Source organism: Mya arenaria, chromosome 17, assembly GCF_026914265.1.
Source record: "Mya arenaria isolate MELC-2E11 chromosome 17, ASM2691426v1".
NCBI classification, from domain to species: Eukaryota; Metazoa; Mollusca; class Bivalvia; order Myida; family Myidae; genus Mya; species Mya arenaria.
The window spans coordinates 39787971-39844586 of NC_069138.1; the positions used below are offsets into that span (position 1 = coordinate 39787971).

Genomic DNA, 56616 nt, shown 5'->3' on the forward strand with positions numbered 1-56616 from the left:
TTGCATCAGATTGTATTGAGTATATTGAACCAGTTCTTGCATCATATTGTAATGAGTATATTGAACCTGTTCTTGAATCATATTGTAATGAGTATATTGAACCAGTTCTTGAATCATATTGTAATAAGTATATTGAACCTGTTCTTGCATCAGATTATAATGTGGATTTGAACCTGTTCTTGAATCATATTGTAATGAGTATATTGAACCAGTTCTTGCATCAGATTGTAATGAGTATATTGAACCAGTTCTTGAGTCATAGTGTAATGAGTATATTGAACCTGTTCTTGCATCAGATTGTAATGAGTATATTGAACCAGTTCTTGCATCATTTGATGAGTATTTTGAACATGTTCTTGAATCATATTGTAATGAGTATATTGAACCTGTTCTTGAATCATATTGTAATGAGTATATTGAACCTGTTCTTGCATCAGACTGTAATGAGTATATTGAATCTGTTCTTGCATCAACCTGTTTTTGAATCATATTGTAATGAGTATATTGAACCAGTTCTTGCATCAGATTGTAATGAGTATATTGAACCAGTTCTTGAGTCATATTGTAATGAGTATATTGAACCTGTTCTTGCATCAGATTGTAATGAGTATATTGAACCAGTTCTTGCATCAGATTGTAATGAGTATATTGAACCTGTTCTTGAATCATATTGTAATGGGCATATTGAACCTGTTCTTGCATCAGATTGTAATGTGGATATTGAACCTGTTCTTGAATCATATTGTAATGAGTATATTGAACCTGTTCTTGCATCAGATTGTAATGAGTATATTGAACCTGTACTTGAATCATATTGTAATAGGAATATTGAACCAGTGCTTGAATCATATTGTAATGAGGATATTGAACCAGTTCTTGCATCAGATTGTAATGAGTATATTGAACCTGTACTTGAATCATATTGTAATAGGAATATTGAACCAGTGCTTGAATCATATTGTAATGAGTATATTGAACCAGTTCTTGCATCAGATTGTAATGAGTATATTGAACTTGTTCTTGCATCAGATTGTAATGAGTATATTGAACCTGTTCTTGCATCAGATTGTAATGAGTGTATTGAAACTGTTCTTGCATCAGATTGTAATGGGCATATTAAACCTGTTCTTGCATCAATTGTAACAGGCCTATTGAACCTTTTCTGGCATCAGATTGTACCAAAGATATTGACCCTGTTCTTGTATAAAATTGTACCAAGCATATTGAATCTGTTCTTGCATCAATTGTAACAATTGTAACAAGCGTATTGAACCTGTTCTTGCATCAATTGTAACAAGCATATTGAACCTGTTCTTGCATCAATTGTAACAAGCATATTGAACCTGTTCTTGCATCAATTGTAACAAGCGTATTGAACCTGTTCTTGCATCAATTGTAACAAGCGTATTGAACCTGTTCTTGCATCAATTGTAACAAGGGTATTGAACCTGTTCTTGCATCAATTTTAACAAGGGTATTGAACCTGTTCTTGCAACAATTGTCACAAGCGTTTTGAACCTGTTCTTGCATCAATTGTAAAAGGGTATTGAACCTGTTGTTGCATCAGATTGTTACAAGCTAATTGAACCTGTGCTCTGTCATGGTTTACTTTGCACTTCTTGAGGAGTTCATTGATCTTCGGTGGACAACTCTCATTCTGAAACAAACATGACCCCCAGGTTAGATAGGGTACACAAATGAAAAACAGTTCAGATTCATTGTATTCATCATTCTACCTACTAAATTCACTTATAACAGGCAGCAACAATGTTTATTAAAGGCCAGGTCTCTAACACTAATGCTCATCTGAACATATCAGTCAAACAATAGGCAAAACTCAAAAACATTAACAATAATTAATTGATTTCAACCCTAAAAAAACAAATTATATATTTTTTTAGTTAAAATGGGGAAGCCTTTCAACTTTAAAAACACAAGTGAATACAATAACGATGTAATATGTGCCTCTCAAAAGCAATAAAAAAATCAAATTAAAAAGTTGATAAGAACCGCAGTGTGACAAAACCAGGTATTTAATGAATAGCAGAAGAGATTCAGTTTCAACTGCTTTCTTCTATTTTTTGAAGCAGTGAACTTGATCCTATGGGTCCCAAACACAATCCCATCAAAGTCCTCCATAAACACTTCCTACATATCAACTTTAAAAACACAAGTGAATACAATAACGATGTAATATGTGCCTGTCAAAGCAATAAAAAAATCAAATAAAAAAGTTAATAAGAACCGCGATGTGACAAAACCAGGTATTTAATGACTAGCAGAAGATATTCAGTTTCAACTGCTTTCCTCTATTTTTTGTAGCAGTGACCTTGATCCTAGGGCTCCAAAACACAATCCCATCAAAGTCCTTCATAAACACTTCCTTCATATCAAATTTGGTCACAGTATGTCAACCATAACTAAAGTTAGTAATCTAATTTTAGTAACAGCGACCTTAACCCTAGGGGGCCAAAAGGCAATCCAATGAAAGCTCTGCATAAACTTGTTCTATATACCAAGTTTGGTCACACTATGTCAGCCCTTACTTGAGTTATTCAGTACTTACCATATTTCTATTTTTAGCAACAGTGACCTTGACCTAGACCATAACTCTCGGGCCCAAAACACAATCTCAAGAAAGGTCTCTATAAACTAGCTAAAACTATTCGATACATAAGGTGCATTTGACACTGCCCTCCCACCAGCCAGCACAAACAATGACGCAAGTCATTCTAATGAATAGTTTTTCCTTTATGAAAACCTGGTTATATTAAGAATATAAAAATGTGCATGTCAAAAGAAATTTAAAGAAAAAAATCAATCAAGGGCCATAATTTGTCTTTAGGGTTGAAATGGAGTTGTGTGACCTTATTGTAAGATGGTCGTCATTATTTGTGCGAAGTATTAACTGCAATGAATGAAAAGTATAGAAGTTTTTATTAAAATCCCAACTTGCCTGAATACTTTAACCTGCCCTCAAACTTTAACCTAAGTTTCTAAGTCATTCAAGGGCCATTACTTGTATTAAGAATATTATGGAGTTATGTAACCTCATTGCGTGATGGTCCTGAACAACTGTGTGAAGTATTAAGTCCATTAAATGAAGGTCATAGAAGTCATTAATAAATATCCCAACCTGCCCTAAAACTTTAACCTAAGTTCCATAGTCAATCAGGGGCCATAATTTGTATAAGGGATATTATGGAGTTATCTAACCTCATTATGTGATGGCCCTGAACAACTGTGTGAAGTATTAAGTGAAATGAATGAAGGGTATTGAAGTTATAAGTGATAATCCCAACTTGCCCTTAAATTTTAACCTAAGTTCCTAAGTCAATCAGGGGCCATAACTTGTATAAAAGATAATATGGAGTTATCTAACCTCATTATGTGATGACCCTGAACAACTGTGTGAAGTATTGAGTGAAATGAATAAAGGGTATAGAAGTAATAAATAAATATCCCAACCTGCCCAAAAACTTAAACCTAAGTTCCATAGTCTGAATCAGGAGCCATTATTTGTATAAAGGATAATATGGAGTTATCTAACCTCATCATGTGATGGCTCAGACTGAACAACTGTGTGAAGTATTAAGTGAATTGAATTAGTGGTAATGAAGTTATAGAGTGAAAATCCCAACTTGCCCTTAAACTTTAACCGGACGCTGACGCTGGGGCGAGTAGTTAAGCCCTCCTTATTCTTCGAATAGTCAAGCTAAAAATAGCTGAAATGAAGTGCATCATTTCCTTATTGGCAACTTACCACTTGTGCATAAAGTTTCATTAACATAACATTCATACTAGACAAATGAAGATATTCAAATCATTTGTGTTAACAATGAAACCACATCTTTTGTGCGAATAAACACCAAATCGACATGCATAATCTTCCAATGACCGATTGTTTCATAAATGAAGCTTGTACTCTATTTGAGGTATACCAAAGTCAAGACAAAATTGTTGTTGTGTCATATCGTAGTTATTTTATATGTTCATTGCCAAAGCAACCATATTTTTCTCCGAAAAAAAATGCCTTTAATAATTTCATTTTGGCCCTCTATCTTCACTAAGTTTCATACTCTCTGTCAATGCAGCGAACAGGCTTTCCACACAAGTTGGTGAACCTGTAGTACTTTTCAGTGAAACCAGATGCGAACTTATATATTTAAATGATATTGCAGTGACTCCAGCCATGTACCTGTTTACAAGCGACAAGAAGACTTGCGATAACCACCAGCTCAAGGCATTCACTTGAAACCTCCATCTCAGTAAGCACTCGGTCGAACACATGTACGGCAAGGTAAAGCGTGTCCTGGCATAGAGCAAAATCATGATGCATCGCCGTCAGCCATTTGATCAGCTTCTTTCGGATGTCAGGGCTTATCTGAAAGTATGAAAAATCCAGTGTTTATGAATAAATAAAAACAAGAGGGCCACAATGACTCTAAATTTTTCAACTGAATTAAAATCTGTGATCTTCTCAAAGCTGAAGACATGGTCCAAATTTTAAAACTGTAGCTTCAAAAATAAGAAAGTAGGGCAGAAGGTCACCAGACAATGTCAATATTGATATTTGTTTTCAAAACTCTGCACATGTTCTAAATTCCATTACAGTAGCTTCAAAAATTAAAACGTAGGTTAAAAAGATACAATCAAGGTCATCAAAGCACAGCATTTATATTTATTTTCAAAACAGTAAACATGGTTGAAATTGCAGCTTAAAAAAAAACAAAACAGAACAGGTCAAAAGGTCATCATCCAAGGACAACATTAATATAAAGTTACAAAAATGTACTAGTAGTCCAAATTTCATAGCTGTAGCTTCAAAAATGAGAAAGTAGGTCAAAAGGTCACATTGGTAATCAGAGGACAACATTGACATTTGTTTTCAAAACTCTACACATGGGCAATTGTTCATTGCTGTAGCTTCAAAAATATGAAAGTAGGTCAAAAAGTCACAGTCAAGGTCATCCAAGCACAACATTGGTATTTGTTTTCAAAATTGTTGACATCCTCCAAAAATCATTTCTGTAGCTTCATAAAGGAAAGAAAGTAGGTCAGGTCACAGTCAACAGGAACCGGGGACAACGTTAATATTTGTTTTCAAAACTCTTCACATGTTCCAAATTTCTTTGCTGAAGCTTCAAAAATATGAAAGTAGGTCAAAAGGTCACAGTCAATGTCATACAGGCACAGCATTGATATTTGTTTTCAAAATTGTGGACATATTCCAACTTTCATTGCTGTAGCTTCAAAGATAAGAAAGAATGTCAAAAGAGATGGAACTAGCTTCATAACCACAGGAAAATTGTTTGAAAAATCTTGGTATGGGACCACTATATGATGCTAGATACAATTTATTAAAGGTCAAGGCATAGCCGTTTCTAACAGTAAGATTATCAATTATTTCCTATAACAGTATACAAAAAACTTTAGAGCATGGCCAGGTTTGACCACAGGTATAATTTGATGTTCACAAGCAATTGTGTTGGTTTGAACAATATTTACTGTACACAAGTACATTTAGATAATACAGAAATTACATACATGATATTAGTGTTTGAACTTACACAAACAACGAACAATGCACCATCCAATGAAATGAACAAACTGCCTAGGTAACAAGGACATGAAAGAGCTGCACACAGATCAGACAAGAATAAAATTCAACCTTTAACACTCACAACATATTTTCCCTTCATTATACATGAATTAAATTCATGTTTATATTAGATGTAATATGTATCCATGCAAGTTATCAAGTTATTGTGAAAGAAGGAGTGTATGCTCGATTGCTCGATCAGGAGTTTGAACCCCAAACCTTTCGACCTGCAGCCAACACCACAACCACATTGCCATAAAAACTAGCTCAACAACGAGGCTGCTGGAAGTGCCCTATAAGGCTGACACTAGAAGATTTTAACAAAACAATGGTCTAGTTCAATGGAAGGTCTGACTGTTAAAATAATTACTGAGTAAAACAAAAAATCTACTAGAAAGTAAAGAAATATGAAATTAACTTTAACCTTAGCGACTATTTTTAAGAATTCATAAAAATATCAAATATATTCCCTTGTTTCTAAAAAAAGATAATGATGTAAGTAATCTTCAAGGGAGCCAATATAGCAAAATTTGCTCCAAGGGTAAACTATCAGATTTTAACAGCATCTGTTTATAGCAAACTTGTAACCCACAGGGTGGGCCCAGTTTTGACCCAAGGGCATCATTTGAACTATTTGGTAAACAACCACTAGACAATGTTACACGCAAAATATCTAACATAAGCTCTAGGCCTAATGGTTTCGTCAAGAAGAGTTGTATAGTTTTGTTGTTGTTTTTTCCTTTAGGTTGACATGGCAACCAGATTTTTATGTGGAATTAATTTCTTTGAACAATTTCGAAAGAGCACAACACAAGGAACATCATTTTAAAGTGTCTTAAAAAGTGTCCAAGCGGTTTAGGAGGAGATGATGATAACAAGAAATTGTTGACACTGGACGGCGAACGCCGGACATAGATTGATCACAATAGCTCACCCTGAGCACTTTGTGACATTCATGAGACGGCTCGTGCGACCGGTTGCACCCGAAATATGACGATTGTTTCAATGCATTATTTTTCTTCAATGTTATAAATCGTATGTTACCTCCGGTTGGTTTCTAAGACACCTCTCAATACGGTATTTACTCTCAATATTGAGTCGGTGGGCGAAGATGTCGTCCACGTAATCCTCGAACCCGTAATGCTCCTGGCCGGTAAACGAGCACTGCGCATCTTTGACCCTGCGCGTGGACGGGAACTCCCACATATCCTCAAGACGGCGGAGGTCAACACTGGGAGAAACTGATTCCTGGAGCCCGGAATCGCACAGGGAAACGCTGCCCGGTGCCATAATGGGCGTGGTCTGTCGCGACCAGTTCAGTCTGACCTGAAATATGAGGAAACGAACTAATGCAACTACACTTTATTCGGTTGACCATTTACACATAACGAATGTCCGAGTTTTATATTTCCGTACTTAGTGTTTTGCATAAATAGACATTCAATTGTAATTCGATGTTATCCCGAAAATGGACGACATGTCTTAGGTTACCTTCGGTTGGTTTTTCAGACAGCTCTCCAAATAGTATTTTTTCTCAATATTGAGAAAGAGTGTGGAAATATCTTGCACATTATCCTCGTGCTCGCCAGGCTCCTGGTCGTCGCACGAGCACTGCGCATCTGTGATCTTTTGCGTGGACGGCCATTCCCCGACGTCCTCAAGACAGCGAAGGTCAACATCGTTATCATTGGATTCCTGGATCTCGGAGTCGCACAGGGGAACGCTGTCCGGTGCTGTGGTGGACGTGGTCTGTAGTGACTGGTCCTGGCTGACCTGAAACATGAGCATACAAAGAAATGCGTCAGTTGCTATTGTTCAGTTAATTTGATCAAAACATTATACATGACGACTCTCGAATGTTTCCGTTCTCAGTTTGTTGACGCAAAAAATGTAAATGCACTTTATTTTGTTTTGTTAGTATTTTTATAGTAAAGTACAATAAATCCCATACGCATTTGAGTTCAATGTTCTGAGCAACATGCCTGCGAAGAACGAAAGCATGTAGTCAATTTTTCATACTTTCTTATAAAGAGTATTCAAGTATACATCCTTTACATTTCTTACAGTAAGGTTGCAGTTTCATGATTATGAGTTGTTTAATATGTAAGTATTTTAACCAATCAAACAGTTTTAACGGAAAACATTGTAGTTACCTCCCTTGTTGAAGACAGTCGTCTGTAGCATCATAGAAACCTTGTCTTGTGGCAATATTTAGAATGCTAATTAACTATTTCTCGTTTCAAATGTCACCATAAAAAGTTTTCGCGCACCTTTCAAGAAATAATGCTCCACTCTCATCAGAACTATTTAAAGACCGATTTGACTATTAACATAATCTGAATCACTGCGATATATCCATGACAACCACGAATTATCAAATATCCATACGCATTTATTTTCACTACGCACAAAAGGATTCCAGCAAAAAATACATTTTTACTTAACTTTGTTTAACTGAGGTGGGAGAAAAAGCATCTACTATAGCCGCTCGTGTAAGATAGGTTCATCCCGACCCTCGCGCAGGGTGTTTTGCCGAAACTCGGTAAACCACGTTTCCGGAAAACACTCTAAGCTCGGGTCGGGATGAACCTATATTACAGTTGGCCATGAAAGATACTTATAATCTTAATCATTAATTTTATTTTCTTAGCCATTATACATTTATTCTTGTATTATGCCTACAACGTATCTTATGCATTATGAGTTTATGTATATGACATTATTCACTAGCGGATTGTTTATTTATTATTGTTTTGTTTTGCATGGGGGTGGGGGCTAACCCGGCGCGCACCCCCACTTAACGTCGAAGTTTAGTTTTTATTCAATATGGTGGGAAAAGGTAATGAAATACGCTAAAATGCACCGTTTCAGACCACAACTTGTTAAATAAAAATCTTGCGGGAGTAGCATGAAATCCGACATGCAAATATGTTACGTATTTAAAAAGGGAGTGCCCCTAAGTTACGCCCCCCTCTAATGTCAATTGCTGGATCCACCCCTGCTAATGTCAGGTTCACAACTAATTGAACAGGCTCAAGATTGGCAAATCAAAAACATGCATATAAACATGTAGTTAAAAGATATACATGTCGTAAACGACATAAGAATTTAAACACAATGCACACAAAAGCCGAGACAATATATCAGGCAGTTCAGATTAAAAGTAGTTTTTATTCTGTCACTGCCCCGATAGTTTGAGCTCTACAGTCTACGTGTAATATAACAAAACAAGTTCAAATATACACCCATGTTTGTATAATGTACATGTTCAACGCGCAGTCCGGGCACTTACCTCGGTCAGGGTCTCGGTCTGGGACGGACTGTCTATTCCTTCATCATCTTCTTCTTTAGCATGTGTGGTATCGTCCACTAGGCAAAATGAAGAGTTTCCCCGCAACACCGAACCCATGGTGGTGAATATTTTCAATACACAAGCTTACTTTTTTCCGATGGTTTACATCTATTTTCGGAAGTCGAGTAGGTGCAACTCGCGAAGTACACGATATGTCAGGAACTTGTTTACAAAATATGGACTAATCCAAGATGGGTGATGTCGAAATTAGTATCTTCAAACGGAAGTGACTTTGCATTTATTCTGTGAATGCACAAGTTCTTAATTTTGAATATTATCAACATCCCGCTGACCATCGTGGTGTATTTGCGATAAACAATACGTGTCCGGGAAAATATCATCAGTTGCAGAAAGTTTTATTCCCTAATACCCCACCACGGGTAATGAACCGGGTCTGATTGACACTGCCCGGTCTCTCACTTACAGGTGAGTCAAATTGCGTGATTACGTCATCTACATATATTATAAACATAACAGATACTCAAAAATTAAGGTTACATTCCTCATTAAAAAGTATTTAGAAGTAACCTAGTAAAAAAATAATATATATTATATAATAATTAAATTTGTAGAAGGACGCGTAGTATAATATTTGTCGAGTAGATGTATGAAAATCTGTATTAAAATATAATACAAAACAACAATAAAAATGAAAAATACAATTTGCAATACAAACGTCACGCCCATATAATATGGCATATAATGCCAAGAAATAGAAGCAATTAAATATATACAAACAGGGTTTTTTTTTTCTATAGATAGTGTATAAAATAAAATTACTCACCAGGCTGTAACACAGTATAACAACTATTTAAAAAAAAATGTATTTCTTCCATTTACATGTTTATTGGTTAACGAAGACGAAAAACAAAATGTAGGTAAAGCAGACACAACTTTGTAGAAAAACAATGAATTAGAAAATATATGAAGTGAATCCGGACTATTAACGGTAAATTCTCGACCAATGGAACTGTAAGTTAGATATAAAATCACCACGTGCATACACATAAGAAGAATGAAGTTTACATGGACAAAACGAGTGAAAATTACGAAATGGACTGTCGAGGTTGGATTGGCCTGTATGCATAATATACTTAAAAGCAATCAATCATTATGCATGTTGCCATGGCTATGTAAACCATATATTCTAGCTGGGACACACTATCCACGGCACGAAAAATAAGTTTTAACATGGACAGAAAATTATAATCATAGATGTTACTTTTTAAACTTGTTTTCATCCAAACAGTTTATATGATAGTACAACGTTTAAGAATTGCATTCCATGGATGCATAAATCTGGTTGACATGGCAACCGAAAAGAGCAATTTAAACTCATCATAATTTTCTAAAATGCTCCTCGTTGCATTGTGTCGATTGTCCGCGTCCGAATATTGTCAAAGTTTTTAGATTCTGCGCACATATTTTGGTCCAAACAGTGAAAAGTACATCAATATTTGGAAGGCCTGGCTTCTTGTGTGCGTTTTTTTTTTCAGAAAAGCTCGCCAAATTCTATGTAAACGTTATTTCGGAAATAACGTCGTTAAAACTGCGTCCCAGCCCTGTGCGCGGATACGTGTGGTTTTTAATTGAGAGCGGGCTAAAATTTCAAAGCAGAGAACAATATTAAAATGTTATTTTATTGTTTGAAACAGTGAATTATTTTGTTTTAATCCACTTATAAATTTCTATAAAAAGGAGAGCATTTGCGCTCTGAATGCGGAAAGAAGCAAGGAATTCATATCAATGTGTATACTCTCCCGCACACCCCGACAGGCCCACCCCGACATTCTAAAGTAATTGCATGGATAATCCCTTTACACGTGCATATAAAATTAAAAGATCATTCTTCAAATTCAATAGATGTACTTTAAATACATTATTTTGCTAATATTGTCAGGGACCATGTCTTAAATGTACTCGCTCATGTTTTCGGACCTCAAATAAGTTTTCCTGATAATGCATCTGAAAAAATACTCATTACTCTCTATGAAATCAAAATTGCAGAACAAATAAATTAAAGAATAAGAAAAGGTATTTCGGTTTTAGTGGGATGCCAAACACACGCAATTAAAAAAAGTAAACGGGCTCCTTAACCACTAAGCCACCAGGAATAAAACAAAGTTCTGGATATCAGTACTAAGATTACATCACGTGATAATGTCAATCCGACAACACTTAACAATGAAATCACTGGAACCCGCTATTAAAGTGACACTCTTATTCAAAATCATTACATACACATGTATAAAAATAATTCAATTTGACTGACTAACCTTTAACTACTTACTAAATAATGCATTTATGGAAAGTATTAATTACTGATTACAAGATTGTAACCGTGTATTCGATAGCAGAAATCACAAAAATATTAAATGATTGGTGAATGCTAAAAGATTTACTGTGGTCTATTATAGTCTTATAAGGTAGAAATACCGTGTTTTATGCTCATTTCTTTCAAATTAAACTCGGTATCCTTCATAATACCCATTGTTTTTTATATTTATTCATCCTTTTTGGAATATTAAAACAATATTATTAATTTCAGTAAATCTTATTTGGGAGTAAGAGTGCGTCTTTAACGGTATTGAAAATTGTGGTCTTCAAAGATGATATTTGAGCAATTATCAACATTTGCTACAGGCTTCCAGCTTAGGTTAGTTTTAACACTAAGATTTGCCATACTTTGTTGCGTAACCAAAACGTGCATTTTACAAACCTTGAGTGAGGACCTTTAAATGTACCTTTTGTATGACGAAATAAAGTGTGGCAATTCATTATGAGTTTTAAAACTAAGATACTGACTGCTGGAACCCTTCAACAAATTTTGATATACGCTCAAATAGTGTATTTGAGGAGTAGCGAGATTCAATGAAAGGCTTAAATGTTAAGTTATCCTTACCATTGTGAATGAGTCCTTGTGGGCATGAGGTTTTGTTGTCAGTTTTCCTTGGTTGTACCGGCGTGGGTTCATGACCCACTATAACCAGATTCTAAATATTTTTTTATACTTTTAGTGTGTGTGTGTTTTCTGTCATTTCGGTAACAAAGAGTAAAACCGTTAATAATATAAGTTTTTCCAGGTGCATTACCGCGGAAAAGCAGCGAGTCTCTTGTTGTTTTTTCTAGTACAATTGGTTTGGCAATATGAACGTTGATCATTACGACGATAATAATAATAATAATAATAATAATAATAATAATAATAATAATAATAATAATAATTATAATAAAACAAAGGAAAACGGATTCACATATATAAATAAATATTTGGGGAGTACCCCCCCCCCCCCCCCCCCCCCACCCGTCAACACTGCCAACCAAATATATTTAGGTTCTTTGGGAGGAACGCAAGACAAAATATTACGCACCCATTTACATCGAATCATGGAGCCGCCCCTGAAAAGTGACCGAGGTGTTCCGATTGCTGGAACATGTGTGTAATGTGTGAAGTTCAAATATTAGCGCATTTTCAATGTCGCTTCATTACGCAACACACTTAAATGAATTACCTAAATTACTACAAAATCCAACTCATGTTATTTTGAATAATTAACCTCGAAATTCTGTTAAAATGTCCTTGTAAGGAAATTTACTGGTTTCGGCCAAAAGAATTGGCGATTCCTAAAAATAACAAACAGGTCAATGCGGGGACAACGGATTCGTGGAAAGAATAGGCCACACATGATTTCCACACCCGCAACGCTCCATTCGGAACTGGCATCGCTCCATTCGGAACTAGCAACGCTCCATTCGGAACTGGCAATGCTCCATTCGGAACTGGCAACGCTCCACTAGCTTGACGGACAACCGGTTCCAGGAAATGTGTACGACCGTTGGTAATGTGCATGTAGAAGACACGCCGGAAAGATTGCACCGAGTACCCTTCCAATACACTGACCCAAATTGTGGGTAGTTAACAACGTCATCTACATAACAGTGCTCCGGTAGGCAATTAATCATTTAAAGACGATGAGACTGTTTTCCAAGAATTTTGAAAAACGTTAGATGCCAAGATGGAGTACTAAACAAGTCATGTTCTTTCGGTTTGTTACTTTACTACGAAAAGGTTTCAAAATGTTGGACTCTTTTCGGAGTTACAGAACTTGTCAAATTTAAGATTTTGCTAATTCAGTGGCATAGAGACCAAAAGCCGAAAGACAAGCAGAAAAATACGATCAAGTAAATACAGGTGACATTTAACAGTATTGTCATATCCTTGGATTCAGTTAACAACATGTCGCATTAAAACTCTTATATTAATAATTGAGTTAAGCCACAGTGTCGATGAATAAAGACGAGCGTTTGCGTTCGCTCCGTGGTGCTCTTGCTTTGACGAAACGTAAGCATCACAGTGTTAACTCGATCACATAGTGTTCAAGGATAGAAACTATAACGGACTTGAACTGTAACCGAATCGTTGTCAACGAGGCATAAAAAGTAGTTCCAGAAATCGTGTTATATTGCGTAAGCACACAATTTCTTTTCAATAGCTAACCTTTCATTAATGAGATATATTCAGTTTACATTAGAAACCACAGAGCTTAATATAGAATAATTCTTTTCTAAAATCACTTTGTTTACAGATTAAGCAGTGTCAAGTGGGCCTCTACCAAGTTTGTTCACATGAAGAAAAAGTAATCAAACGAAGCATTAGGTCAACATCCACTATTATTTATTTTTGTGATATTTTCACTAGTAACTTAGTTATTACACATTTGTTAGGCAATTAAACCATAATGTGCCACTAGTCAATTAACCATTTTGTAAATGCAATGTACATGTATGTGTCTGTTCGTCGTTGTGTTATTTGCATAGTATTTTGTTGAAATGTTTGATCAGGGGTCATATTGAACTATATCAAACACATCGTCTGTATATACTTTTTCGATGAATAAACGTTCTTCTTCTTCTTCATGACGAAACTGGGATCAAACCTGGCCACGTCCAAGCGGTCACCTGTTTAATCGTCTGGACTTATCTTCACTCTGACTTTGAATCTAGCCACACTGACCACTTAATGATCTTAGTCTTGAGCTGGTCTTAGTCTCAACCCACAACGAAATACTCCCGGGTCCCTTCAAGTTTCACCCCATTTAGGTAGCATTTAATTATATGTACAATGCATTATTGTATGTATTTTGAGTGTACACATGATTCATATACTATTTACAGACATTAATGTTGTTCTGAACGATTATTTTGCAGGAACTCTTTCTTTGCTGGAAGGATTCAGAGACGATTCCATAGATGCGGCCATAACTGTGCCACATGGTCGTTCTAGATAGTGACTGTAAACAAATGATAAAATTATTGTAAAAAACAACAACATATATTGGTCTTTTCTGGTGATAATACCATGGACCATAATTATGTTAAGAATTTGTAATAACAAATGTGTTAAAGCTGAAATCTTTTCTGGAAATCCTTAATAAGGTGGTAAACAGGAGTCACTTAACATGTAACAAAGAACATATTTTCGTTATGGGCTGATTGTATCTTATATCATTAGCGCTGGCCAGGTCAAGAATCTTATCAAGTCCATGGCAGTCATGTAGTTTAGGTAAAGTATAAATGAACTATTTATAATATTAACTTGATAATGTGGGCGTCTGCCATTCCAACATCAGTTTCAGCAAGGTTACCTATGAATTGAGAAGGGGTATTATGTGTTTCGTCTGCCTACAAAAATACAAATGCTTCAAACTGAATTTGGAAAATCGCAACCAAATTTCAAGATAAGGCATATCAGCGGGCGCACATTTCGTACATTGCAGGGGAGGCGCAGATCACGAATCTCTGCAACGTCCGACACTGGTGGTGCTCGGCTGTTTTCAGCATTCGCTAACGGAACGTTCGACTCAAACTGCGGGAGGTGGTTTTACTGTGAGCAGGATGGAGCAAGATAGAGCAGCTGACGTTAACACGGGCGCGTGTCACAGGGGCTGCGTTTATTGCGTCTATTCTCTTTGAATAAATACTTAAGTTTCCACGAGCGTCTTCTAAAATATTATAGTGCTTTACGCTCCGATCTGGACAGTATGACAACAACCGATTTAACTGTAAATCGTCTCCAGCATTTTACATCCGAGAAACGTCCAAGGGTAACTATTAACAGATTACAGATGTGAAGGAAAAAGAAAAGTGACGATCTCTCATACGTTTCCAACGCTTCCAAATAAGTGTATAAGCAAACAAGTGTTTGTCAGAAAATACATTATGTACCTTTTTTGAGGTGGCTTTTGCTGTTGACTGGCAATATAACTTGCAAAGATCTTTAACATTATAAACACACCTGGAAAAAAACATTAAAAACGTTTGATTCCAGCAGTTAAAAACGTGTTGGGACTCTCGTCATGCTGTTTGCTATTTCAAACAAAAATGTGTTGTTTTTTTCACCAATGTATAAAAACTGCTGTCATGTACACTGTTTCCAGAAAAGTACGTTCGGTAAGACAACACAAACTGTTGCACCCTTTCACAGACACTGAACTGATTGCAATGATTCACAAAAGTTCATATACTTATACATTTGTATATTACAATATGTACGTACTAATGTTAATAATTTGTTCTTATGCAGGGCAGCAGCGTTAAATAACTGTACCACAAATTTCGCTGCATTGCTAATCCATCATAGTTTTATATTCTCTTTGTATGTGTTTGAAATTACTTTATACAAACTGTTATAATGCAATGCATTAAAAGCTACTTGCGTAGAAAAAATCTTGAATTCCGTGTCGTAAAACAATTCTTATATATGCCAGATGTCCTGTCACCTGTTGAAACATTCATACCTATTGCTGTTATACATCTTAAATTATCTTTTTGAATCCGACTTATTAAACTTATGGTCACCAGGGCGGACAAGTGGATTTCCTAAAGATACTCCGGTTTCCCCTAAAACACAAGCAAATATATGTACAACGTGTATTGAACGTAAAGTATACAGTCTAAAAGACTGTGTATATGTATGCCGGTATGTTATATGATGCAAAGTATAGTATTCAGATCGCTTGCCCTACTGCGTGCATACTGTATAAAGAAAATCAATACTTATATATACATTTTAAATAAATATTCAATACAATTAAAAATAGCAGTATCTTCTGCAAATTAGTACCTAATTTTTAAAAATGTAACCGAAAACTTACGTTCGAATGAAGAATAGGTGATTTTTGCAACGTCGTATATGATTGATCAAAAATAACATTTTTTTTAGGAAATTTAATAATCATTAAGGGAGGGAACTCGTTCTCATTGCGATGGTTCAGTTGTCTGCCCTTCTTATTTTGGCACCTTCCATACTTATTCATCAGTTTTAATCCGGTTCGGACGTGTGCACCAGCAGACCAGTTGTGTTTTAAGATTGGAGAACGATCTTGAATAGCATGTTCAAACATGGACCAAGAACAATTTTACCCTACTCCCAAAAGTTCAAACCACTGGAGAACATTTTCATAAAAAATCACTGTTAACCATAGGCATTGTGAAAAGCTGGAATGCACCTTATAAGATGGAGATGTGCATTATGAAAGACAGACAGCAGCTGGGTGTTTTCACAAGCATGGTGATGCCATTAGTGCCACAAGACAGTGGAACTTGCATGATACAAGTGTGTGAATATTGTATGCCAACTACCCTAGTACCAAAAGACCACTGATCAAATGCCAACAAGCAACAGTGACCTTGACCTTGACTTTCGGGGTCCCAAGCACAATCCCATGAAAGGTGTCCAACACCTCTTCATATATACCAAGTTTTGTAGGAAATTGTCGACCCTAACTAAGTTATTCAGTACCAACCATTTTTTCATTCAAAGTAAGAGAACTTGGCCATGATCTTAGGGGCCCCACACGCAATCCCAAGGAAGATCCCCCAAAACACTTCTATATACCGACTTGGTCACTGTATGTCAAACCTTTAAATACTAAAATTATTCGATATCATAGTTAAGTTCGCCCTCCCATCCGATCAACGACTTAAGTCATTCCAATTGCTAGTTTTCCCACGGAAAACCTAGTTAAACATATAAAAATTTGCATCTCAAAAGAATTATAAAAAATGTTAAAAAAGGTTAAAAAAAAAGTCAATCAAGGGCCATTATTTGTATTTAAATATCGTTTGTATGATACTTTGCACAATTATTGATGACCATCTTACAATTCAGTTACATAACTCCATTTTAACCCTAAATACAAATTATGGTCCTTGACTGACGTTTTGTTTTAGCTTTTTTATACTTCATTTGACACACTGACACTGGGGCAAGAAGTAAAGCCTCCTTATCTTATAAAAGTCAAGCTAAAAAATCAAAATGTTAAAAATATAATCTGTCAAGTCATTAAACCATATATCCAAATAAGGGCCATGGTGACCAAAAAAGTGAAAAAAATAATTATAATTCAATGTTTGGGCCCATTTTGAAACAAGAGGGCCCTGAAGGCTCACCTGATCCAATAAAGATCATCAACAATAACATTCTGATAAAGTTCCATGAACATATGGTCATAAATGTGGCCTCTATAGTGTTAAATTACATTTCCTATTATTTGACCTGGTGAACTAGTTTTTGAACGCACATGACCCAGATTCAAACTTGGCCTAGAGCTAATCAATATAAACATTCTGACTAAGTTTCATGAACATACAGTCATAAATGTGACCTCTAGAGTGCTATCAAGCTTTTCCTATGATTTGACCTGGTGACCTAGTTTTTGACTGCACATGACCCAGATTTAAACTTGACTTAAAAAAAAATAATATTAACATTCTGACCAACTTTCATGAAGATACAGTCATAAATGAGACCTCTAGAGTGTTAACAAGATTTTCCTTCGATTTGACCTGGTGACCTAGTTTTTGATCGCACATGACCCAGAATCGAACTTGACCTAGAGAGTATTAATATAAACATTCTGACCAAGTTTCTTGAAGATACAGTTTTCTTGAAAACAGATGTTTTTTTATAAAAAATCTATAATTATCTAAACCAATTACATATTGTTGATGATTATTTTTGTTTCAATAGGTGATGTTGATAACATGCTTTATTATCTGTTGAAAAAGAGCATTCACATTTTTTTTCTACAATACAATTTACTTGTACTCGTACTTGGAAAATATACATTTTCCATTATTATTTACCATTTGCAAGATATAGTGGTTCATTGACTTTGGTCATGTATATTAATCAACAAATAAGACTTAGATTTAAATTTTAGCATTTATTTTCAGAAACTCTTAACAGGTTGATAATCAATAACAGAACCATTGTCACATGTGCACGAATAAAAATGATTGTATTCGAGTGGTTGTACTGTTCAATTTGAACCAATGACCACAACTTGGCACAAGGCCAGAAGAACAAATGAAATATTTCTGTGCTGCATTTAAAGAGTTCGAGACTTTAGCAAATGGTCATTAACTCGAGAATTTTTTATCGTTAACTGTAGCCGTACTGCCGTTATACTTGAAAACAAAGACTGTGACATTATTTTACCATAAAGTTTTCTGTACTGCTTTGAACAATTTACAATGAAACATTTTTATTTAACCCCTCCCCAATCCCTGGTCATCATCTCCGGAACCATTGAAGGTTCACCTTCACAATACTTCAGTAACACTTTGTAATTAGTCAAACATGGCACATGTGACATTTGAAAACAAAAACTGACAATGATTTTTTAACAAGTTTTTGTGTACTGCATCGTACGAATCACAAAAAACAATTAAAATTCGTCCCTTCCCCACCTCAAATCAATATCTCCGGGACAATTGAAGGTTACCTTAACAATACTTTTGTGATAGTTTAAATTGGTCAAACAAGGCACATGATGTGCTTGAAAACAAAAACTGACAATGATTTTCTAAAAAGTTTTGGTGTACGGCAGTGTACGAATCACACTAAAACAATTAAAATTCACCCCTTCCCCACCCCTAATCATCCAAAACCATTGAAGGTTAGCTTTACAATACTCCTGTGACACTTTGTAATTAGTCAAACATGGCACATGTGACATTTGAAAACAAAAACTGACAATGATTTTTTAACAAGTTTTTGTGTACTGCATCGTACGAATCACAAAAAACAATTAAAATTCGTCCCTTCCCCACCTCAAATCAATATCTCCGGGACAATTGAAGGTTACCTTAACAATACTTCTGTGATAGTTTAAATTGGTCAAACAAGGCACATGATGTGCTTGAAAACAAAAACTGACAATGATTTTCTTACAAGTTTTGGTGTACTGCATTGTACAAATCACAATGAAACAATTAAAATTCACCCCTTCCCCACCCCTAATCATCCAAAACTATTGAAGGCTACCTTCACAGTACTTCTGTGACACTTTGAATTGGTCAAACAAGGCACATGAAGTACCAAATACAAAAACTGACAATGATTTTCTAAACAAGTTTTTGTGTACTGCTTTGTACGAATCACAATGAAACAAATCAAAATCACCCCTTCTCCACCCCTAATCATCCGAAACCATTGAAGGTTTACCTTCACAGTACTTCTGTGACACTCTGTAATTGGTCGAACATGGTACATATGATACTTAAAACAAAAGCTGACATAAGAATTTTCAAACAAGTAATTATGTACTGCTTTGTACGATTCACAATGCAATAATTTTCGTTCACTCCTTCCCCATCTCCGGTCATTACTGCAGGTAGTTGAGTACCAATGATGGATTACTGTCACTGTACTTACCACTGTGACACTTTGTCATTGGTTGAACATGGCACAAGTGATATTTTCATATAAAAACTGAATCATGATTTTACAAAAAGCTTTTCTGTACTGCTTTGTACGTTTCAACAGTTTATCCCTGGCCATGCCAACACAGTGGGAACTAGCTCTTTCCATGGCAATAAGATCTAAGAGATTACACAGTCCTTCTTCTCTGGGATGTTCCCAGCTTTCTCCATTGTCATGATGATCTGCTCAAACAAGCGGCTTACAGTCTAAAAATAGAAACATATGGTTGTCTACTTTACATGGGTCTCATCCATGTAAAACTTTCAACCACAAACATACACTATTTTATAATAATTATTTAAGATTAAGGATGCATTGAACATTTAAGAGAGTATATATATTACACATCATAAAAGGTATGACATGTCTGTTATGCACCAGTCAATTGTAGCCATCCCCCCCCCCACCCAGGTTCAGGGAATAGCGGGGACTTTACTTTCAGTCCAGCCAAGCCATGTAAAATCCCTGCAGTGTCTGGGAGGAACTGCTGGTAAAATCCCCACCCAATGCCCCCGCACCCTAGATAAGGCGCATTCCCCGCTATTTTTGCGCGAAGACAACACCATGGCATTCATCCGGCACTGCGGGGCCACATGGATTTAGTAAAAACACAGCCCATTTCCCAAGCTATCCCCGGTATACCCCCAGACCTGAGGGGGCCGTGGTTACACTTGACTAGTGCATTATCACAGCACATTCATTAATGATGCTTTTAAAAGTTTGCAAGGCCTTTATTTTTCTATTCTATGCTTTACAAACTACTTGGATCCACAGCTGTCGTAGGAGGAGGGAAAAAATAATAATTTGAAAACATCATTTTAGTTTTTAGTCGGAGCAGGCGTCGCCAATATATTGCACTTTATTTTGCTGTGCGTTTGTTAGAATATTTTAAAAGAAACGGGTAAAATCAGAGAAAACAGTGATATAATAATAGAATTCACAATTGTCATTTAATCTAAATGAGGATGGTAGATATAGCCTCACCAACTGGAACATCAGGGTCTATTTCAATGAATTGTTGGAATGTTTTATCTTTTAAATCACTTGAATAATACTGAAAAAAATTGCTGGGACCAGGGTCCAACAAAAAACAAAGACTCGTGAATAATAATGTTATGGCAAGTTGGAAAAGAAATCCACAAAACATATTGGCAATTAAAGAATCAGGGGATACATAAAATAGAGACATTGCTCACATTTTCTGTCAAAACCCTAAAAAAAAAAGTTAAATGAATGTTGCATCTACATAATAGAATACTTATCATTTTGTTTTCAGCAGGTTTACCTAGGGGTAAGAACTTTTGAATAACTGTTCAAGTTTCAAGTCTCACGGCAATGTTGACAGTTTTCGATATGACATAAAATGTTGCTGAAAATATGTGGGTAACTCCACAAATAAGCACCAAATTCTCATGATCTTTATGGAAGTGGTCGAAGAGCACTATATGATATTCAGGTCATTTGTTACAGAAATGAACGACTTGTTCTGACTACCTTTGACTTTAATCTGTGTGGATGCTTTTATGGCAGAGGTTGACAACTACCGGTATATTATCGTCTGTGATGCATCATTTCTATTTTTAGAATTTAAATGGAAACCCAAAATGAAATATCTTTCCAAAGTGCCATGGATGTTGTTGGGTTTTTTTGCTGATGATTTCCCAACAATTTATTTTACACAAATATACAAAAAGCACAGCATAGGACATAAAAAAATATTCTATTTTCAATTATTATTTTTTTAGATCGGGGATTTTTCGAGCAGCTTCCAATAACATAATTATAGTTTGCAGAATTCATTTTTTGATAAGTTTACTGTAACTCAAGAAGACACTTACAAATTGTTCTTTTGCAGATGTCTCCATGAACGGTATCTTCCACTTTTCGCCTAAACGCCGGCCGGCATCTGTAGACACCTCCCTGCAGTTAAATAAAAGATAAAGACACATTACATATGTTCAATAAAGGTTAAATGTAAAAAAATCTGATACCATTATTAACAGCAATTCAACTGACGCTAATCCCATATTTCTTTGTTTTTTTAAGCATTTTAGAAAATATCACAAAATTATCATACATCAAACAATGTTGTATGCAAAAATGTTACCATTTATTAAATCTAAGACTGATCAAAATACATAATTGAATAAAGATCCTAAATTAAGCCTCTTAAATCTAGAGGATTTGTAGGAAAACCAATACATATAACAATCTAGAGACTGAAGTGCTCAAATAAGCAAATGACATAGCATCATGGTATGAGGTGGACTCACACCATTAACCAGAACATGCGCAACTAATACAATGTTTCAGGTAATCCAAAATCAAGAGCTCTATTTTCTATCTGAGAAGATAAATATCCACTGGCACAAGTTTGCTAGCTAAGACAGAAATATCAACTGGCACAAGTTTGCGAGCTAAGGTAGAAATACCCACTGGCACAAGTTTGCAAGCTAAGGTAAAAATATCCACTGGCACAAGTTTGCAAGCTTAGGCAGAAATATCCAATGGCAGAAGTTTGCGAGTTCAGGCAGAAATATCCACTGGCAGAAGTTTGCGAGTTACGGTAGAAATATCCAATGGCAGAAGTTTGCGAGTTCAGACAGAAATATCCAATGGCAGAAGTTTGCGAGTTACGGCAGAAATATCCAATGGTGCAAGTTTGTCAGCTAAGGCAGAAGAAACTTGTAATTTTTTTAATGCACTCCAGTTTAACAAGTATGCCAGTCCAAACTAGAGCTGTCACAGGAGTGACGAATACCCCCAAATGCCGCCTGGACACAGGAATGGCAAACCATTCATTTGAAGAGGCCATAACTCCAAGGTTACTGCACACTGTATCTTCTTTTATCATGCATATATTGTTTTATTTAAATCTGTTGAGAAATTTAGAAGATACACTGCTGACAAGAAAAACTAGCTGATGCTCTAGCTGATCTCTTCTGGAATAAGACATCAAGAGCATTCAAGAGCTTTTCTTCCAACACGATCATCATCAAATTTTACAAGTACATATTTGGGCTTGAATGCATCCTTATCCACCTGGGAATAAATCCCGGGACTGTTTCTGTAGCCGAATTAACGAGTCCATCTGACAGGTCAATATTTGTAGTAAGCACTACTGTGGCAAATATGCCATACTTAAGTTCTGCTGGTATTCCACTGGCATCTGGTTCAAATGAAGCATGCTGGATTTGTTTTGTTTGTTCATCTTTCCAAGTGTCAATTACTATTATGGTAAATATTTGTTCATTTAGTTTTTGAAGGATCTATCGAACTTGACCTGTATCTTCTGATGTTACACCTGTGTAACAAAAAATGTTCAAATCTGTCAAGCCTTTCATGAGTTATCATCCGGAAACCGTTTTTCTTTTTTTAGTAACAGTGACCTTGGCCCCACCAGCCCCAATATCGAACTTGACCTGTATCTTCTGATGTTACACCTGTGTACCAAAAAATTTTCAAATCTGTCAAGCCTTTCATGAGTTATCGTCCGGAAACCGTTTTTCTATTTTTAGTAACAATGACCTTGACCTTGGCCCCACCAGCCCCAATATCGAACTTGACCTGTATCTTCTGATGTTACACCTGTGTACCAAAATTTTTTTAAATCTGTCTAGCCTTTCATGAGTTATCATCCGGAAACCATGAAAACCGACAGACCGACCGACCGACAAGCTCACTCCTATATACCCCCTCATACTTCGTTTGTGGGGGTATAATAAGAACCCTGAATGGTTAAGTATTTTTTTCAAAAGGGGCCATCAATATTTTAAGAACAAACACGTACAATTTAAGGTTTTTGCTTTATAAAATATTCAATTTTGACAGGTTATTGTTTACGATACACCGTCAGAAAGAATATTCTGCTTGGCATTAAAATTACAATTACTATTTACGAAAAAAATAATTGGCATTGTCAACAAACATGGTGGCCGATGGTTGCAGACGATTTTAACATTTTTTCAATGCGTCCTCAAACCCATATCATAGATTAAGTTTTTTTCTTGAGTTTTTCACAGATTTTTTTGCAAGCATCTTATAACGCCACAACAAATTCAGCATTTGTTCGTCGGATTTGCCATTCGAAATTTGAAAAATGAAAAAAAAAAATTTATTAAATTATACATATTATTTAGCTGCATGGAAATTTTTTTTAACTTCTGATTTTCACCTAGTTTCTGAATTTCTTTTTCTTAACATTTAAACCTGCAACGTCGACTTCGCCTTTTTTTTTAAGGTACTTCCATGCTTTACATTCTTCGCAAGCAAACTTTCCTCGTGTCAGGACAAAATGATAATTGTTGACAATCTTTTTTGTCGGGAATATTTTGCAGGATGCACCGTTGTTATTCATTTCCGGTACTAATTTTCAGTTACTTTCAGTTTTCGCAATGTAAAATACACGTTTTAAGTGAATATCAGTGTAGCAAGGTGCATATTTCCGTATTTTAACCGTTTGTGGGTTTGGTATGGTTCCGTATCGTATATTGCCTTGTTTTGTTTGTGTATTTGTTGCCTCGTAATGTTTAGTGTCGTGCTACGTGGTTATTGTCCTATATGCGTTACTGTCCGTCAATATCCATTGATGTCCAGGTGCGTCAGAGCGTAAATACTGGTTATGCGAGTTGATCTATATTTATGAGAGTGATTGCTTGGCTGATAATGCCCTTCTCTCCTTTTCCGGCTTCATTGCACATGCCCTTATTAACATATACAAATAAATCATTCTTTTCTGTATCATTAATGACGCAAGTCATCGACTTCATTTGCAACATTTGTTACTTATTGATTTATTTCATAAGAATATTCGCTCTTATCTTTGAGCAATAATATTGAAGTTCTATTTATGTAATTATTATTTAGACGTGCCTGGTAAGTTTGTTATTCATATGTCTTAGAATGTTTTATGTATTAGACCGCAAAGTCTCTGTTGATATATGCCGATCACTGCCCATTGTCATTGTATTTTGTGTATAAACAAGAGATGTTTGTCAAACATTATGATATAATTTTAATGATAAATTTGAGTTATGACCATGACCTTTGACCCAATGACCTCAAAATCCATAGGAGTCATCAACTGGTCACCTAGAACCTAAATGTCAAGTTTGAGGGTCAAGGGTGCAGGCATTGTCAATTTATTATACAGACTTTTTGCATTCAAGGTCACTGTGACCTTTGACCCAATAACCCCTAATTCAAAAGGGGTCATATCTAAAGGTCAACCCCAACCCCAAAGTCAAGTTTGAGTGCCATGGGTGCAGGCATTGTCTAGTTAACACTCGGAAGAACTTTTTTGCATTCAAGGTCACTATGACCTTGACCTTTGACCCGATGACTCCTAAAATCAATAGGGGTCATCTACTGGTCAGGCCCAGCCTCCATGTCAAGTTTGATGATCATAGGTCCAGGCATTCTTGAGATATCACTGGGAGAAGCTTTGTTAACTTTTTCACGTTAAAGGTCAACATGATCTTGACCTTTGGCCTGATGACCCCAAAAATCAATAGGGGTCATCTACTAGTCAGGGCCAACCTTCATGTTAAGTCTGATAACAATAGGTCAATGAATTGTTAAGTTTGCCTTCAATGTCAATGTGACCTTTGACCCAATGACCCCCAAAATCAATAGGGGTCATATACTGGTCAGGCCTAACCTCCAAGTCAAGTTTGAGGGCCATTGGTGCAGGCATTGTCGAGTTATCACTAAAACAACCTTTTATCATTCAAGGTCACTGTGACCTTGACCTTTGGCCCAATGACCCCTTAAATCAAAAGGGGTCATCTACTGGTCAGGCCCAGCCTCCATGTCAAGTTTGGGGGCCATGGGTGCAGGCATTGTTGAGTTATCACTAAGACAACCTTTTATCATTCAAGGTCACTGTGACCTTGACCTTTAGCCCGATAACCCCAAAAATCAACAGGGGTCATCTACTGGTCAGGCCCAACCTCCATGTCAACTTTGATGACCATTGGTCTAGGCATTGTTGAGTTATCACTCGGACAAGCTTCAAAATCCTTTTACCATCAAAGGTCACTGTGACCTTGACCTTTGACCCGATGAACCCTATAATCAATAGGGGTCATCTACTGGTCATGCTCAACCTTCATGTAAAGATTGGTGACCATACGTCCAGGAATTGTTAAGTTATCACTCAGGCAAGCTTTGGTCTACCGACGGACCGACCGACAGACATGTGCAAAGCAATATACCCTTCTTCTTCAAAGGTGGGCATAATTAGTAATATGATTAGCATATACTTTTATATGTTTTATTATATGTTTAAGATTTCTCCGACAACGTTATAAAATAAATAATCGAACTCCTAAGTTGAGTGGTCGTTAATGCACACCCACTACAAATGGCTTCCCGATGGAGGTCGCACAGTCCTGAGCCAGACCGTCGTGTCCTCCAGGCCAGACGTTGAGGGGATTTTGCCTGCGTTTTGATGCCCATTAGATCCATTGGCACCTGTATTGGTATACCCCCACCCCATTCCCTTTCCCCCACCCATCCTCCCTGATCGTGAGACACCCATGATTGAAACCAGAAGGTACCAAAGCCTAATTTTTTTAACTCGCTCGCTCCCACTTTTTTTGGCAAAATCCATAGAACAAATGATCAATTTGTTGTGGCCTACCCACTATCATCTTATAACCAGTCATTTACGGAAGACTTCGGGGAAAATACAAAATCAGGCCAAAATAGCTAATGCAAGAGCAGATATGCATGTTTGCACTTTTATATGCGTACATTATCAGCACCAGCACTTGGTCCCGTCTGTGGCAACATGTCTACCAAGTTCATTCGAATTATCAGTATCTTGAATGGCAATTTATTTTTTACTGCAATGCAAACACAAAGACTATGACAACAAACTGACTTTTTTCTCCCAGATTTAAACAAACTAAAAATAATGTTCAAGTTGAAGCCTTGATAAAATTGTCACTACTAAACAATGTATTACCTCTCCATGGTGAGATCGCACTTGTTGCCTACAAGGACGATGGGAATACTGCCGATGTTCCCCTTCATGTCGAGCAGCTTTTCATACACAAAATGGATTACTTCAAAACTGGAACGGCAAAGGGAAAGCTACATCAAGTGACACACAAAAGGCATGGTTCTCCAATTAAATGTTTGTCTTCATTTTGAGCAGATTGTCAGCCTCTAAGTGTTTTTCTGCAAGTGAAGATCAGATCGCCTACAAAGGTTTCTTTGCCTATATCTTTTTGTAAAACTTTTTGTTACAAGTCATTCTTTAAGGTTCACATTTACATAAACATTAATTGTAGTATTCTTTCCAAATCCAAGATTATTTGGTATTTTTAATGTCTGTACCTTTTAAGAGAGTTGACTGAGTAGACCAGGATGTAGCCATCAATATTCATGAAGTACGACTGAGGTAGTATGGAATACTCATCCTGGAAAACAAGGTTTGGTTTACTAATGGACAAGCAAGTGCAAAAAAATGTAGCACCACTTTTTTGTAGGGAACCCATTATGAACTAATGAAATCAAATAGTTCAAGTTAGCAATAGTAAATTAATTGTTTTTTTCACAGCAACTCTGCAAATATTTCAATTGATTTACATTCCATATATTAAGGAGACTTTCTTGTGTTAAACTGTAAAATATTCATTATCAGAGATAAGATATAAATTTGTTTGCCGAAATATTTTCAGCCAATTTCCTCTAAAACTTTTTTGAAGGAAATAGAGGAGTACTGTAATTCATTCAGAGTTGGGACGCTCTAAGAATTCAGAAACCCATAATTATTTTCAAAAATAATTTAGTTTGCAACGTGATGAATAAAAGTTAGAAATGCAATACTGAGTTTAGAATCTGAGTCAACACCATGCAGAAACATTAATCCCACATAACATTGTCCATGCTCTCCACAAGATCATTGGGGCCATATCCCTCGAGGGCATAACTTTTGAGTTATGTGACGTTACACCATGTGACTATTTGGTCTGAAGCCGACAGAAGGTGTTTATTCATTTCAATACATGTGTAAATTGGTGAACTCATGTTTGTTGTTTATTAATTAATTTGATGGAGGATTTACACTTGTAGGCGTAAAAAATAACCATTGATTACTACGGATAAATTAATAAGTGGTAAAACGCAAAACATAAAGAAAATTGGTAGGTTTTATTCTTATATCGGACATGGATCAAATGCAAAACAAGAGCTGTCACAGTATGTGACGAATGCCTCGGAATGTGACATTGACCTATGAACAAGGTCAGTACATGAAAAGTTAAAGATCAAACACTGACCTGTGACATTGCCTTTACGTGTCAAATGCATATGGCAAGTTCTTTTAAATTGCCTCTGAACATAGAAAAATACCACCCATACTTGACAACCTATACTCTTGTCCTTATATTCAGCATTCCATTGTGAATAAACACTAAGTGTATCTTTCAACTAAGAGGTAGGGACATGGCTCTTGCACGCGACACGTCGTCTTGGTATGTCAAACACATTTGGCAAGCTATTTTAAAAATCTGTCCATACAAAAAAGGTTACAGCCCGAACACGACAACCTACACTCTATGTCCTTATATGCAGCATTCACATGTGGCAAGTCATTTTAAAATATGTCTATACAAGAGAAAGTTACAGCCCGGACACGGCAACCTATACTCTATGTCCTTATATGCAGGATTCCATTGTTAATAAACACCTAAGTGTTACCTTGACCTTAGAGGTAGGGACACAGGTCATGCATGCGACACTTTGTTTTGGTATGTCAAACACATGTGGCAAGTTATTTTAAAATCTGTCCATACAAGAGAAAGTTACAGCCCGGACACGACAACCTATACTCTATGGTCTTTATATGCAGCATTCCATTGTGAATAGTGTGACCTTGACCTTAGAGGTAGGGACACGGGTCTTGCACACGCCACGTGGTCTTGGTATGTTGAACATATATGGCAAGTTATTTTAAAATCTGTCCATACAAGAGAAAGTTACAGCTCGGACACAATTTATTGAGCCCGACACGGGGACAGAGGGACTGACAGTGCGATTTTAATATGCCCACCTTCAGGGGCATAAAAATTGGGAATTTTCTATGAATTTGGGCAGCAAACAATTAAATATTATGGTCTCCAAAAAAGGTGAACTACAGTGATTATCTGAACCAGTTTCCTAACCCTGGTGCCTTACCTGTGCTGCCGTGTCAACAAATTGTAAGGGCTCTTTAACCCTGGTGCCTTACCTGTCCTGCCGTGTCAACAAATTGTAAGGGCTCTCTAACCCTGGTGCCTTACCTGTCCTGCCATGTCAACGAATTGTAAGGGCTCTCTAACCCTGGTGCCTTACCTGTCCTGCCGTGTCAACAAATTGTAAGGGCTCTCTTACCCTGGTGCCTTACCTGTGCTGCCGTGTCAACAAATTGTAAGAGCTCTCTGACCCTGGTGCCTTACCTGTCCTGCTGTGTCAACAAATTGTAAGGGCTCTCTAACCCTGGTACCTTACCTGTCCTGCCATGTCAACGAATTGTAAGGGCTCTCTAACCCTGGTACCTTACCTGTCCTGCCATGTCAACGAATTGTAAGGGCTCTCATACCCTGGTGCCTTACCTGTGCTGCCGTGTCAACAAATTGTAAGGGCTCTCTGACCCTGGTGCCTTACCTGTGCTGCCGTGTCAACAAATTGTAAGGGCTCTCTGACCCTGGTGCCTTACCTGTGCTGCCGTGTCAACAAATTGTAAGGGCTCTCTGACCCTGGTGCCTTACCTGTGCTGCCGTGTCAACAAATTGTAAGGGCTCTCTAACCCTGATGCCTTACCTGTCCTGCCAGGTCAACCAGTTGTAAGGCGCATCTAACCCCGGTGCTTTACCTGTCCTGCCAGGTCAACCAGTTGTAAGGCGTATCTTACCCTGGTGCTTTACTTGTCCTGCTGTGTCAACCAGTTGTAAGGTCAATCTAACCCTGGTGCTTTACCTGTCCTGCCAGGTCAACCAGCGGTAAGGTCTATCTAACCCTGGTGCCTTACCTAGCCTGACGTGTTAACCAGCGGTAAGGCGTATCCAACCCTGGTGCTTTACCTGTCCTGCTGTGTCAACCAGCGGTAAGGTCTATCTAACCCTGGTGCTTTACCTAGCCTGACGTGTTAACCAGCGGTAAGGCGTATCTAACCCTGGTGCTTTACCTGTCCTGCTGTGTCAACCAGCTGTTATGCGTATCTTACCCTGGGGCATTACTTGTCCTGCTTTGTCAACCAGCTGTAAGGCATATCTTAAGCAGCTTTACCTGCCTGCCGTGTCAACCAGCGGTAAGGCGTATTTTACCCTGGTGCCTTACTTGTCCTGCTTTGTCAACCAGCTGCAAGGCATATCTTAAGCAGCTTTACCTGTCCTGCCGTGTCAACCAGCGGTAAGGCATATCTTACCCTGGTGCCTTACTTGTCCTGCTCTGTCAACCAGCTGTAAGGCATATCTTAAGCAGTTTTACCTGACCTGCCGTGTCAACCAGTTGTAATGCGTATCTTACCCTGGTGCTTTAACTGTCCTTCTGTGTCTACCAGCTGCAAGGCCTATCTAACCCTGGTGCCTTACCTGACCTGCCGTGTCAACCAGTTGTAAGGCGTATCTTACCCTGGTGCTTTAACTGTCCTTCTGTGTCTACCAGCTGCAAGGCCTATCTAACCCTGGTGCCTTACCTGACCTGCCGTGTCAACCAGTTGTAAGGCGTATCTTACCCTGATGCTTTACCTGTCATTCTGTGTCTACCAGCTGCAAGGCCTATCTAACCCTGGTGCCTTACCTGACCTGCCGTGTCAACCAGTTGTAAGGCGTATCTTACCCTGATGCTTTACCTGTCATTCTGTGTCTACCAGCTGCAAGGCCTATCTAACCCTGGTGCCTTACCTGTCCTGCCGTGTCAAACAGTTGTTATGCATATCTTACCCTGGTGCCTTACCTGTCCTGCCGTGTCAACGAGTTGTTATGCGTATCTTACCCTGGTGCCTTACCTGACATGTCATGTCAACCAGTTGTTATGCGTATCTAACCCTGGTGCCTTACCTGTCCTGCTGTGTCAACCAGTTGTTATGCGTATCTAACCCTGGTGCTTTACCTGACCTGATGTGTCAACCAGCTGTTATGCGTATCTAACCCTGGCGCCTTACCTGTCCTGCTGTGTCAACCAGCTGTTATGCGTATCTAACCCTGGTGCCTTCCCTGTCCTGCCGGGTCAACCAGTTGTAAGGCGTATCTAACCCTGGTGCCTTACCTGTCCTGCCGTGTCAACCAATTGTAAGGCCTATCTAACCCTGGTGCCTTACCTGACCTGTCGTGTCAACCAGCTGTTATGCGTATCTAACCCTGGTGCCTTACCTGTCCTGCCGTGCCAACCAGCTGTAAGGCGTATCTAACCCTGGTGCTTTACCTGTCCTGCCGTGTCAACCAGCTGTAAGGCGTATCTAACCCTGGTGCTTTACCTGTCCTGCCGTGTCAACCAGCTGTAAGGCATATCTAACCCTGGTGCTTTACCTGACCTGTCATGTCAACCAGCTGTTATGCATATCTAACCCTGGTACATTACCTGACCTGTCGGGTCAACCAGCTGTAAGGCGTATCTAACCCTGGTGCCTTACCTGTCCTGCCGTGTCAACCAGCTGTAAGGCGTATCTAACCCTGGTGCCTTACCCAACCTGTCGTGTCAACCAGTTGTAAGGCCTATCTAACCCTGGTGCCTTACCTGACCTGTCTTGTCAACCAGCTGTTATGAGTATCTAACCCTGGTGCCTTACCTGACCTGTCATGTCAACCAGCTGTTATGCGTATCTAACCCTGGTACATTACCTGACCTGTCAGGTCAACCAGCTGCAAGGCCTATCTAACCCTGGTGCCTTACCTGTCCTGCCGTGTCAACCAGCTGTAAGGCGTATCTAACCCTGGTGCCTTACCCAACCTGTCGTGTCAACCAGTTGTAAGGCCTATCTAACCCTGGTGCCTTACCTGACCTGTCTTGTCAACCAGCTGTTATGAGTATCTAACCCTGGTGCCTTACCTGACCTGTCATGTCAACCAGCTGTTATGCGTATCTAACCCTGGTGCCTTACCTGTCCTGCTGTGTCAACCAGCTGTTATGCATATCTTACCCTGGTGCTTTACCTGTCCTGCCGTGTCAACCAGCTGTAAGGTGTATCTAACCCTGGTGCTTTACCTGACCTGCCATGTCAACCGTTGTAAGGCGCATCTAACACTGGTGTCTTACCTGTCCTGCTTTGTCAACCAGCTGTAAGGCATATCCAACCCTGGTGCCTTACCTGACCTGCTTTGTCAACCAGTTGTAAGGCATATCCAACCCTGGGGCCTTACCTGTCCTGCCGTGTCAACCAGCGGTAAGGTCTATCTAACCCTGGTGCGTTACCTAGCCTGACGTGTTAACCAGCGGTAAGGCGTATCTAACCCTGGTGCTTTACCTGTCCTGCTGTATCAACCAGCTGTTATGCGTATCTTACCCTGGTGCCTTACTTGTCCTGCTTTGTCAACCAGCTGTAAGGCATATCTTAAGCAGCTTTACCTGTCCTGCCGTGTCAACCAGCGGTAAGGCGTACCTAACCCTTGTGCCTTACTTGTTCTGCTTTGTCAACCAGCTGTAAGGCATATCTTAAGCAGCTTTACCTGTCCTGCCGTGTCAACCAGCGGTAAGGCGTATCTTACCCTGGTGCCTTACTTGTCCTGCTCTGTCAACCAGCTGTAAGGCTTATCTTAAGCAGCTTTACCTGACCTGCTGTGTCAACCATTTGTAAGGCGTATCTTACCCTGGTGCTTTACCTGTCCTTCTGTGTCTACCAGCTGCAAGGCCTATCTAACCCTGGTGCCTTACCTGACCTGCCGTGTCAACCAGTTGTAAGGCGTATCTTACCCTGGTGCTTTACCTGTCCTTCTGTGTCTACCAGCTGCAAGGCCTATCTAACCCTGGTGCCTTACCTGTCCTGCCGTGTCAACCAGTTGTAAGGCGCAACTTACTCTGGTGCTTTATCTGTCCTTCTGTGTCTACCAGCTGCAAGGCCTATCTAACCCTGGTGCCTTACCTGACCTGCCGTGTCAACCAGCGGTAAGGCGTATCTAACCCTGGTGCCTTACCTGTCCTGCTGTGTCAACCAGTTGTTATGCGTATCTAACCCTGGTGCCTAACCTGTCCTGCCGTGTCAACCAGTTGTTATGCGTATCTTATCCTGGTGCCTTACCTGACATGTCGTGTCAACCAGTTGTTATGCGTATCTAACCCTGGTGCCTTACCTGTCCTGCTGTGTCAACCAGTTGTTATGCGTATCTAACCCTGGTGCTTTACCTGACCTGATGTGTCAACCAGCTGTTATGCGTATCTAACCTTGGCGCCTTACCTGTCCTGCTGTGTCAACCAGCTGTTATGCGTATCTAACCCTGGTGCCTTACCTGTCCTGCCATGTCAACCAATTGTAAGGCCTATCTAACCCTGGTGCCTTACCTGACCTGTCGTGTCAACCAGCTGTTATGCGTATCTAACCCTGGTGCCTTACCTGTCCTGCCGTGTCAACCAGCTGTAAGGCGTATCTAACCCTGGTGCCTTACCTGACCTGTCGTGTCAATCAGCTGTAAGGCGTATCTAACCCTGGTGCTTTACCTGACCTGCCATGTCAACCGGTTGTAAGGCGTATCTAACACTGGTGCCTTACCTGTCCTGCCGTGTCAACCAGTTGTAAGGCATATCCAACCCTGGTGCCTTACCTGACCTGCTTTGTCAACCAGTTGTAAGGCATATCCAACCCTGGGGCCTTACCTGTCCTGCCGTGTCAACCAGTTGTAAGGCGTATCTAATCCTGGTGCCTTACCTGACCTGCCGTGTCAACCAGTTGTAAGGCATATGTAACCCTGATGCCTTACCTGTCCTGCTGTGTCAACCAGCTGTAAGGCATATCTAACCCTGGTGCCTTACCTGTCCTGCCGTGTCAACCAGCTGTAAGGCGTAATCCTGACCAGCTATCTTCACTGACTTATGAAAAGCTGGAGAAAAAGAGCAAATTTTATCAGTGATTTCCGCAATTCAATTCTACCCCAAGCATGTTATTCATCCCTGAATTATGCTTCACAATTCAATTCTACCAGAAGGATTTTCTGTCCATGCCAAGAATTTATTCATTTATGAATTACACTTCACAATTTAATTGGCAGTGAATTCTACCAAACAGATTTATTCATCTCTGTATTACACTTCACAATTCTATTTTACAAGCCTTCATGTAAATTAAATCATTAATGTATAACTTATCAAGGGCTTTTTTCTGAGAAGGGGGAGATACCGGATGCCTTTGAGAAAGGGATAATTTTTGGCATTTTAGAAAAAAAAACTTTAACTTTGTAATGTGCTATATATAAAGTTTAACTTTTTAACCATTTATTGGGAAGTCCTTTTTTAAGGGAAAAAGTGCTTTTTTCAGTTTTGGGAATCATTGCCCTTTTAGGCAAAAATAAAATGGTTTGGTTACGGTTACATCCTTTTCAAAAGAACAGGTAGGGTAGGGTAGGTAGGCTTTTTATTCTTTCTTTTCTATTAGGTTTTTTATAAGAACGTTACTGTCATCATTGGAGAATGGGGTTAAAGTTATCTTCTGTATAAATCTTTTAAGGTTTTAAACTACGTATTATAACACACACAAAGATGCAGTCTTACTCCCAAATAAGATTTACCAAAATTAATATGAATGTTTTAAAGTGACTCACTCATGTTCTTGGACCAAAATATTTTCCTGGTAATCATCTGAAAACTATCATTATTTTATTCTATGATATCGTAATTGCATAAAAAATATAGTTATGGCATAAAAAAATATTTTGGTTTAAGTGGGGTTTGAACCCATGCCAGTAAAGTTAAGATTAATTTAGAAAACTTCCGGCTAGTCCACACGACACTGTGACTTTAACAAAAGTGTTGGATATGTTGACCTGTTAAGGATACATTGATAGCATCATGTGTTAATGTCAATCAACCAATCATGCAACACCACAGCCTTAATTAATTTTCTATCGCGTTATAAATGCTAATGAAAATTGTGGTCTTGAAAGACGATAATTGAGCAAATATCAACATTTGCTGATGGAGTCCAGCTTTTGGTATTTTTGTGCATCTTGTGCATTTTACAAACCATAAGCAAGTCACTTTAATATACCAAAAAGGATGAAAAAATGTCGAAAACAATGATTCTTAAAAATGATATCGAGTTTAATTTGAAATAAATGTACAGGACACTCAGTATTTCTACCTTATGAGAAACAAGAGCTGTCACAGTATGTGATGAATGCCCCCGAATGTGACATTGACCTACGAACAAGGTCAGTACATGAAAAGTTGATCTTGCCTTTACGTGTCAAATACATATGGCAAGTTATTTTAAATTGCCTCTGAACATAAAAAAATACCACCCATACTTGACAACTTACACTGTTATGTCCTTATATTCAGAATTCCCTTGTGAATAAACACTGTATCTTTCACCTTAGAGAAAGGGACATGGGTCTTGCACAAGACACGTCGTCTTCGTATGTGGAACACATGTAGCAAGTGATTTTAAAATCTGTCCATACAAGGGAAAGTTACAGCCCGGACACGACAACCTATACTCTATGTCCTTATATGCAGCACTCCATTGTGAATAAACACTAAGTGTGACCTTGACCTTTGAGGTAGGGACACGGGTCTTGCACGCGACACGTCGTCTTGGTATGTGGAACACATGTGGCAAGTTATCTTAAAATCTGTCCATACAAGGGAAAGTTACAGCCCGGACACGACAACCTATACTCTAGGTCCTTATATGCAGCACTCCATTGTGAATAAACACTAAGTGTGACCTTGACTTTTGAGGTAGGGACACGGGTCTTGCACGCGACACGTCGTCTTGGTATGTGGTACACATGTGGCAAGTTATTTTAAAATCTGTCCATACAAGAGAAAGTTACAGCCCGGACATGACAACCTATACTCTATATCCTTATATGCAGCACTCCATTGTGAATAAACACTAAGTGTGACCTTGACCTTTGAGGTAGGGACACGAGTCTTGCACGCCACACGTCGTCTTGGTATGTGGAACACATGTGGCAACTTATTTTAAAATCTGTCCATACAAGGGAAAGTTGCAGAGCTGGACGGACGGACGGACAGACGGACGGACGGTGCAATTTTAATATGCCCACCTTCGGGGGCATAAAAAGTATATCACAGTTTTTAATAATTGGCAGAAGAGATTTAGTTTCGACCGCTTGCTCCTATTTTTTGTCACAGAGACCTTGATCCTAGGGGCCCAAACACAATCCCATGAAAGTCGTCCATAAACTCTTCCTACATATCAAGTTTGGTCACAGTATGTCAACCATAAAGTTATTCAGAACCAAATGGTTATCTATTTTTAGTAACAGTGACTTTGACACTGGGGGTCCAAAGGGCAATTCCAATGAAAGCTCTCCATAAACTTGTCCTATATACCAAGTTTGGTCACACTATTTCAACACTTATTTTAGTTATTCAGTACTAACCATTTTTCTATTTTGAACAACAGTGACCTTGACATTGACCATAATTCTCGGGGCCCAAAACACAATCTCATGAAAGGTCTCTAGAAACTCTTCATATATACCAACAAGTTTAGGCACAATATGTCAACCTTTACTGAAGTTATTGAATACCAACCATTTAGTATCTTTGACCTTGACCTTGATCCTAAGGGCCTCAAACGTAATCCCATGAAAGGTCTCCATAAACTCTTCCTATAGACAAGTTCGGTCACTATATGTCAAACCTAATTTAAATTATTTAAAACATCAAGGTGACTTTAACCCCCTCCCCCCCCCCCCCAAAAAAAAAATGTATTTCTTTAGGCCTATATAAGGTAAAAAAAAACTACTAGTATATTATGTGTGAATGCTATTTTTGTAAGTATATTATTGCTTCCATGTCAATGCTGGTTCCTATACTTACTATTTTCAATGGTAGGGTCATAGGAATCAACAAACTGGTTTTGAACAAACTGAATAGTAAGGCTGGACTTTCCTGGAAAAGAAAAATATTTTCTTCTACTAGTACTATAACCATCTATTGTTATTGCTATTGTAATTGACTATAATTATTTAAGTATTCCAGTTCCATGAATCACTGACTCAGGAGAGCCATTTACACGATGTTTCTTAATACAAGTCACTGGCAAAGAAATTATACAACATTCTGCTTCTCCTCAATGGATTGGAAACTCCCTACTGTTCCTATGTGATCAGCTAAAACTCACGCGAGCAGCCCAATTTCATTTCGAGATCTTACTATGTGATTACTTTCGAGATGTCCACCAACTTGATTAGGGTCGAAAAATTGAGTTGCATATATCCAATGCAATCTTCATATTTACTGCTGTATGATCTAGCCCTTATTTTGTATTTAATTAATTTGTGATGTATTTGTTGTTAACAAGTACGATTTTTTACTCAAAGTCTGTGATTCTTTGATTTTTCTCCGCCTAATTATTTCAACCAGGAGAGATAAAAATGTTGTCTTAACTTGTGGTTTTAAAAAAACACAAACGACTGTAGACCGGTTAAAGTTGATTTGATGTGTTGTTGATGTCCAATTTATAATGCAAAAAATTAATATTTGAAAACTGAATGGTTTTCTAAAATGCAATAGGTCACAACCAACCATCGGTAAAACCATTCAGGTTAGACAATGACTGAATCTACACTTATATGAACAAGAGGCCCTAGAGGGCCTATGCTCTACTGGCATGGCTCTTGTGGTAATTTTCAATACAGAGCATGTACGTATGAGTAATAGGCAACAAATATTTAGTTCACTTTTTGTGTTTGGGCTAGCTGAAAAATGCTGCACGTTTAACATCTGAGGACAGAAAGAGTTGTAAGCAGATTAGTTGCATGAACTATTTTAATATGTGCCAAGTAAAGGTAATCTGAGGGTAAAACATATTTGCTTTCAAAACTGTACTCATGGTCAAAATTTAATTTCTGTAGCTTTAAATAAAAAGTAAGTCAAAAGGGGTGGGGCCAGCTTTTGCCCAAGGCAGGGCTCCCGCTGGTGATCGCCATTGTCGCGATTTGCGACAAAATCGCAAAAGTGGCGACAATTTGAAGGGGCATAACAGGGTTCGAATTTAGACTCGCATACTCGCAAAATGCGAGCGATATTTGCAAATTGTGAGTGACTTTTATTCAAGCTCGCAAAAATCTGCGAGTGGCTTTTTCTAGACCACAAAATGTTAAAAGGAAAGTAGAATAAACATGAACCTAACTCCGCTACTTGTTTACACTACCAGTATAAAGAAGACAGTACGGAGAGACACGCTCTAGTAAGTTTTCAAAAATAGAACAATTACGGGAAAGGCCGAGTTTTATCTGGAATCTTTCCGGGTTGCTCCGAATGCTCCCAATACAAAGTGAATACAAATGACGTAATCACCTAGCTCGATCTTTGGCTAAATTTAGCGCTTTTGTCCACTATATGTAAACCCCATCAACCTTTTAATATACTGTATCCGCCCAACTGTCAAAAAGAATAGACTTGGATATATTTTATAGTCCAAAGCATCCATGCTACATTTACTGTTGCTTTTATTTATTTCAAATTTAAAATGTTTTTGTTTTTAATACTTATAGACTTAATGAAATCTGTAGCATGCTCGCCCAATGGGTATTACCCGATGGCGAGGGTAAATAAGCTCATCAACAAGTTCCAGTAGTCGAGTCACTCAAGATTGATACTTTTTATATTCATAATATGTCTTAGGTGTAAATATTTACTTTAATTAGACAATATTATAAGGGAATAAAGCAAATAATAAAATTGCAAGTTGATTTTTCAATTTGCGAGTTGCCTCAAAAAGCACTCGCAAAATTTTGCGAGTGCTCTTCAAAGTTAAATTTGAACCCTGCATAATTTCAAATGTTTTGCTAGACGGTCATCATATGATGCTCCACAACAAATATCAAAGGTATGGGCCTTGTGGTTTGAAACAAGAAGATTTTGAAAACATTTCTTTAATAAGTCCCTAGGAAACTTGTGACCCCCGGGGGCAGTGCCAGTTTTGACCCAAGGGGCATAATCTGAACAACCATGGTAGTGGACCACTAAATTAAGCCTTGTTCAAAATAGCAAGGATCTGCATAGCTGTTTCAGACAAAAAGGTTTTTAACATTTCCCAATTTAAGTATAACAAACCTGTGAACACAGGGGCGTGGCCAGTAATGACCCCAGGGGCATAATTTGAACAAACGTTCACAAGCCATTGTGACTTTACATGTAAACTTGGCTAAAAATAGACTTCTCTCATGTAGACTTGGCTAAAAATAGACTTAGCTATAAATAGCATTTTTTTTATATCTAGGCATGCTGATTTTCGAAAGGAACCGAGCTCTAATGGATATCTAAATACTGTACAAGTTTCATCGAGATACAATCAAAACTGAAGACTGTATCGTGTTCAAAAGCAATTGTTTACAGATGCACTGATTTTTTATACTTTCAAGGCCCATAATCTTGGCATGCCTGGGCGGATCTGGCTGGTTTTCGACAGGAACTGAGCACTAATGGATATCTAAATACTGTGCAAGTTTCATAGAGATACATTAAAAACTGAAGACTGTATTGTGTTCACAAGCAATTGTTTACAGACGCACGAACGCACATACTACGTACACATTACCATCCATAAAAACACATACAATGCTATGCACCAATCAATTGTAACCACCGCTCCCCAGGTCCGGAGGTATACCGGGGATAGCCAGGGAAATGGACCTTCCCGGGCCGGGTGAATCAATGGTTTTGTCTTCGCGCCAAATATAGCGGAGCATGGGCCTTACCTAGGATCCCTAGGGTTCAGGGTGGGGATTTTACCCGGTCTTGGCTGGACCGAAAGTCAAAGTCCCTGCTACTCCCTGGACCTGCTGGGGCCATGGTTACATTTGACTGATGCATTATTTGTTACAATTAAAGTATTCTCATTCGCGGCACTTTCATTTGAGTCGATAATTATCCCATGGAAATTAATTAACAAGCAAAGTTATTAATTCACAGTTGAGCTTAGTTAGGCTTAACTGCGATTTGATTATAGAAATTCCTGTTTGTGGACGAACCGAGTCCGACTATTTCATCTCTGTATGATGATTTTCGGAGGTAACTGATCAATTCAAACATTGACCTTAACCTAACCTATTCAAATATTCTTTAATTCATAGTTAATTCTTAATTAAACTTAGTGGGCTCTTTAAAACCAACAATAACCAGAGATTGCTTTTTTTAAAAAGCGCTCGTCTCCCCTATTGTGTGGTCGTAGCTGAGAAAAAATAAATGATGGACATGAAATTTGTAATTTTGGACTGAAGACGAACCAACAGTGAAGTTTGGTTTATTCATCCGTATTAAATAATGAAGAGAAAAAAGTGTTGTTGATTAATCTTGGAAAATGTAAACGAAGTTTGCATTGTATGAAGTTCCTGGGCGCAAGCGTTATTCAATTATTGATCGGAAACCATTTTTCAGCTCAAGGTCATCATGACCTTGACCTTTGACCTACTGATCACAAAATCAATAGGGAATATCTACATGACCAACTTGCATACCAAGTATTAGGTTCTTGGGTGCAAGTGTCTTCACCTCAAGGTCACGGCAACCTTGACCTTTGACCTACTGATCTCATAATCTATAGGGGTCATCTACTAGTCATGACCGACTAGCACACCAAATATGAAGTTCCTGGGTGCAAGCGTTCTTTATTTATTGAGCAGAAACGAAGTGTGACGTACAGACTGACTGATTAACAGACCGATAAAAAAATCAATAGGGGTCATCTACTAGTCATGACCAACTTGCATACCAAGTATGAAGTTCCTGGGTGCAAGCGTTCTTTAGTTACTGAGCGGTAACTGTTTCTTCACCTCAAGGTCATGGTGACCTTGACCTTTGACCTATTTATCTCAAAATCAATAGGGGTCATCTACTAGTCATGACCGACTAGCACACCAAATATGAAATTCCTGGGTGCAAGTGTTCTCTAGTTACTGAGCGGTAACCATTTCTTTACCTCAAGGTCTTGGTGACCTTGACCTTTGACCTAGTTATCTCAAAATCAATAGGGGTCATCTACTAGTCATGACGGACTAGCACACCAAATATGAAGTTCCTGGGTGCAAGCGTTCTTTAGTTATTGAGCGGAAACCGTTTCTTCACCTCAAGGTCACGGTGACCTTGACATTTGACCTACTGATCTCAAAATCAATAGTAGTTATCTTCTAGTCATGACCAACTAGCATACCAAGTATTAAGTTCCTAGGAACAAGCGTTCTTTAGTTATTGAGCAGAAACCATTTTTAAGCTTAAGGTCACTACCAACATATCGTTTTTTATCTGAAAGTACCCTTGACCTTTGACCTTTTGATCTCAAAATCAATAGGGCCTAAAAAAAAAATTGTTTGGTTAGGGTTACACCAATGTTCGACACTAACGGGGTCCCGGGATCCCGAGGACACCAATTTTTCGGGAGGAACACCTGAACTTCAAAGTCCGGTATTCCGTCGGGACACTTAAATTTTGACCGATAAAAGCTAAATATCAATAAATAAATAGCGTTTCATGAATTAATTACCTAAATTTGGGTCCCCCTAACTTTCTTGACAGTGCATGTAAAATAGATATTAATATTAATACGTCGCACACACTAAAGCAAAAGTATGGCTGACCTTTTAACTATAATTACGTCATGAATCTATAAATAAACAGGTCATTTCACAGTGCGCATGCGGGTTAACACTTCCGTTTTGTTGTTTACATAATCAGCAAGGTCAGAGGTGAAGACTTTAATAATCGGTACAATAATTATGGTGTCAGAGGTGACGGACTTTTATAATCGGTACAATAATTATGGTGAACTAGTTTGCTCAAGTGTCAGAACCGCCCAAAAAGATGTCAAAACTGCTGTCTTTGATGCCTTAATGATGCGACCATTGAGTTGTTACAGTAACATTTACGGCACAAAAGACTGGCATCCTACGGAACTAGTTTATTGGGAAGCCATCCTACTATTCAACATTCTTTGTTTTATGCCTTGATCAAAACATTATAGAAATAAAATTCCCAAAGTTTTATTATTTATCTTCAATTAATGGATAAAAAAATTATGACATTTTGGCACGAAAATGGCACGAAAATAAACATACACTATTTTCCAGTTGTCTGCTCTTCCAGTATGCACTACACTTGTTGGGCAGTCGGATTGATTCACAAGCCAGATGTAATATTCCTACTGTTTTTCAATCAAAAGCAATGACATCTGACGAGACCCTGAACCATGGCATTTTTAATGAGTATTTTCCGAAAATCTAAAAATAGTAACAACATCAAGTTTTTGTTTACATTGTACCCATTGTGTGACTTAGACATTCTACCACTTTTGAACCCAATCTACCGACTTAAGACCCAAATCTTCCTCTCTGCCATTGCCAGAGGTTCACGTGGGTGACATTGTGCTATAACTAACTTGTCATTGCATGCTGTTGAAAACATTTTAATATGGTGTATACTTGAATTACAAATTGAAAAGTAAAAGGCACTGGATTTGTATGTTCAATTTAATATTAAAACAGGCTCATTAATGAAAAACAAGAGGCACATCAGTGCCTGTGCTCCACTGGCCAAAAGGTTCAAGCAAAGACCACCTCACGAACATTTTCGTCAAGTTTCATAGAAATACAATCATCAATTTTTGAGGAGAAGTTATTTAAAAAAATTTTTTACTTTAATAGCTCTGGCTGCCATGTTGTGCAGTGGACCGAAATGATTTGGGCAATTTGAGTAAAGGAGCACCAAACAAACATTTCTGTCAAGTTTTATCGAAAAAAGGTCATCGGTTTCGACGACAAGTCGTATAAAGTTTTTTTTATTTTTTAGGTCCGGCAGCCATGGTGTGCAGTGGACTGGAACCATTTAACAAATTTTGGTTAATGACCACCCACGGAACATTTCTGTCAAGTTTCATCAAAATCTGATCATCGGTTAACATTTAATCTGAATAGATTATGAAGCAAATATCTAACCTGAACAAGAACTGACGAGATAGAATCGACTTGGTGTTTCACTTACACTTTTCGGCCATTTAAGTTACTAAAAATAGCTGTTTCATAAACTTTCAGAATGTCACTTAAACGAAAATTAATGTTCAGTCTATATATACTTTCCTATGTATAAATGTAAGGTTTTTAAATTGATCTTTTTGTGAGAACTTTATGCTTATATGTTTACTCATAAATTATTATTGTTTAAAAATTATTTAAAGATGCTATACGTGAAAAATTAAGACATTATTTTTTTTTCTATTAAAGGGAGGTAATTCAGTAGTAAAATGTAATCAAAGCTATTAAAGCATGGCATTTCTTTTCTAACCATGTTGATATTATTACAGTCTATTCAAGCAAGATGCCTTTTGTTTTTACATAGTACCCATAGGTTCTGAAAAACAAGGAGCACTATTCCCAACAGAAGGATGTCACTCCCTATCACTGCATGAGCATCATAATAAAGAAATGTTTACTCAAACTGCAAGCTGCTCAATTGAAATAGGTATTTACCTCAAGCATACAGTTTTATAATGTGGCAAAATAGTCGGACTAATAGATTGTCATTCGGACTAGTAAAATATGCCATTATGCTAGTCCAACTGGCTAGTAGGTTAAAATGTTTTTCGTGAAGACTGCGGACGAGAAGTCCTTAAAGGTTTTTCTATTTTTAACTCTCGCAGCCATGTTGTGCAGCGGACCGGAACCATTTGGGCAATTTTGGTTAAAGGGCATCCCGATGAACATTTATGTAAAGTTTCATCAAAATCTGATAATCGGTTTCTGAGAAGATGTAGTTTAACGTTTTTTTCTATTCTTAGCTCTGGTACCCATGTTGTGCAGCAGACCAGAACTGTTTGGGCTATTTTGGTTAAGGACTACCCAAGTAACATTTCTGTCAAGTTTCATTGCAATACGATCATCGGTTTCTGAGGAGAAGTCGTTTAAAGGTTTTTCTATTTTTACCTCTGGGGGCCATCTTGTGCAGTGGACCGAAACCATTGAAGCAAATTTGATAAAGGACCATCCAAGGAACATTTCTGTTAAGTTTCATCAAAATCTGATCATCGGTTTCTGAGAAGATGCTCTTTAAAGGTTTTTCTATTTTTTTGCCCTGGCAGCCATGTTGTGCAGCGGACCGGAACCATTTGAGCAATTTTGGTTAAGGACCACCCAAGGAACAATTCTGTCAAGTTTCATCAAAATCTGCCTATCCGTTTCAGAGGAGATGTCGTTGAAAGATTTTGCTATTTTTAGCTGTGGTGGCCATATTGTGCAATGGACCAGAACCATTTGAGCAATTTTAATAAAGGACCACCCAAGGAACATTACTGTCAAGTTTCATCAAAATCTGCCGAACCGTTTCAGAGGAGATGTCGTTTAAAGATTTTGCTATTTTTAGCTGTGGCGGCCATATTGTGCAATGGACCAGAACCATTTGAGCAATTGTAATAAAGGACCACCCAAGGAACATTACTGTCAAGTTTCATCAAAATCTGCCGAACCGTTTCAGAGGAGATGTCGTTTAAAGATTTTGCTATTTTTAGCTCTGGCGGCCATATTGTGCAATGGACCGGAACCATTTGAGCAATTTTGGTAAAGGACCACCAAAGGAACATTCCTGTGAAGTTTTGTCAAAATCCGCTTATCAGTTTCAGAGGAGATGTCGTTTAAAGTAAAAGTTTACGCACGCACGCACGCACGCACTCACGACGGACAATCTGTGACGACATAAGCTCCATGGCCTTCGGCCAGTGGAGCTAAAAAAATGTAAAAAATGGAAGAGACTCTTAATTTCAGGAAGGGACACCTGATTTCAGATGTTGGTGTCCCTTCGGGATCCCTTGGGAAAATGGTTAGTGTCGACACCTGGTTACACCCTTTTCAAAAATAGGTAGGGTAGGTAGGCTTTTTTTTATAAGTTTTAAATAAGACGGTTATGGTGTTAAAGTTACCTTCTGAGAAAGCATTTAAGGTTTTAAACTACATATTGAAAAGCAATTGAAAAAAAATTATAAAATTTTTTAAAAATATTTGTTTTTTTTAGTTTTTCATTTTTTTTTCAAACTGACTATAAAAACGGTAGGGTCGGCGCCTATTCCGTAGGTAGGGTCGGGTAATCCGAGCCAAATGCATTTTTTTTTAGGCCTAGGGGTCATCTACTAGTCATGAACAACTAGCATACCAAGTAAGAAGTTCCTGGACCCAAAGGATCTTTTGTTATTGAGCGGAAACCATTTCTTCACCTCAAGGTCAAGGGGACCTTAACCTTTGATCTACTAGTCATGACCAACTAGCATACAAAGTATGAAGTTCCCGGGTCTAAACGTTCTATAGTTATTGAGCAGAAGCGAAGTGTGACATACAGACTGACTGACGGACAGGGCAAAAACAATATGTCTCACAATGAATGGAAAAGACATAACTACAAACATATTGATTGCTAATTATATGTGCGATTTCTGGCAGAAATAAACATGTTCTGGCGGTAGTGGGCTCGAGCCCCACACCGGGCACACTTTTCTTCCATTTGTTTACTTAACTGGTGGCAGCGGTAAACAGCAGGAGTGCCTCTAGTCCATATTAACAGCTGCTTCAGAGTCTTTGACGATTTTTGTGTTAGCGACTCAACGCGTCCATATCCCACTTGTTTTCCTAGCCAAGAATGACAGATCCCAGCGCTAAGTATATTGAGCGGAAAGATAACGGGCACCTGCTAGATAGTTAAAAAATGGCAATGCTTTGTTGACAGATCAATCTAAATTTATATTTTATAAAACACAAGTGTAATAAGAGAAAGGTATTGGCTAAAAATAATTTATGTTTATCATTTGTGTTTTTATTTAATGTTTAATGCGGTGTTAAATATTGTTGAGTAACAGTTAAAGAATATATTTTACATTGGTATGAATCAGTCGACTTGTGGCATTCAGGGAACAAAATGAATATCCAAATGTAAAAAAAGTTCCCTACAAGCGCATTATTGAGTGCCTCTGGCGGCCTTAAAGGTTAATTGGAGGAGTGTTGTGTGTGTGAGCTAGAACCAGACACCGGGTTATCAGTTGTGAGAGCTCCGTGCTAGTGTTCCAGTGGTCGTGGGTTCGAGGCCTACACCGGGCAGACTTTTCCACCAAGGTTTACTTTACTGGCGAAATTGTCCAAGTATTTGCCGAGCGCACTAAGAATTGTGAGTTTCACAAATAACAAGCACATGGTTTATAGGTCTGTGATCATAATGACTCAAATTCCTGGTGTATTTCCGGTATTAATTTTGGAAGTGGGCCTTACTGATGTTGTAGGTTTTTTGTCAACATTTTTCGACAAGACAACCGGTCACTTTTACCAAACCTATTTTAGACTTACCAACAGATCGATAGCCCATAATAGCGACCTTCCTCTGCTTAGTTTGCATTTTTATTGTGATGAAATACGATGAATTGTCGGTTTAAGACATTTTTAAGTTGAACATTTGAGAATTAGAGAAGTTTAATTTCAGTATTGCGTGTTTACTGCAAATTCCCGCGTTTTTTTCTAAAATAAGTGTGTCGTGAAATCTGCAAAATCGAAACGCATACAACATAGAAATACATTACCGCATACAACATAGGCGAAGAAGGGTTTTCAACTTACACGAATAAGGTGTTAAATAACGCATACAATATGGAATAAGAACACAAATATTGACATTGAAGTTTTATTGTTTAAGTCAATAAATATTATTTTTATGTGTTTAGTCAAGCGTAAAAATAGTTTGTTCACTTGTTGTTTTTTAATTTTAAGCTTTTAAAAATAAAACATATTTGATTGTTTACAAACTGCTCTTTTTAATAGAGAATAAAACCTTATTTCAAATTATTAAAAATGGTTTAATACCTAGAATTATGAAGGAAACAAAGTATTATTACAACAGAACTTTGAAGGTTGTACTTGACATATACCCACAAGGTGCATTTGCATTGAATATAAATAGATTTATGAAACAGAAATATATCATGTCACACTGATGATAATACATATCAGATACATGTAATGTAAATAGATAGATAGAAATAATATATCATATGTAATGCACTATATACAAAATAATAGACAAGAATTATTGTAAATACAATTATAAGTTATTAATTGTATCCGAAATGAACAACACAGCTGCATAAATATGATAAGAAAAAAAATGATGCATTACAATATAGACGCATGCTGATTATAAAGAGTTTACACAAAATAACTGTACATTCATTTGTGTACTTTTGAATAAACTTTTACTTATATATGAAAAACACAAAAATTCGTTGGTGGTTATTGAAATTATCAATTGAAGGTGTGTTGGCACAATATTCGTGAAACCAACAGAAGCATCTGTCACATTGCACCATATTATCAAAAACAAATGGCATGTTACATAAACAGTATAGTAATTTTCAACTTCTATCATTTTTATTTGTTTATTCCTTCTGTTCTGTTCATAAAATGAGATCTGGCAAAATTCAGAAGTACCCTATACTGTTTCATATTACATATTTATAATAATAATAATAATTCATATTATATTCATATACTACACTCTATATATATCTATATGCAAAAAGTTCAAATACGCAGGAAATTGAACGTACATTGCAAATAAATTTAGATATGGTATCGGATTGGTGCAAAATAAACAACATGGCAATACATCCACTAGAAACGAATTGCACGTTGTTGCGTTCAAATGCAAAGTTTAGAAATGAATACATGTGTTCTCAAATGATTCGTAGACAAAGCACTATTTGAAAATCCAACTTCGAAGAAATCGCTTGGAATTGTTGTTGATTCATCATTGTCATGGAATCTGAAAGTTGACTTTGTCTGCAAGAAAGGGTTTTCGTATTACATTTTTATGAAAATGACATAGATTTATGCTTACGTTTCTATTCTAAGCATGTTTACATGTCAAAACGATCATTTATTCCAGTTATAGTCCATGATGAAAAAAAATGTAATGATGCTTTTTAACAATATGTGTTTTTGCGATACTGAAATGTGTTTTCTCATATGTGCTATGATTATTATTTGCATCACTTCTTTTTAGTGTGTGTGTGTGTGTGTATTTTCTTTCAAAAGGCCACACTGTAAATAAGACGTGTGTTATGTTTGTTTATAATATGATGCCTATGTCTTAATGTGTTACCTTCTTTAAATAAAGTAATTATTATTATTATTATTAGAAGTAGTAGTCGTAGTAGTAGTAGTAGTAGTAGTAGTAGTAGTAGTAGTAGTAGTAGTAGTAGTAGTAGTAGAAGTAGTAGTAGTAGTAGTAGAAGTAGAAGTAGTAGTAGTAGTAGTAGTAGTAGTAGTAGTAGTAGGTAGTAGGTAGTAGTAGTAGTATATTGCTAAGGAAATTTAGTTTTATATTTATATATTTTCTTTGTATTCACATTTTACTCAAACAACTTACTTGTCTACAAGCTAGCTGTATATATAATGTTTTCATAATAGAGAAAAAGTGTTGATATGATGACGACTAGAGAGAAATTTTAATTAGAGAGGTCCTGACGCATTATCATTTTTAATGGCCGCATCCAGCAGGTGATATTATATTTTCCCCTAATTCTGTCATATTTGAATTGTTTTCCAATTGTTATTTCAAAATTTAATTTGAAACTAAAGTTGCCATCTCTTCCAACACGGATCTCTAAACAGATTTTATGTCCAAATATATTATTAGATAAATCATGCATGTATGTATTGCTTCGCAGAACTCTTTTTTTGGCTAAAATAGTCATTGATATGGCATTTATAGTTCATTTTGTCTCTAATTGCAGCAAGGTTAATAGTGAAAAAGAAATTCGGTATCCAAGCATACTAACGAACATACTTATAAAACCTTCATACTTTTGAATGATAAGGATTGTTTGAAATAGTAAAAAAATGTAATGTGCAAACATACACGAACAACAGTGAGTTAATTGTTTATTTTGTTCTGTATACTGTAAAAGAACACATTATAATCTTTCGATAATTCTCAGACCAAGAGATCATCAACCCAGTGACGGAAATGCTCGGATCGGATATTTGGGATAGCTCTACTGGCCAAAACTGCAGTCCGAATACCAGGTAACTGTGTACGTGATGAGTCCGTTCACATCCCAATGCCTCACATCCACTTTTAGCTCCTCCATAAAGTGCATGTATTTCACATTACTCTCTTTGCAGTCGTTATACTGCGAAATTATAAATTATTATGCAAGTCAAAATAACAGAATTATCATTCATTTACGGGCACGTTATTTGGTATTAATATTAAGAGCACGATTCTGTACGATACGATAAGTTTATTGGATAAAACATTAAACAATGTCCATAGCATGCAAACAAATAAATAAATGACTGAAACATCGTCCGAGTCAAAGTTGGTAATCTAAAGTAATGATATCATTTATTTTGATACAAACTGTTTAGGTAAGACACAACTATTTTGTATTTGCAAGAATTTTATAAGTGAAGCTTTCAATTAACAATGTCTCGAAGTGAAAATCTTGATTTACGCTAATCAAATGTTGACGGATGACGTATCAATTTTAAATAATTCACACCCTCGGGGCTACTCAAGGTGTGATAAATGATATGGACTGTCGTTAAGATATAACATTTATAACTTACATTTATTTAGCATTAAACGTTTACAACATGCATACCCAAAATTAACTATCTATCACATTATCGTAAAAATAAAAGGCATGGTCAATAGAGAGATTTTGCATAATTTCATACATAATAAATCGTAGACTTTGTTGAAATAAAAATTATACGACGTCACATTAGAAATACTTTGCATCTGATTTATTCAATATATAACAAATAAGAAAATCAGGAAAAACTGAAACGGTATTGTTAAGTATATATTTCATACATTTTTTAATGTACAAGTATTCCTTACCGGCGCAGTCTGGTAAACAGACGTAAGAGAATTCATACGTTATGGGAGAACGATTGCGTCAATTTCCCCGGAAAAAACGTCACATCGTATTAGTCTAACCCAGGCCCCAATATCACGAAAATACTTAAGTCAAATCTCAATCTCAGTCTCAACTCATTTTTCCACACAACAGTATGACATTTAAAAAATACTAATGTTTTACTATGTTTAAAAGCACATTTTCAAATGCATTATGTTCATTATCATTATTGTTCAATATTCTAAAAACAATTATTCCTACAGCACAAAATGTACTTGAGTCAAGCTCAAAAATAATAAATTTGACTCAAGTACAATTTTTGCTCTCAAATATTTTTTTTATAAAATATTTATCAATTGTTTTTATCAGACAGACAGACAGACTGACAGTTTATTTTGACTTGCACAATGTACATCGTCAACAACACATAATGATATAACATATAATGTCAACGTGTATGTAAAGTAACAGATAATGCAAACAAATGAGTATATATATATATAATTATGTTCTAACATTAATCAAAACGGATCTTTCTTTGAGAGCATTTTTAACAAACAGACATAGTTTAATCAGTTCAGCTCTATAGTTAGATTTCAACAGCTGCATATATTTAAATACACAAGGTCTTATTAAGTAACAATTGTAATTATATTTCTTTCTTGAATCGCTAAAGGATTTACAAACACAAATAAAATGATGATCATCTGCGATGTCATTGGAGTTACAACACAAACAATATCTTTGGTTGCGTGCAACGTTATTTCTATTGTATCTACCAGTTTGAATATGGAGTAGGTGCACGGACAGCCGTAGTCTACAAAAGAAAAAACGTCAACAATGAGAGAATGCGATTTTAATAAGGGTAAAACATTTACAATTTTGAATTATATGATGCTGTAAATTGATAAAAAGAGTTGAGACTGAGATTGAGATTTGACACGAGTATTTTCGTGATATTGGGGCCAGGAGTTCTCCAGTTTATAGGAGTTTTCCCTTTCATATCCGTGTTTGATAAGTGTGTTAACTGTTAAAATATTACACGCACTTACTTTTAACTTATTTTGTCAATCAAACATTGTTCTTGGAATGTTTCATGAATTGATTTTCAGTATGATTTTTAACTCCGTATGGACTCAGTTGAAATTTTGTGGTCTATTACAAAAGTTTTGAGTTAGCGCTCAAGCCTTAAAAAATGGTACTGGTTAATACTATCTTGTTACGTTCGTAATCATTATATAGATGCATAGTATTTCAATTCATAAATCTTTTTCGTTTTTTTCTAGAATCAGCTATATGACATCATAGCTATGAACCTTTGTGTTGTAGGCCGATGGAATAATAAGGTTTAAAGTATTCTTTCTTTTAATTATTAAATTTGGGACAAACTAAAAGGAAATGAAATTCATTTCAATGACATTTATGTTGCAAAAAACGGTACATATGTTATCTGTTCTGAGAATGGTATGATGTCTTCACCGTTTCAATCAATAAATCGTGAGAGAAAATCCGAATTTTGAAAGTTCTATTCTAAATGTATTTGTTTGTACTTCCTCTGGGTACTTTTCTTGCGTAAGTTCGTTTTAATAGCATAATGTTTGATTCAATAATATCTGTATTCAACGATTGTTTAAACAAAGCAATAATTATTTTCTGTATTAATTAATTAGATGGGGATTATTTGTTTATCTTGAGCGTACCATATATCATATTCCAATTTCATATAAATATAGTTTTACATGGAAAGTGCAATTCAATCCGTTATAGCTAGTATTATTCTAATGTAAACTATGTGCACAGAATACTGTTGAGTCAGAATTTCACTATCTATTATGCTGCTCTGCTTATTGCGCTATACGAAGAAAACATGGAATAAAATCAAACTGGCCTACCTTATTTAAATTTAAGAATTTGTTATCCTGACAAAATGTTAAGGTTATTTTAACAATGTTGCTATAATTTATTTCCGATGCTATGAACTTTCGAGAGGAAAAACTTCAAATTTGGTTGCTTCTTAATTTTACTTAAATAATAATAGTAGTAATGTCAATGATATTGATTATGAGGGGTATTATGAAAATGATAGTAATGACATTCATTAATAATGATATAGTTTGTATAACCCCTTAATTATATTAATTATTTTAATTGTCAATAATTATACATCTACATATGCATTTTATATCATATTTGTAGTATTTGTTCATGTACGTTTGTGTCTTGGCCATATCGATATTTATGCTTAGTGTAAATGGCCAAAGGCAAGATGCCGATTTGCCAATAAGAACTTGTAACTTGATATCGATATCATTCTTTAACATTGTATAATTATGCTTGGAAAGAGAGTTATTATCAGATTTCAATATGTTTATCCATTATTTGATAATCTCCATGATTATTTCTTATAATTCCAAAAAAAAGAGAAAAAAAATAATGTTCAGGAAGTGAAACAGAAAAAAAAGGATTTCCCAAGTTGAGCATTTTGCTTATTATCACCCACAAACACATTTATTTTTCATTTTGTCACGGTAACATATCGTTACAAGTTCAAAGGACATGAATATATAAATTATTTTATCATATTGCATTAATTACCCTGCCATGACATCCACCTTTCAATTGTACGTACAAACTTAGGTGTTAAAGCCTTTGGGGTATTTAACACCTATCCCCCCTATCTCAAAGTATATAATAGTTTATGATATATTGTAATAGTTTCACACTATTTTATTAGAATACTGAACTGCATGCTCATGGACGACAATGCTTAGAATAAAGATATGGACTCTTTTGGCAGGTAAATCACTTCTTTGTTACTTTTTCATTCTTTTCATTATAAAACAACAAAAAAGAAATAGTGGAGGAGGTGCCGTTTATGTACGTAATAATTTATTGTGAGGGACAAAATTGATAAAAAAAATGATTTAGATAGTAATATGTGGTTCAACATAGATATGACATCTTTTCAGTCTACTAATAACGTTTACTTACTGTTCACTTATATTGCCCCAGAGGTTTTGCCAATGCATGATATGTATAATATTGATGTATTTCAAAAGAAAAGAAAGAACCGGATACTAATCTATTTCATTATCTTGGTTCGGTATATGTGTTTTGGGATTTAAACTCAAGAGTCGAACAAAAGGCTGATTTGTGAGAAATGATCCTAGTATTGGGACTGAAACAATATTAGACATCGGTATACAATTACCGTGGATGTCTTCAGATAGAACGTCAAACCGGTAAGTGAACGGCTATTAGAAATATGTCAATCTCTGGGGCCATGATTACGAACAGTCTCAAGTCAAAGTCTAGACTCAGACTCAGAAAAGCATTTTTATAAAGAAAAAAAAATATGTTTTCTATTTCTTTACAGAAAAAAATGTAAATACTAGTAAAACATTCACATTGTAATATATTTGGGCAAATTTTACCATCAATGCTCTCATAGAAGGAAAATACAATGAAATGAAGGTTTGCCATAATGAGTCTTGAGTCTGAACTCAGACTTGAGACTGTTCGTAATCACTTTTCCAGGAGTGCGTGTTTGTAACGGACGTCTTGAAAATTATGTCGACGTATGAAATTCAAAATGTTACAGACAGAACAGACAGTTTATTCGACTAATACAATAGTACATCCCCGTAATACATAAAGTAATATATAGTTACATGTCACGTATTTAAACTTTAAAACATAATATTATATAATATAATTTAATGAAGGGAAAAGGTGTATGTAAATTGCAGACAGAAAGACAGACAGTATTGTTTACTGTCGTAAACATGTTATATAACAGTCTCTTGACACAATGTAATAACAATAAGCACTCATAAAAAAAATCAGTATGGTCACAACGATACATGGCCTAAAACAGAAAAGAGAAAAGTATAAGTGAGTTAAATTATAGAACATACCAGAAGGTATCGAATACAAGGAAAAAAAGATATTTATCAAAATCAGTGTGAGATATAAAATAAATATAGCTATGAAATATTATGGGAGGCTATTTACTGAGGCCATATTACTTGAAATATCTAAAAAAAACTTCATTGATATAAGAATTTCTTAACAAAACTGCTTGATTTATAAATTTACCTAAGCTACTTTAAATAGTATGCTTACGTTTTTGGATAACAAAAGTTCGATAACTTGTACAAACTCGGGGTTCTAGTGTAACGTGGTTTATTCTTTTCTGAGGTTCTGATATTCGTATTCTAAAACATTAGAGTTACAAACAGTACAATAACGTTGAGCTCTCTCTATTCTATTTCAGCCATTTCGGCCTGTTTCTATATGCAGTTAATGATATGACAATCTTAGCTTAGACAAAGACATTCTTAGTTTCTTTGGTAAATAATCTAAGTGAAGTTCAATTTCGACATGTTTCTTAATAAGTTTATATGTGCATGGAATATTACTATTGCTTATCTCTTCATACCATGATAGATTAAACACATCGAGTACTCTATTTGTAAACATAATATGGAAGTTCTTCAAATTAATTGAGTTTGGATTTATCCACAATTTTAAGAATCCATACATATCTCACATTTTTTTTACCTTATTGGCCCAGTTGTTACGATAATCATGGCTTCCTAACATATCACTATACAATTCTTTCGTGATAATGTTTTCGGTGTTGTTACACGAGGGAGAACGCGTGGTAGGTTATCTTTTAAAACTAGAAGTTACTAAATATTGAATACATTAAAAATGACACAAGGCAACTGTATTTTAAATGAGTACTTAATTGAATGTGTTGACATATTGACAAGCCACTTCTGTGATATATTTAATAGTATTTTATTGTCGGGTTTTTTTCCAGAAAAGTGGACAGAAGGTGTTATTATTCCTCTTCATAAAAAAGAGCTCCGTTAATGATGTCAAAAGCTGCAGAGGAATTACACTTGTCAGTTGATTTTACAACAGTTTAAGGGCCGGTCACAATGCAAATGTTGTTGGAAGGAACACTATTTTAAATGTTTACAATAATCTTTTGTTTAGATTTGAGGTCCAAAATAATAAAAAGAAGCATAATTCACATATCCCTTGCAACATGTAAAGCCGTAATTAGGAGTTGAGCACTTTTTACATCAGTTGAAGTAGTTCGTATTTTTTTTAATTAGAACAATAAATAAATGTAGTGTTTGAGAGTTGTATTTATTTATCTAAGTTTGAATTGATTTCAGTGAAGTGTATTATGGCAAACATAATTAAGATTCCCAGGAGTTCAGTCATAACGTTTAACTAACGCAATCTACTTGAAGCGGACTTAAACGTACCACTTTTTGAGTATGCAATCCGTCCAAATACATCCGAGGCTGTTTTCGATAAAATGGCCGAGGAGCTCCGAATGAGATTTCCAATCAAAAAGCATCTACGTTTTTTCCGGAAATGTCTTAATACAAAATGTAAATGACTATGAGTCAAATTCATCGGAACTACCAAATTTACAATGTCTTGAGGCTTTGTGATGTTTGAAGCTATTGCAAAAATATATTTGCATTTTTGTAACAAGGAAATGAATTTCATCAAACTATATCTTATTACAATTTGGAATATCTTTCTTATTTGAAAAAAATTCATCATGAACTCTCAAGACACTGTTGATTATGTAGTTTGGGGGCATTTTGCCACAAAGACAAATTTATAATGACTTTTCCGAAAGAATGTAAATGCTTCCCCACCCACTCTTGCACGGTGGCCGGCCGTAAAATAAGCAAATCGAGTCATTTTGTGAATCTTATGCTACTATATAGGATGCACAATTCGGATTTCGAAAAGGTTGCTAAACAGTTGACGCAACTTATCTTTAAATGGATATTGTGTAAAAATATTAATGATAATAAAAGAGTATAATTAAGTTATTTATGGCGACATGCTGTTCAAAAAGTTTTGATGGAATTTATCGCAATGCTTTGTGGCTTAAACTTTATGATTCTGGTATAGAAGGTAAACTACTTAGAATAGATATCTTTGAAAATGTTAAATCTTGTGTGAAACGTACACCCTACTCTGAATACTTTAGTTATGCCGTTGGCCTGAGCCTGGGGGAGGTTATGTCCCCGGTTCTTTTCCCCTGTTTGTAGAAGACATAGAACTATGTATGTAAGATAGCACCACTTACGGTTTAAGTATTGATGATATTGTATTGATTATGTTGCTATTTGCAGATGATATGGCCACTTTAGGGAAATCGCCTGAGGAAGACCAATACCATTTAAACAATCTTAACTTATATTGCAATGCATAGGGCTTATTACTTAATACATCAAAGACAAAAATAATGGTTTGTCGTAAACGGGGTAGAATACGTCAAACTGAGCATTGGACATATGATGGCCATACTATCGATGTTGATGATTTTAACTATTAAGGTACTATGATAAATTTCACTGAAAGTTTTAAATTGAACCAAGAGCTTTTGGTTGGAAAAGCCCTAAAGGCTATAAATACCTATTTCCGGAACATGAATGCAAACAATACGATCTTATAATTAACCTAAAATATTGTTGTCAATTATTTTATTCTTTTGTTGGCTCAATATTGAGTTATGCCTGTGCAATTTTTGGTTTTAGTCAGTCAAAGGAAATAGAACGTATACATTTAAAATTTTGTAGCGATTGTTACGTATAGGATAGATCACGAGTAGCCGTTTGATATGGAAGTTATCAGCGAGCGTATCCGACTTAGACAACAGAAAGTGTATTGCTTGTTTCTTAGTCCGATACCATACATTTGTATGAGAAAAATGTCAGGAAAGCACAGGAAACAAACATTTCTGTAGTATTAAGAACGTCCTTGTAACATAAGTAGGTGCACGATTTGCACGA

General features: G+C 36.7%; 2 protein-coding genes across 3 annotated transcripts in view; both read right to left on the reverse strand.

Moving 5' to 3' along the window:
• Positions 1-9011, reverse strand: part of LOC128223477 (cyclin-O protein B-like) — a 13618-nt gene extending 4607 nt beyond the window's left edge. The window contains exons 1-4 of the mRNA XM_052932757.1: positions 8895-9011; positions 7094-7375; positions 6647-6928; positions 4199-4384 (exon numbers count right to left, since the gene is read on the reverse strand). Of these exons, the coding sequence (XP_052788717.1) occupies positions 4199-4384; positions 6647-6928; positions 7094-7375; positions 8895-9011 (867 nt within the window). The remainder of the gene's footprint in view (positions 1-4198; positions 4385-6646; positions 6929-7093; positions 7376-8894) is intronic.
• A 9155-nt stretch (positions 9012-18166) lies between these two features.
• LOC128224694 (GTP-binding protein Rheb-like) lies at positions 18167-46360 on the reverse strand. 2 transcript variants are annotated; one of them, XM_052934668.1, is made up of 7 exons: positions 46206-46360; positions 36712-36783; positions 33673-33740; positions 27067-27149; positions 26693-26800; positions 21561-21642; positions 18167-19928 (listed from the first exon to the last, which is right to left on the reverse strand). In XM_052934668.1, exons 1-7 carry the CDS (start codon positions 46252-46254, stop codon positions 19842-19844), a joined length of 549 nt encoding a protein of 182 aa, XP_052790628.1. In that variant the 5' UTR covers positions 46255-46360; the 3' UTR covers positions 18167-19841. The 2 variants fall into 2 exon arrangements, with proteins under 2 accessions (XP_052790628.1, XP_052790630.1); XM_052934670.1 differs by lacking the exon at positions 36712-36783.
• Between the last annotated feature and the right edge of the window lie 10256 nt (positions 46361-56616).

Excerpts from the sequence above, each read along its gene's own strand:
- LOC128224694 (XM_052934668.1), bottom strand. The coding sequence starts at position 46,254 with ATGCAAACTAAGCAGAGGAAGGTCGCTATTATGGGCTATCGATCTGTT. Across the intron at positions 33,741-36,711 it reads TGACCCTACCATTGAAAATA|CTTTTCATAAGTCAGTGAAG; the intron begins GTAAGTATAGGA and ends CTTTTTCTCCAG. Across the intron at positions 26,801-27,066 it reads TCAGTCAACTCTCTTAAAAG|TTTTGAAGTAATCCATTTTG; the intron begins GTACAGACATTA and ends TTGCCGTTCCAG.